Below are 72,089 nucleotides of genomic sequence, written 5' to 3'. Positions count from 1 at the left end.
TCATCTATCATTGAGAATTAGGGATCCCTGCCCTAGATCTACCCCTGCATTTGAGGGTCATGTGGTAAACATTTAAAACTCTGTGTTTACATGCACCTTAATTCCAACCGAAAGAGGCTGAATAAGGAATGCTTGACCTCATAAGAAGTAAAGTGTTACATGGCAATGTTTGTGCATTAAAAGATAATTACAGATATAAGCCAGAAATCATGTTGATAATCACTTTAGCTAATATCCAAATTTTGGCAATCATGTTAAAATTCTAAAGATATTCCAAGTTGGTCATAATAAAATGTTATTGTCATAAATGATTCATTTCATTAGCATCAGCTAGTGATGACAATGTGAGTAATACTAAGAAAATGATGATTAATAACACTTATTCAACAATTAACATATGGCAGGCACCATGCTAAACATGCTGCATGCATTATTACACCTTAATCTTATAAAAACCTATTTAACCCCATTTCAGAAATAAGAAGGTCAAGTCTTATTGATACATGTGGATAATAATTAAGGTGGAATTTGAAGCCAGGTAATCTTATTCTAAATCCTGAACTCTTAACCATTCATTCTATACCACACTACTTCTCAGCTATTTTCTTAAACCCATAACATAATATATCCACATCTATCTGTCTATCTATATGTACACACACACACACACACACACATATATATATCTCTGTCTATATATATAGAGAGAGTGGTTTACCATTCTTTCCTCTTTCTTCCACTTTTTTTTCTTTAACAAGACAGAATGAGAACACTTCATGACTTATCATAGCAGCTTAGCCCTTCTGTACAAAGAATTGTTTACAGTCACAAAATGTGTGGCCTTTCCAGAATGTCTTCCAAGACAAGGGAGTAATTGACAAAGTTCTGGAAAATCTTTCATTCACTGTAACTCATGACCATTTCTCTTCTTTGATGTCTATAACTCCCTTATATCAAGAATAACAGGCTTCAGAACCCCTGTTGTTTTCAGCTCCAATGTCACAAACAGTCATCTGAAAATTTCCTTTAAGTTATACTATTTTTAAAATGTTTTTGAGTATATATTCCATGCCACAGGAAAGGAATGATTAGACTTCTATTTTTATGTCTGAAGTTGTTTTCTTTCTTTCTTTTTGAATGTAGAAAGGTACATTTTGTTTCTCCAAAGCCTTTGGCTTTATAAATTGATTCTTAGTGAGCTTAGTACACAACAAACCTCATTTATATTGCCTTTCTCAGGCTTGAATGATCAACAATTTTTATGAGGAAATAGATATGATTTGTGAAAAAATTACATAATTCTCTGTAGCAAATCTCCAGATAATAAAATTTCACATACAAATTCTTCTTTAACATATATTTCTTCATGCTGGTTCCTACCAAAATAAAATAATGCTTTTAATAACCTAAAAAAATACATCACCCTTTATGTCTGTGTACACCTGACTACCAGCAGCAGTGGCAGAAGTCAGGAAGCCAAGGCCCAGGACTAAGGAGCACTTCATACCTTGTCTAAGACATGGCTGTGAACCTGGACCTGAGCCTGACACCCTCTGTTTCTCATGCCCTTCACTTATTCTGAGCTATTATTTTCTCTGTGATTCTTACAATCACAAGTTTCAAATTCCTATTAACTAATACTTTCTACCTTCTTTTCTTTTTCCACACATTACTCTTTCCTGTGTTTTGATGTTATCTTATTTCTATTTTTCCATTAAAAAATTTATTTCCTGTGAAAACATCACTCAATTGTATCAAAACAGTATTCAGATAACAGCAGATAAGTGGTAAATTGTTAATGAGTATTTCATATAAATACATATCCTTGAAAGTGAAAGTCGCTCAGTCGTGTCCGACTCTGCAACCCAGTGGTCTGTAGCCTGCCAGGCTCCTCAGTCCATGGGATTTTCCAGGCAAGAATACAGAAGTGGGTTGCCTTTTCTTCTCCAGGAGATCTTTCCGACCCAGGAATCATACCCGGGTCTCCCACATTGCGGGCAGATGCTTTACCCTCTGAGACCCCATGGACTGTACAGTCCTTGGAAATATTCAGGCCAGAATATTGGAGTGAGGAGCAACCTTTCCCTTCTCCAGGGGACCTTCCCAACCCAGGGATAAAACCCAGGTCTCCTTCATTGCAAGCGGATTCTTTACCAGCTGCGTCACAATGGAAGTCCATATGTATCCATGTTTGGGTTCTAATAGGTCAAGTCTCTCTCTGTCTCTCTCTCTCTCTCACACACAAACACACACACACACACACACACACGCACACACACTGAAAATCTCAATTGATTTGAAATGAAATTTAAAAAATGAAAGTTGGGATGGTATAAATACAATTCCAAGACGTGGTGGTACACTTAGAGATCCTGAAGAAAAAGAATTTGAAACTTGATTCTTCGATTGGAAAAAAGAGATTGACTTAGCTTTTTTGCTTACTTTGAAAAAAATTGGGAAACCACCACATAGCTCCCTGTATTGCTGGGTGGATTTAATGCAATATCAGTAAAAGTATGTTAAAATCTTTAAGTTGTAAAATTTATACAATTGAGACATATTCTTTATTATTCTTTTCGGGTAAAGGGAATGGACTGTTATAAAGACATGTGGTTTTCATTTCTATATATCAGTTATTTTCTAACTATATTATTATTAACATTTCAAATATATTAAAAAATTTAATAGCATAATGAAACTCTACATTCAATATCTACAGTTATTAATTCATGGTCATTTACTGCATCAGAAAAATCCTAACCATCAGAACATAGTATCTGTAGGTATTGTGGTAGGTATTTCTAAGACACAGGAAAACTTTTTATAAAGATAACTCTTAAGCATTATCACACCTAAGTCAGATTAGCAATAATTACTTTAATATCACCAAATATAAATTAATGTTCCATTTCCTCAGTTGAATCATAATTTTCTTTAGAGTCTGTTTATTTGATCACGATCCAAATAACATCCCTACAAAGAAACAGCTGGATTTGTTTCTTATCTCATCTGTAAGTTCTCATTTTAGCTTTATTTTTCAAGATTTGTGTTCTTGTTATTCTTGAAAAAATTCATTTGATCTATTTCTATAATTTGATCTTATTTCAGCTTTATAATATTTTACAGGAAGCTTTATTGGTTTTACAAATGTTAGACATATGAAGAATAATGCTTGGAAAGAGCTTAATATATTGCTTGTCACATGGTAACATCTCCATGATTGTAAACAACTGTATATCAGTTATGACAATTAAACGTGAATCTTGCTACTTTAATTCCAAACCCAAATTCACAGATGACATTCCTGTCTGATGCAGTTCCAGTGTTGTGGGCTGAATTGTTTTCCCTCAAATTATATGTTGAAATACTAACTCCTGGTATCTACAGACATGATCTTATTTGAAAACAGTATCTTTGAAGATATAATCAAGTTGAATTGAGGTCATATTCAGTTAAGATGAGCCCTAATGAAATTCTGAAATTTCTCCCTATATATAAAGTCTAAAAGTGCAGACTTTTTAAAATTAATTAATTTTTTTATTGAAGGATAATTGCTTTACAGAATTTTGCTGTTTTCTGTCAAAGCTCAAAATGAATCAGCCATAGGTATACATATATCACCACCCTTTTGAACCTCCCTCCATCTCCCTCCCCATCCCATCCCTCTAGGTTCATACAGAGCCCCTGTTTGAGTTTCCTGAGCCATGCAGCAAATTTCCATTGGTTATCTATTTCACATATGGTGATGTAAGTTTCCGTATTACTCTTTCCAACATCTCACCCTGTCCTTCCTTTTCCCCACATCCCTAAGTCTATTCTCTATGTCAGATTCTCCATTCAGTTAAGTTCAGTTAAGTCACTCAGTCGTGTCCAGCTCTTTGCGACCCCATGAATCACAGCCAGATGAGTGCAATTGTGTGGTAGTTTGAGCATTCTTTGGCATTGCCTTTCTTTGGGATTGGAATGAAAACTGGCCTTTTCCAGTCCTGTGGCCACTGCTGAGTTTTCCAAATTTGCTGGCATATTGAGTGCAGCACTTTCATGGCATCATCTTTCAGGATGCAGTTGAAATAGCTCAACTGGAATTCCATCACCTCCACTAGCTTTGTTCATAGTGATGATTTCTAAGGCCCACTTTACTTCACATTCCAGGATATCTGGCTCTAGGTGAGTGATCACACCATAACTCCTCAGTACCATTTTTCTAAATTCTATATATATGCATTAGACCATGATATTTATCTTTCTCTTTCTGATATACTTCACTCTGTATAATAGGTTCTAGGTTCATCCACCTCACTAGAACAACTCAAACGTTCATTTTTATGGCTGAGTAATATTCCATTGTGTATATGTACCACAACTTCTTTATTCATTCATCTGTTGATGGACATCTAGATTGTATCCGTGTTCTAGCTATTGTAAGTAGTACTGCAATGAATAATGGGATACATGTACGTTTTTCAATTTTATTTTCCTCAGGGTATATGCCTAGGAGTGGGATTGCTGGGTCATATGGTGTTTTATTCCTAAGTTTTTAAGGAATATACATACCGTCTTCCATAGTCGCTGTATCAATTTACATTCCCACCAACAGTGCAAGAGTCTTCTCCTTTCTCCACATCCTCTCCAGCATTTATTGTTTGTAGACTTGTTGATAATGGCCATTCTGACCAGTGGGGGGTGATGTCTCATTGTAGTTTTAATTTGCAATTCTCTATTAATGAGTGATGTCATCTTTTCGTGTGTTTGTTAGCTGTCTGTATGTCTTCTTTGGAGAAATTGTTCAGGTCTTTTCCCCACTTTTTGTTAGGGTTGTTTGTTTTTCTGGTTTTGAGTTGTATGTGCTGCTTGTATATTTTGGAAATTAATCCTTTGTCAGTTGTTACACTTGCTATTATTTTCTCCCATTCTGAGGGTTGTCTTTTCACCTTGCTTATAGTTTCATTTGCTGTGCACAAGCTTTTAAGTTTAATCAGGCCCCACTTGTTTACTTTTGTTTTTATTTCCATTACTCTAGGAGGTGGGTCATAGAGGATCTTAGTTTGATTTATGTCGTCAAGTGTTCTGCCTGTGTTTTCCTCTAAGAGTTTTATAGTTTCTGGTCTTACATTTAGGTCTTTAATCCATTTTGAGCTTATCTTTGTGTATGGTGTTGGGAAGTCTTCTAATTTCATTCTTTTACATGTTGCTGTCCAGTTTTCCCAGCACCATTTATTGAAGAAGCTGTCTTTGCCCCATTGTATATTCTTTCCTTAAAATTGGATACATTTTTTATCTATGTAGAAAAGAAAAGAAAGTAGTAAAATTTTACAAAATCCCTTTGCTCTTCTAGTCTGATTAATGAGTTAAGAATATTAGCATAAAAAGAAGTGAAACCTTTATTCTTTTTTCATAAAGAAGTTTGAAAGCAAACCAAAGTTGAGATAAAGCATCAATAGTCTTCAGAGAGTTGGGCTACTTCTGTCCTTCTCTTTTACTGCTTTAACTTGTGGTTATACCTTCTGATCACCTCATATGCTGTAGTGGCTCTGCATCAGCCATTACACTACTAGTCCAGGAGAAAGGAAAATGGAAAGTTCAAAAAGAAGGACTTTCTACCTGAGTTACCAGTTATAAAGACTTATATCTTCATCTCATTGGCCAGAACTTAGTCACTTGGTTACATCTAGTTAAACACATACAATTTGAAGGGAAAAAAAATCTAGAACTTCTTACAGATGTAATGTCACACAGGACAACATTTCTGAAAGTCAATGTAACTAACTTAAATCACTCAATATATTGCTTAAAATTTAGTACCCAAGAGAACATTTGAAACTCTCCTATGTCCAACTGGTGAATTTGATTATGTCAGTTCTTTTTCAAGGTGTTACCTGAACTATCCATATTTCTCCTCAGCTGCCCTTTATATTACCTTGGAAATGATTTGTTTAGCACTTTATAAATACCCTTCTTTTTTTCTCTTCCCATCCTCTCCTCCCCTTTCCCACCAGTCTCACCTCTTCCACCCCTCTCTCTCTTCCCCCCACCTCTCCATCTCCTTCTCTTCCTCAGCACTTTGAAGATTTATTATTTCTTGCTCAAGATCTGGATTAGTTTGGTTCATAGTGGGAATTCAATAAATATTTGCTTAGTTACTGAATTAATCATTTTAAAGGAAATATAAATATGCCCACATACAAGTGGGAACATATATTACATGGAGTCATTCCTCAGTTTCCCAGAGGAATTAGTTCCTGGACACTCAGCAGTACCAAAATCCACAGATGCTGAAGTCTCATATAACATGACTAGTATTTACATATAACCTACATACATCCTCCCTACTCTAAATCATCTCTAGATTCCTTGTAATACCTAATACAATGTGAATTCTATATAAATATTTGCCAGTGTCCTGCAGATTCAAGTTTTGCTTTTCGAAACATTAAAGATTTTTTTCTAGTGTCTTACATTAGTGATTGATTGCATCTGTGATTGATTGATTGGGTGGGTGCAGAACTCATGAATATACAGTCCAAGTTGCACTTCCATTTACAAAAGTTTGACATTATATACACAATATTTTTTTCTGGTGCCATATTTAGTTTATGTACTTGGAATTAAATTCTCTAAAAATAAGCTTTTTTTGTTCATTTGACTATAAAACAAAAATAGACTTAATTGCTCTATTCTTAAAGCAGAGTACTATAAATCTCAGTTAGGTAGTCCCTGAAGGATTACAAACAACCTTCTCACAATGAAAATGTCCACAATTAAATAAGGACTTCCTTCATCAAAGCTTAAGGTAATTATAAAAGTGAATGTAAAATATAAAATAGAATGTACTTTACAAAACACATACATTAAATATAAATGGAAAACGGGTGGTTCTCCCCAATCCCTTATGAATTTACCTCCAAGGACTGTGTGAACCAATTAAACAACTTGAAAAGTTTTCAGCAAGCTACTGTGCTATTTTCTTCACAGAATTAGAAAGTGTAGCTAGTTTTCCAAAAGGAGAATCATCATTCTAGAAATGTCAGCCAACATTGTAGTAGAATATTTTATTGGTAAACTGTTAGGTGTATTAACTAACATACTGAATAATAGAAATGGGTTTTATGTGAAACTAAAGATACTTGAGGTATGTGGATTGGATAATGCATTTTCAAGGCACTACTGGTATCTCAGAGTGTAATGAATCTGCCTGCAATGCAGGAGACCTGGGTTCATTCCCTGGGTTGGAAAGATACCTGGAGAAGGGCATCACAATCCACCTCACTATTCCTAGGGAGAATTACATGGACAGAGGAGCCTGATGGGCAAAAGTCCATAGGGTTGCAAAGAGTTGGATATGATTGAGTGACTCACACTTTTTCACTTTTTTCACTAAATTTTAGATAAGTAAGGTATAAACCAAGAATTCATTCAGGCCTAGAACTTTTAGGAATGGTGGCCACAGTTGCATTGCTAAAACAAGACAAAACAAAATAAAACATTGTGTAGGGGAGTTTCTTCTTGCTTTATACTACCTAGAGAGATAATCTAAGTCAGTGTGGAGGATTTTGTCCTATCTGACTCAAGTGAAACTTTTATGTAAGGTATCTCAGAGCACAGATAAATTGCAGAGAGCTGGACTATATCAAGATTAAAGAATAGACTATAGACTATTCTGTAGTGTTTTATTAATATGTGATCAGTGAATGATTATATATGTGGTAGAAATAAGTCTGAGATTTGCTTTCACTGGTAATGAGTTGAGTCTTAAGGGTGTATCTAACCTGCATCCCACTTAGTGGGCATTATGAAGGGAAAATATTAGTTGCTTAGTCGTATCCAACTCTTTGCAACCCCATGGACTGTGGTCCACTAGGCTCCTCTGACCATGGGATTCTTCAGGCAAGAATACTGGAGTGGGTAGCCATTCCCTCCTCTTGGGGATCTTCCTAACCCAGGGATTGAACCTGGGTCTCCTGCATTGCAGGCAGATTCTTTATCATCTGAGCCAACCCTCAGTCTACTTTATTGGGTATTATAATGTACTAAAAATAATCACTTAAGTATTGTGCATGATCAAATATCCTTGAGTCCATTTGCAGTCTCAGGGCCCTTTACTCTAAACCATATAACCTTAAAATGTAACTTAAAAATTTTTGACATATGATTCCAGAAAATTTGGATATAATTCAGACAAGTGAAAAACTGATAAGCACTTCAAGCACATAATTTTTCATTTGTTTATATTTACTGTTATGGAACAATTATTTTCTCTTTAGACATGTACAGGCACACCTCGTTTTGTTGTGTTTTGCTTCATTCCACTTCACAGATATTGTGCTTTTCACAGATAAGTTTTGTGGTAATCCTGCATTGAACAAATATATTGATGCCATTTTTCCATTTTTCTCATTTCATGTCTCTGTGTCACATTTTGGTAATTCTTAGGCTATTTCAAACTTTTTTGATTCATATTATGTTTTGGGGATCTTTGATGTAACTGTTTTGTTTCGGCTTTATTTAGCAATAAATAAAGTAACTGCTTTTTTTTGACAGAATACTATTATACACTTAATAGACCACAGTACAGTATAAACATAACTTCCATTTTCACTGGCAAACAAAAAAATCACTGTGACTTGGATTATCGCAATATTTGCTTTAATGTGGTGGTCTAGAACAAAGCCCACAAAATCTCAGAGGTATGCCTATATATGATATTCACTGCTCTTCAGTCTCCTTATTTGAAAAATGAAAGGGCCAACATTTCATTGCAATGTGATTAGGAGAACCACAGATTAGACTTCCTTCTTAACTGATATACTCCATGGTTGAGGAACAAATTTGGATAGAATTACTCAATCTCATTAGAAACCTCTGTGCATTAAGCCCAAGTACACACACCAGAGTAAATGTGAAATGCTGAGTAAGTCTTCTGAAACAAAGTCATCACTTTGCTCAAATGTGTTCAGATAAAGTTGAACTTGTTCATTTTTATTTCTATAACATGATTTGATGGAAATGAGTCATTCTACCCACAGTGGTATCATGAAAGTTTAAAAGACACTGAACCATGTTGATGTCACCCTTTATTTAAGCCCTAGTTTCTCTTTAGTGCATTCTGCCCACTAATATTACTCATTGAGTCTTTAGAGTAAGGAAAAGATGATTAAATTTTGAGAGAGATATTAATAATGGCTTTTGGAAGAAAATAATTTCATCTGGAAAAGAAGAATAACAGGTATAATTTTCAATATTTCATGACTTGTATAAAATGAGCATTTGTACCAGTAAATAGAAAGAACATTCACTCTTTCATATACAGCAAATAGACAGCATGTTCCTGGGGCTGTGTCTAGGATCTGGAAAAGAATAGAGTGGATACACACAGTCCCTGACTTTTCATTGCTTGGGCTATTTTAAGTAATATGTATACATCATCAAGCAATAGCAACAATAGCAAGTGATGAATTGATGGGTTCTTCAGAAACATATGACAGGGGAAATAATGCATCCTTTAGAGGTCAAAGAGGACTTCCCTGGTGACTCAGTGGTAAAGAATTCACCTGCCAATGCAGGAGTTGCAGGTTCAATCCCTGATACGGGAAGATCCCCTGGAAAAGGAATGGCAGCCCACTCCAGTATTCTTGGCCTGGGAAATCCCACAGACAGACAGGACAGAGGAGCCTGATGGACTAGAGTCCATGGGGTCACAAAGAGCTAGATATGACTTAGTGACTGAAAACAACAAGGCTACAGAGAAAAAGTAGCTTCTACATTGAATCATAATGACAGAAAAAGAGTTACCAGTTAAGGTGGTGTAATGACTTGAGAAAGATGGATTAATTTAGATAGAAATTGATGATTTGTGAAAGTCCAGGGGGAAGAAGAAACAGGGTTCATTCTAAGAAGGAAAATAAGGTCAGAATGACAGGAGTGTGAAACAGAGAAAAATGAAGAGAGATAACACTGGACAGATAAGCAGACTCTTGGCCTGTTTAGGGTCTTAAAACTCATGCTAAGGAGATTTGCCTTTATTCTGAGAGCAATGAGGAACTACTTAAGATTAGAAGCAAGTGTATAGTATAGTCATATTTTTATTTAGAAATATCACTCTGGTAGCATATAGGAAATGGAATAGTATGTGATTAATAGCATTATATCTTTTTTTTTTTGTGTGGGTGTTAGTTCTAAAAGGTCTTGTAGGTCTTCATAGAACCATTCAACTTCAGCTTCTTCAGCGTTACTGGTCATGGCATCCAGTCCCATCATTTAATGGGAAACAGATGGGGAAACAGTGGAAACAGTGTCAGGCTTTATTTTGGGGGGCTCCAAAATCACTACAGATGGTGAGTGCAGCCATGAAATTAAAAGACGCTTACTCCTTGGAAGGAAAGTTATGACCAACCTACATAGCATATTCAAAAGCAGAAACATTACTTTGCCAACAAAGGTCCATCTAGTCAAAGCAATGATTTTTCCTGTGGTCATGTATGGATATGAGAGTGGGACTGTGGAGAAGGCTGAGTGCCGAAGAATTGATGCTTTTGAACTGTGGTGTTGGAGAAGACTCTTGAGAGTCCCTTGGACTGCAAGGAGATCCAACCAGTGCATTCTGAAGGAGATCAGCCCGGGATTTCTTTGGAAGGAACGATGCTAAAGCTGAAACTCCAGTTCTTTGGCCACCTCACGTGAAGAGTTGACTCATTGGAAAAGACTCTGATGCTGGGAGGGATTGGGGGCAGGAGGAGAAGGGGACGACAGAGGATGAGATGGCTGGATGGCATCACTGACTCGATGGACGTGAGTCTGAGTGAACTCCAGGAATTGGTGATGGACAGGGAGGCCTGGTGTGCTGCAATTCATGGGGTCGCAAAGAGTCGGACACGACTGAGGGACTGAACTGAACTGAATAGCATTGTATAAGAGCATATACATAAATTATAATGTTCTATAATTTTTAATTTTCTCTGAGAAAAAGGCTAAGCCAGTTTTCTAGAAGTTGTAATTTATTTCTATTGCCTTTTATTTCTTTTCAGTCATGGTATTTTCCTATTTAAGTAGGTTTATTTTATAAATAAAATACATTCCAAGGTCAAATTAAGGGCTTCTTAACCAAATGGTTAATATTTGATATGAACTTCCATTGTTTGTACTTCAGGTTATAGTAAATATCAAGTAATTTAAAAGTTATTGGACTTCTCCTATGACTTGGGTTGCAGAGACACAAAAGACACCATTTCAATGCAAAGGATAATTTACAAAACATAATTTGTTTTAAGCCTTTCAGAGAGCTGAGCTCTCAAGGCCACCATGATAACTGAATTCCAAATGGTGACAAGTCTCTTCTAAGATGAATGAGATTTGTTATCTCTTCTACTTTGGGCAGACATGGAAAAGGGAAAATAAAAGATGACCTTCGCATAAAAGGGTAAAATGAAGTCAGCTAAAATTATAGCTAAATCTAAAAGGCTGAGTGTGGACTAATATAATTAGAATAATTAGGAGCCCTGTACAAAAAGAGATTTTGCATTCACTTGCAAGCTTCTTCCAGTAGGCTTATAAATCTGAAGCAGGGCTGAAGACCAGAAGGAGCTCCTACTAGGGGCATAGGGACAGAGATAAAGAAAGCGATAGTCTATCAGTGGAATCAAGGTAAAATACGTTACCTGTGTTTTGGACCTTTTGATGTAGAAAGCAAGAGCCTCAAACCATAAGATGTACAACTTCCTTGTTTTAGGTCTCAAACAAAGATATACTGCTTCTGGAGGCCAAGTGGAAGCAAACTGCATCTGCCACTGGGGATATCTTGAAGAGCTCTTGGATCCATTGTCCTTCCCTTGTGCAAAACAGGGGTATCACTGGGGAACTGTCAGAAAACTCTACTGTCTATACAGCCCGCTGGACATAATAGTGTCATTTGGATTCCATACAGTGGGAAAAAGAAGAAATGCTAAGAAGGCCCATGCTGAAGCTTGGACAGGATAATTGCCCCTATCATACACCTAGCAATTCATAACAAGTAACATCAGGCTACTGATAAACAGGGTAAGAGTGTGAGGAAATATCCTATTTGTGGCACAAAAGGTAGAGAAATTGTGGAGAGCTAGGCCAGCCAGAAGGAATTTGAAAACTGCTGCTGCCGCTAGGTCGCTTCAGTCGTGTCCGACTCTGTGCGACCCCATAGACGGCAGCCCACCAGGCTCCCCCATCCCTGGGATTCTCCAGGCAAGAACACTGGAGTGGGTTGCCACTTCCTTCTCTAGTGTATGAAAGTGAAAATTGAAAGTGAAGTCGTTCAGTCGTGTTCGACCCTCAGCGACCCCATGGACTGCAGCCTACCAGGCTCCTCTGTCCATGGGATTTTCCAGGCAAGAGTACTGGAGTGGGGAGCCATTGCCTTACCAAACACAAAAATTGCCAACACAAATCACAAACCTATCTGAATCACATATTAGATTGCCAACTCCCCACACTAGTGTCTGTGCAGAAGAACTGAGGTGCCCCTTATTGATTATAAATACTCTTGGCCTCAGTTTCCACTGTCCTTCTATACTTGATGTCTGCTGCTGCTGCTGGTAAGTCACTTCAGTCATGTCTGACTCTGTGCGACCCCATAGACGGCAGCCCACCAGGCTCCACTGCCCCTGGGATTCTCCAGGCAAGGACACTGGAGTGGGTTGCCATTTCCTTCTCCAATGCATGAAAGTGAAAAGTGAAAGTGAAGTCGCTCAGTCATGTCCGACTCTTAGCGACCCCATGGACTGCAGTCCACCAGGCTCCTCTGGGATTTTCCAGGCAAGAGTACTGTAGTGGGGTGCCACTTCCTTCTCTGATACTTGATGTCTAGCATGAAATAAAGTTATGAGATTTATACACACACATACATCCACACAGGTCTTGATCAAAAGATAAAACAATTCATGGAAGCAGACTCAGAGAAAGCCCAAATATAGTATCTCTTAAACTGAGTCTTGAAGATAACAGTGATTAACATGCTAAAAGATTTAATGAAAACAGGCAAAAAAACATGCATAAATTGATTTAAAATTATAAGACAGTGATAGAAATTATAAAAAATAAATTATCTCACATTTCTTGGGGCAACAAGTCCAAAATCAAAGTGTAGGCAGGGTCATGCTTGCTCTGAAAACACTAGAGGAGGACCCTTCCTTGACTTTTAGATTTTGACTTGTTTGTTTTGTTCAGTCACTCAGTCGTGTCTGACTCTTTGCCACCCTATGGACTGCAGTATGCCAGGCTTCCCTGTCATTCAGCATTTCCCAGGGCTTACTCAAACTCATGTCCATTGAGTTGGTGATGCCATCCAACCATCTCATACTCTGTCATCCCCTTCTCCTCCTTCCTTCAATCTTTCCCAGCATCAGGGTCTTTTCCAATATTTGATCTTTGCATCGGGTAGCCAAAGTATTGGAGCTTCAGCTTCAGCATCAGTCCTTCCAATGAATAATCAGGATTGATTTCTTTAGGATTGACTGGTATGATCTCCTTGCTGTCGAAGGGACTCTCAAGAGTTTTCTCCAACACCAAAGTTCAAAAGCATCAGTTCTTTGGTGCTCGGTCTTCTTTATGGTCCAACTCTCACATCCATACCTAACTACTGGAAAAACCATAGCTTTGACTAGATGGACCTTTGCCATTAATGTAATGTCTCTGCTTTTTAATATGCTGTCTAAATTGGTCATGGCTTTTCTTCCAAGGAGCAAGCGTCTTTTAATTTCAGGGCTGCAGTCACCATCTGCAGTGATTTTGGAGCTCAAGGAAATAAAGTCTGTCACTGTTTCCATTGTTTCCCTATCTAATTTCCATGAAGTGATGGGACTGGATGCCGTGATCTTTGTTTTCAGAATGCTGAGTTTTAAGCCAGGTTTTTACTCTACTCCCTCACCTTCACCAAGATGCTCTCTTGGTTTTCTGCCATAAGGGTGGTGTCATCTCCATATCTGAGGTTATGGATATTTCTCTCAGCAATCTTGATTCCAGAATCTTAGATTCTTGGAGTGGTTGGTAATCCTTTGTGTTCCTTGCCTTGTATATGAATCATTCCAACCATACGTTCATCTTCACATGGACTTCTATCCTAGATGTTTTAATTAACTTGGAAAGTAGCAAATTCTAAAACATCAAAATCCAGTTTGGGTGAGACTTTGTGTATCATCCATCCTGGGACAAAATTTCTCCCTATCTGTATATCTGTGAAACCTTGAACACACATTATCAGCGTCAGAAATGTAATGGTGAGACAAGCATCAGGGAGGCTAACTCATTCTAAACGTGGTAATTTTAAAGGTGAATATGAGTCACAAACAAGTCCAAAATTCACAAAAGGAAATTCCATTAGATTTCAGTGCCTGAGAATAATCTCTGTGGCAATATACTCTGTCGTCTAAGCCTAATAAGATTCTAGCTCCACTCTCTCATCCCATGTGGTCAAGGACCTCACCCTCGGAGCCCCCAGAGTAGTGATCCCATTAATTTTCATACCAAAGACTGGAGGAATGGGAATGGGAGAAACAGATGAAGGATACAATGCTTCTTTTTGAAGTGATGAAAATTTTCTAGAGTTATGTGATGATGATTGCACAAACTTATGAATTGAATAATAACACTTTAAAGTTACAATTTTCATGGCATGTAAATTATATTTCAACTGAAACAAAAAGAAAACTGGAGAACACATGCTAGCTTATTTTTAAATTAATTCTAAGTTACACTAATTAAAACAGTGGGGATTTTGTGTAACAACAAACTTGTAAAACAATAGAACAGAACATGTTACTGGAAAGGGACCCACAAATACATTACTGATTGATTTCAACAAAGTCACTGAAGTAACTTAATGGAAAAATATTATCTTTTCAACAAATGTTACTGGAATATTTGGATACCCAAAGTCAAAAATAAATTAAATAAATTTAAAAAATAAAATAAAAATTAATAAATCTTAATTAACACATTAATATTTGCTGTTGAATATGACAAGTGACAAAATAATTTGGAAAACAGAATGGCAATTTCCTATAAAATGATATGTACACTTACCATATAACTGAGAAAGATTAAGATTTATTGAAATTTTTGAAGATTGTGATATAAGATCTAAAATTATAAACACTCTAGTAGAAAACATGAAAGAAAGTCTTTGACAATTTTTAGACAAAACACAAAAATGAAAAACAAAAAGACAGATTTTGACAAATTTGACTTCACCAAAATTAAAATATTCTCTTCTTTGTAGAATACAATAAAAGAAATAAAATAAATAACCATGAATTGGAAATATATTCACAAATATACTCACAAATATCTATTTTAAATGATTTAGTAAAGAAAGTGCAAAGAACTCTTGTGTTTATGTGCGTGCTCAGCCATGTGTGACTCTTTGTGGCCTAGGCACCTGGAAAATCCAGAAAGAACTCTTACGACCCCATGATAAGATGACAAACAGCATAAAAAAATTATAGTGGAAAATTTGCAAAGACACTTCACAAAGAGAAAATACAACTGACAATTATGCATATGAAAGAATGTCCAATGTTATTAATATTAGCCATTGGGGAAATTTAAATTAGGGCCATAATAAGATACCAGGACAAACCTACTAATGTGGCAAAAATTATCAAATAAACCAAATGCAGATTATATATATTGCTGGTGAGGATGCAAAATAATTCATATTTGCTGTTGAATATGCTAAGTGACAAAATAATTTGGAAAATAGAATGGTGAATCCTATAAAATGATATGTACACTTACCAAATAACTGAGAAATATGACCTGAAAGGATTAATAAGAATGAAAATTTCTATGTAAAGGTCTATATAAAAATGTTTAGAAAGATTTATTTAGAATAGCAAAAAAACTGGGAATTTCCAAATTTGCACTAATAAATAATGAATAAATAAATTGTGGTACATCTGTATAATAGAATAATGATTAGCAATAGAAATGAATGATCAATTGACCCATGCAACTATATGGATGACTCCCCAAAACATTATACTTAGTGAAATAAGCTAGATACAAAAGGTTATATATGTATAATTTTATTTTCATGACAAAAGTATTAGAAAACAAATCAGTTGTTGACAGGCACTTGTATTATAGGAAGGATTGACTACCAAAAACGGGCTTCCCAGGTGGCACAGTGGTATTGAATCCATCTGCCAATGCAGGAGATGAAGGAGACATGGGCTCCATCCCTGAGTTGGGAAGATGTCCTAGAGGAGCAAATGGAAACACACTCCAGTATCCTTGCCTGGAAAATTCCATGGACAGAAGAGCCTGGTGGGCTACAGTCCATGGGGTTGCAAAGAGTCAGAGATGATTTAGCACACAAATATCTGACTACTAAAATATTACAAAAATATTTGGGAGTGATGAAACTATTCTATAACTTGATTGTGGTGGTGATTACATTTACACATATCAAAAAATATTTCATTTTACTCCATGTAAATTATACCTAAGTAAGTAGGTTATGGTGTAAATTGTGTTCCCCCACAAAGTTAAATGTTGAAGTCTGAATTCTGATATTTCATTAGGTGACCTTATTTGGAGATAAGGTTTTTATAGAGGCAATCAAATTAAAATAAGATAATTAGGATAGACTCTAATCCAATATCACCGGTGTTCTTATAAAAAGGGAAAATTTATACATCAAGACACATATAAAGGGAAGATGATATGAAGAGACATAGGGAGGGGATGGCCATCTATAAGCCAAGGAGAGAAACATAGAACAGATCCTCCTTCACAACTGTCAGAAGAGATCAACTCTGCCAACATCTTCATTTTGGACTTCCAGTCTCCAGAATTGTGAGACAATACATTCTATTGTTTCTGTGCTATTTTGTGATGGCAGCCCAATCAAACTAATATACCTAACTAAAAAATATGTTTATTTTTATTCCCACAATTCACAAATTAAAATATTGACCATAATAATACAGTCATTTCAAAGACAGCACAGAATTTAATATCTAAGTATGCGTCTACATGATCAATGAAAGAAAAGCTATGTGATTAAATGTCTTTTTATATCTACTTATCAGTGTCAATAATTTGAATAGATCATTTCTGTAGTACCATGAAAATCTCCTTTAGTAAATGTTCTCCAGGTATATCTTTGTTGCCTTGTTCAAAGCTCTGTATTATGTATTACCTAAATTTCTAAATTTTGCTTTAATTGCTAATACTCTGAGTCTGTTATGCAAATATCCAGATATATCTCATCTTGCATCTTCCCTGTGAAGAGATCAGCTATACCACATTTTGTATTCTATGAAGATTTCAAATCCTCTTACAAAAAGATTCTGAAAACGTATAGAAAGGAGATTGTTACAGCAAGCACCATGGTTCATATGCATGGATGTACTTGCAAGGTTGACTCTTTAAAACACAGTTTCCTAAAGAAGAGAAGGATCTCCTCCAACATTGTGTGTGTATGAACTTTAAATGAAAGCATGGCACACTATGTTCCTAACTTGGCAATTAGCCACTGGACATGATGCTTGTGTGCGTGCTAAGTTGCTTTAGTCGAGTCAGACTCTGTATCACAATGGACTGTAGCCCTCCAGGCTCCTCTGTCCATGGGATACTCTAGGCAAGAATACTGGAGTGGGTTGCCAGGCCCTCATCCAGGGGATCTTCCCAATGCATAGATGGAACCCGTGTTTCTTACGTCTCCTGCACTGGCAGGTGGGTCATTTAGCACTAGTGCCACCTGGGAAGCCCCATCGTACATGATGGTGACTCTCAAAGAGTGTGTTGATCACTGATTGCATGATGTGGTGAAATAAATGTTGCACAAATATGGAAGTCAAAACTCAGTGTAATTTTGAAAAGCACTGCATCATGACCTGGTTTGGTATAGTATTCTAGTTCAATTAGGATGCACTCAACAACAACAAAAAGTCTTCCTCTCAAAATTGAGCAGTTCAGACACATCAGTCATCAATCTGAATCTCGGGTTCAGGCACAGAGAAAGAGATACTGAAGAGTGAAGCTTAGTTATCTATCAATGGAGCAACCTTTAAGTGAAGGTCTGCAGAGAAGTTAAAGAATTTTGTTGTGTGTCTAGTGTCTATCATAATAACTGCACCGAAGGTCTTATTTGTTTATGTAATTTTTACTTATTTATTTTTACTAATGTAACCTTCAATTTAGTTCAGTTCAGTTCAGTCTCTCAGTTGTGTCCAACTCTTTGCAACCCCACAGACCACACCATGCCAGGCCTCCCTGTCCATCACCAACTCAAATTCATGTCCACTGAGTCAGAGATACCATCCAACCATCTCACCCTCTGTCCTCTCCTTCTCCTCCTGCCTTCAATCTTTCTCAGCATCAGGGTCTTTTCAAATGAGTCAGTCCTTCACATCAGGTGGCCAAAGTATTGGAGTTTCAGCTTCAGCATCAGTCCTTCCAATGAACACTCAGGACTGATCTCCTTTAGGATGGACTGGTTAGATCTGGCGTTAGATGAGTGATCACACTATCGTGACTATCTGGGTCATGAAGATCTTTTTTGTACAGTTCTTCTGTGTATTCTTGCCATCTCTTCTCAATATCTTCTGCTTCTGTTAGGTCCATACCATTTCTGTCCTTTATTGAGTCCATCTTTGTATGAAGTGTTCCCTTGGTATCTTTAATTTTCTTGAAGAGATCTCTAGTCTTTCCCATTCTATTGTGTCCCTCTGTTTCTTTGCACTGATCATGGAGCAATGCTTCCTTATCTCTCCTTGCTATTCTTTGGAACTCTGAATTCAAATGGATATATCTTTCCTTTTCTCCTTTGCTTTTCACTTCTCTTCTTTTCTCAGCTATTTATAAGGCCTCTTCTGACATTTTGCTTTTTTGCATTTCTTTTTCTTGGGGATGGTCTTGATCTCTGTCTCCTGTACAATGTCATGAACCTCTGTCCATAGTTCATCAGGCACTCTGTTTTTCAGATCTAGTCCCTTAAATTTACTTCTCACTTCCACTATATCTCAAACCCCAGTATATATGTAAGGGGTTTGATTTAGGTCATACTTGAATGGTCTAGTGGTTTTCCCCACTTTCTTTAAGTCTGAATTTGGCAATAAGGAGTTCATGATCTGAGCCACAGTCAGCTCCCAGTCTTGTTTTTGCTGACTGTATAGAGCTTCTCCATCTTTGGCTGCAAAGAATATAATCAATGTGTTTTTGGTGTTGGCCATCTGGTGATGTCCATGTGTAGGGTCTTCTCTTGTGTTGTTGGGAGAGGGTGTTTGCTATAAATAGTGTGTTCTCTTGGCAAAACTCTGTTAGCCTTTGCCCTGCTTCATTCTATACTCCAAGGTCAAATTTGCCTGTTCCTCCAGGTGTTTCTTGATTTCCTACTTTTGCATTCCAGTCCCCTATAATGTAAAGGACATTTTTTGTGGGGGGTGTTAGTTCTAGAAAGTTTTGTAGGTCTTCATAGAACCATTCAACTTCATCTTCTTCAGCAATACTGGTTGGGGCATAGACTTGGATTACTGTGATATTGAATGGTTTGCCTTGGAAACAAACAGAGATCATTCTGTCGTTCTTGAGACTTCATCCAAGTACTGCATTTTGGACTCTTCTGTTGACTATGATGGCTACTCCATTTCTTCTAAGGGATTCTTGCCCACAGTAGTAAATATAATGGTCATCTGAGTTAAATTCACACTTTCCAGTCCATTTGAATTCGCTGATTCCTAGAATGTGGACGTTCACTCTTGCCATCTCTTGTTTGACCACTTCCAATTTGCCTTGATTCATGGACCTGACATTCCAGGTTCCTATGCAATATTGCTCGTTACTGAACTATAATCCTCTCCATTGCTGTTGCCTTTGCAGTCTCCTTAATTAATAATATTTTATTATGTACCTTCTTTATCAGTTTTATATTGAGTATATCTGGAGGTTATAGGCTATAATGTTAATATTTAACTTCATTTTTGAAATTAGATTAAATCAATAATTTAAATAAATTTGATTTTCCTATACCCTACTCTGGTTTCATTAATAACTACATAAATAAACTTGGAAGGCTTAGCAGATTGGTGTTACAGTATACCCATTTCTGCTTTTTGTCCTAAGTTCAAAACAAACCTCATATTATACATAAAGAAAAATAAATATTGTTGTACATTATGAGTCAATCGTTTTGTTTGCAAGGGGTTTCTAAAATAATTAAACAAAATAGGAAGAAATGTATATCTTCTTCAAATCCTAGAAAAATTTTGCCCAAGGTAGTATTTTTCTGACAATTCCAAGTGAAAGAGGAGGGAAAGGAAGAAGCTAAGGAAGAGGGAGACGGCAAAATTCACACCCACCTCCACATAGAAATACTCATATATTAGTAAACTTGCAAACATTTGCCCTTTTGGATAATATGGACATGAAAGAAGAAAGAAACTCAGCATTTCTTCATTGCTTATATATATATATATATGTATATGTATGTATGTATATATATATACACACACATATATCTCCTTCCTAAGCTTATTTACCATCCCTTCTGATGGATCTTTTGCACACACCAAACATACTTCTTTACAATTCTTTGCAACCCCCAGACTCCACTCCTACTTTTGTGTATAATGAGTTATAGGGGTAAACAGAGGGCTGTCTTCTCTTCAGGCACATTTTAAAATTAAAATCAGAATATCAATCAAAATGTATATATTCTCCTTTCTTTTACCTTCAGGAAAACCTACTGCTAAATTCCCCTTAGTTATTTACAAAATAAGTACTCACTATGTGCCCATCCTGGGCTCACATAAATCTTGTCTTCATGAAGTGCGTATTCCAGCAAAATTAGGAAATGATTTAAGTTAAATAATTGGTGTCGCCAATGCCAACAGTTCAGATAGGCTCTCAGATGTTGCCTTGGTCACTTTGTGGGCCCAGAAAACTGTGTGGAAAAAAAAGTAGTTATATGACAACTTGAATTAGGGCAAATAATCCTATCAAATGTTGGAAGAAGAAAGGCTTCTGGGAGACATTGGAGTGAGCTTGAATCAATATTAATACCTGGGAAATGACAGCAGCAGATGAGCTACCCTTGTGGGAAACAATTAAGGTTGACAGAGCTCAGTTTGAACAATGTGATTCACTGGTCATAAAGCTAAGAGACAGATCTGCAAACAGTGACAAGCCCTGAACACAGTAACTGTCAGCATCATTGACTGAGTGGTCAGGACATTTAATTGGTGACCTCAGAATCACTAATTGGGCATTAATATCTCAATCAACCATGTTTGCTTAAAGAAATGACTTTTTAGTAAGTTTCTTCTTTTTTCTTTAAAGCCAGGTCAGCTTTGACTTCTACATTAGAAGACAAGCCTGCTTAAGTAGTTGATCTGGCTTTCCAGGGGACAAAGCCACTGATTCCACAATTAGAAAGATGGCTTAAAATGTCAAGAGCCCTGGTAAAGTAATACCTTTCCATTAATTGACAGTGAAGGATGAACAAGTGAGGCTGAACTCTGTGCTGAGAACAGATTTAATTGGCAGGGGTCAGGGAATTTTACAAAGATGAAGTTCCTTAAGGATGCAAAGAAAAGTACCATGAAGAGGAGAGGAAAACTGCCTAAAGTAGGTCTGGTTATGTCAAGGCCAATCTTTTCGTTCACAATCTTGCCTGGGGCTTGTTCTGCCAAGACTAAAGAAATGATGACATATGTATGGCATATGCGTAGTACTGTAGCATTTTATTTTACATCTTGGTAAAAAAATAAAGAAATTTTGGGAAAGTGAGGGAGGAACTAAATTATGTGTTAGTTTTTCTAAAATACATATTGTTCTCTATTCAGTAGGTGCAAATTAAATCTAATTACCTGAAATCTATTCTGAATTTTATTACTAATTCTTATCTGTTGAAAACTAAATGTGGGTTCAGACCCAGTTGATGGGATCCCATTGGTTCTTTAAATAGCCTAAATTATTTGTTGCTCTTAATAGCTAACAGCTCTAAGATTTAGTGAACAGATTTACTTGAATGGAAAAAAAAAAAAAAACAACTTCATAGGGAGGGATGTGTTGATTTATATGAATATTTCAAGTTCTCTCATTAAGAAATATTTCCAAATTTCTATGCTGTATTATGAACTGTGTCATGTGTGAACTGTTTTAAGAATGTTTGCAAATGCATTAAAATAAAATGTTCTAATCTGGGCAAAATAAATGCCTTGAAACCAATTCCAGTCTAAAATGTTATACATGTAACTAGTAAACATAATTATTAATATAGTCATATTTTCCACATTGACTTGAATCAGCTGCAAAGATCTTAACAGACTCAACACTGAAAAAATGGGATGGATGCAATTTAAAGTATTTTGTTTTTCAGCAAAGACATTTAATATCTCTTATACTAAAGCTCCCATGATATACTATTATCAAATATGATTTTTAATTTTCTATTCCAACAGGTAATCAGTTAGCAATTTTGTCATTTATAATGAAAACCAGGAGTTTGGGACGAAAGACTTGTGCATAAATTTGCTTTTCAGGTTTTTTTGTCTTTTGGCCATCCAATCTTTTGTGTCATTTGTTTTCTCAATTTCTATAAAGAAATTCAAAAAAAGCTTTACTGACTGTTTGTTGCTAAGATTCATCCATGTTAGGGCACATTGTTATAGCTCATTTGTTTTGACTAGTGTAGTATACGCCAGTGTGTGAGTAACACATGGTTTATTCATCCAGTCTGCCATGGTGGCTGTTTGGATTATTTCCAAATTTTTGTTGTTATGATATTCTCACATAGGTGTCTGGAAAGTCATGGGCAAGAGTGTCTCTTGGGAGCATGTGTGTGTGTGTTAGTCGCTCAATCATGTCTGAATCTTTGCAGACATGGACTCCTATATCCTATATCCTGCCAGGCTCTTATATCCATGGAAGTCTCAGGTAAGAATACTGGAGTGGGAGCCATGCACTTCTCCAGGGATCTTCCTGACCCAGGGATCAAGCCTGGGTCTCCTGCATTGCAGGCAGATTCTTTACCATCTGAACTACAAGGGAAACACATACCTAGCCCATATGCTCTTTTTTTTTTTTTTTAAACTTTACATAATTGTATTAGTTTTGCCAAATATCAAAATGAATCCGCCACAGGTATACATGTGTTCCCCATCCTGAACCCTCCTCCCTCCTCCCTCCCCATACCATCCCTCTGGGTCGTCCCAGTGCACCAGCCCCAAGCATCCAGTATCGTGCATCGAACCTGGACTGGCAACTCGTTTCATACATGATATTTTACATGTTTCAATGCCATTCTCCCAAATCTTCCCATCCTCTCCCTCTCCCATAGAGTCCATAAGACTGTTCTATACATCAGTGTCTCTTTTGCTGTCTCGTACACCGGGTTATTGTTACCATCTTTCTAAATTCCATATATATGCGTTAGTATACTGTATTGGTGTTTTTCCTTCTGGCTTACTTCACTCTGTATAATAGGCTCCAGTTTCATCCACCTCATTAGAACTGATTCAAATGTTTTCTTTTTAATTGCTGAGTAATACTCCATTGTGTATACGTACCACAGCTTTCTTATCCATTCATCTGCTGATGGACATCTAGGTTGCTTCCATGTTCTGGCTATTATAAACAGTGCTGCGATGAACATCGGGGTACACGTGTCTCTTTCCCTTCTGGTTTCCTCAGTGTGTATGCCCAGCAGTGGGATTGCTGGATCATAAGGCAGTTCTATTTCCAGTTTTTTAAGGAATCTCCACACTGTACTAGTTTGCATTCCCACCAACAGTGTAAGAGGGTTCCCTTTTCTCCACACCCTCTCCAGCATTTATTATTTGTAGACTTTTGGATCGCATCCATTCTGACTGTTGTGAAATGGTACCTCATAGTGGTTTTGATTTGCATTTCTCTGATAATGAGTGATGTTGAGCATCTTTTCATGTGTTTGTTAGCCCTCTGTATGTCTTCTTTGGAGAAATGTCTATTTAGTTCTTTGGCCCATTTTTTGATTGGGTCATTTATTTTTCTGGAGTTGAGCTGTAGGAGTTGCTTGTATATTTTTGAGATTAGTTGTTTGTCAGTTGCTTCATTTGCTATTATTTTCTCCCATTCTGAAGGCTGTCTTTTCACCTTGCTAATAGTTTCCTTTGATGTGCAGAAGCTTTTAAGGTTAATTCGGTCCCATTTGTTTATTTTTGCTTTTATTTCCAATATTCTGGGAGGTGGGTCATAGAGGATCCTGCTGTGATGTATGTCAGAGAATGCTTACTAGCCCATATGCTCTTAAGAGCATACCTAGGAGTAAAATTCTGAAACAGAGGGCATATGAATATTCAAATTTAAAAGAACATAAGCAATGCCAACTTTCTTCTTAGGTGATTTCACCATATTAAATCACTACTTCCCTAGGCTTATCAAATCACCATCTAATTAAGTCTATTATTCTTTTTTTTTATAAACACCTTGATTAACCTAAGATTCTCTGAATTAGTTGACTGGGGACACAAATACTATAGCATTTTTAGCAATGCAATTTTTCTAATGAAATACTTTTTTCTTTTTCATCTGCTGTAACTTTTTGTTCATTTGGAAAAACTTAAGAGTTTCCTGATTTAGTTCATTTAAGGGACTTTTCTTTGACACTGTAACTTTAGAAATAATGCTTGTTCTTACTGTCATACTGATTAGTCAAACCAGACACTTTATATGAGAAAAAGTTTCATTTTATATTTTCCAACTCAAAAGCATCTGTTAATATGCATTTGAGGAATATCAAAAAAAGAGAGAAAAATAAATTCCAGAGAGCATCTGGTAAAGTATATGATAAAATAGGTAAATAAAATTAAAATGCGAATTTAATATAAGTAATTGAAGTTGGGTGAATTTTATGCTATATTGCATTGCAAGTGTGCTCAGTCACTTCATTCATGTCCAACTTTTTACGACCCAATGGACTGAGGCCCACCATGCTTCTCTGTTCATGGAATTCTCCAGGCAGGAATACTGGAGTGGGTTGTCATGCTCTCCTTAAGGGGATCTTCCGACTCAGGGATTGAACCCACATCTCTTATGTCTCCTGTATTTGCAGGTGGGTTCTTTACCACTAGCGCCACCTGGGAAGCCCATATTGCATTATTTAACTTGCAATCATTTAGTATCATGAAAAACAAAATTATAGATTAAGAAGCAGAAGATATAAAAAATACATTATGTTCTTTCAGAAAATATGTTTATGCATGTGTTCAATTCTGACATTCAGCTTCTGGGAAATTAAATAAGAATCAGTTCAGTTCAGTCACTCAGTTGTGTCCAGCTCTTTGTGACCTCATTGACTGCAGCACTCCAGGCTTTCCTGTCCATCACCAACACTTGGAGCTTAGTCAAACTCATGTCCATTGAGTTAATGATGCCATCCAACCATCTCATCCTCTGTCATCCCCTTCTCCTCCTGCCTTCAATCTTTCCCAGCATCAGGGTCTTTTCAAATGAGTCAGTTCTTCACATCAGGTGGCCAAAGTATTGGAGTTTCAGCTTCAACATCAGTCCTTCCAATGAATATTCAGGACTGATTTCCTTTAGGATGGACTGGTTGGATCTTCTTGCAGTCCAAGAGACTCTCAAAAGTCTCCTCCAACACCACAGTTCAAAAGCATCAATTCTTTGGCACTCAGCTTTTTTATAGTCCTACTCTCATATCCATACATGACTACTGGAAAAACCATAGCTTTGACTAGACGGACCTTTGTTGGTAAAGTAATATCTCTGCTTTTTCTTATGTTGTCTAGGTTGGTCATAACTTTCCTTCCAAGGAGTAAGCGTCTTTTATTTCAAGGCTGCAGTCAACATCTGCAGTGATTTTGGAGCCCAAATAACAAGAATAACTATATTATTTTAATTAGATCACAATCAAAATTTTTCTGTGTATTACATGGAGGAAACAGAATATACAACTGAAGAGTAATCAGTCCAACATTAGCAGTATAATTTTGTGTTAGTAGAAAGCAGAAAATATTTTAACATGTAATATTTACAGTGAACTAAGATGATTTATTGACAATAAATATTTCAATAAAGTCTTTGATAAAGTTTAACTACATTATTCAATAAGGCAAACCACATTCAATTAAATAATTATTTATGTGCAAATTATATCTATTATAATTTTAAAAATTCAGTGTACTCCACACCACTCTAGTTGCATTTAAAAATATTAGAGTAATCTGTATTACGTTGGGTATCTCTAGATTCTTTACTTTCCTCCTAATGATGCATTTTAGGAATGGGGATTGCAAATAACTTCTAGCAGTTGCTCACATGAAGTATGTGAATGAAAGCTATTTTAAAGAGTTTATTATTTCCTCCTAAAGCTCCCTGCTTTCTCTAACCATATGTTTTCTCAAGAACAATACATTCTTTGAAAATAGTAGGGGTTTGGTAGAGATGGGACCATTAAATAAAGTTGTCATCAATCACACCACCAATAATCTACTACATAGCTGACTTAAGAACCTTCTACAAGGATGGAAATATACCATTTTAATTTCCTATTTGTTTCTTAACAGAAAGATGCATAGAATGGGGAGAAGCAAAAGCTTCCATAATGAGATCTATATGCCTTAATGAAGGTATGTAAGACAACATTAATTTGCAAAGTCTGATGGTATCAGTGAGTGGGATAATGTCTTTTTTGTACATAAATTAAGAAAAGGAATTTTAAAAACTCTATACCATGCTAGAAAAGAGTAAGTGAAAAGCTATAAATTGACTCCATTAAAATTGTATGCACAACTATTCTTGAAAAGAATCCCAATTTGAAGACCTCAATTTGAAGATTCAGTGATACCCTGGGACAGAGTGGGAGGAGGGATAATCTTAGCTTCTTTCTATCAAAAGAGAAATGAGCATTCAGTACTCTCAGTCAAGCCTGAATCAAGGCTTTATGTCAACATTAAAAGGCAACCTTTGGGAAGCAACTATAAATCAACTGGAATGCAGTTAGTGATGCTCACTGGATCATTTCTTCTCTTCAGGGTGGCCTGATGCTCTGCTTTGGTTCCCTGATGATAGTCTGTTACACCTAAGGTCTCAGCATCATACTCAGTTTTCCTTTATTTCTTTGTTTTTTTCTTCTTCTCTCTTCTTCTCCGTCTCCTTTTCCTCCTCCTCGTTTTTGTGTTTTTGTTTTGTTTTTTTTAGTTGTAAGCAAAACTGTCCAAATCTAGATGAGAAATTTTGTAATCACTCTGCTCCTATCCCAAATCCCTCTACATAATATGAATATTTGATAAAGTATAGGTCAAGGTTAACCAAAAGTTATGTGGAAATGCCCAGAGTCATATAGTTCTAATGTAAGGGGAGGGTGTACTCACCACTAACATCCATAACCCAGAGGCTGAAATCTGCTTTTACAACCAAGGTTTTATGCCTGGGCCTAAAAAAATAAGTTATAAAATAACCAGCTTGGGACTATTTTTCAGTGAGAAAAAAGATGGGAAAATTTCATAAAACTGGATGTTGAATTTGCAACATTAAAACTGATGATTAGGTTCCTAGATAAATGAGCTGTGTATCAAATTCTTACACTGATGCTTCTTGAGGGCATAAAATAGAGTGAAAATGTCTGAGCTTCTTATGTCTCATTTTAACACAGTGCATACGCATGAGTTGCATTTATTTTCATTCAATATTCATGATACAATCATTTACTAAATGTTTACAGGTGCTCAGATACTGTCTTCAGTGAGTTCTAAGTTAAGTAAGACAATCAGACAAGCAAACAAAGAAATGAGGTGTTACAAATTGGGAAAACTAAGGGAAAATTCTGGCTATGTCAAAATATTGTAGGAAAAATATTTGATTCTTTTTGACTTCAGAGCAGTAAATAAAGCTCCATACTTTTAGTTCATGAATGGGACTTTCTTAACAAAGGAGAGACATGAGTCCCCATTTGCTTCCCCCTCAAAATTTGAATCTTAAAACTAATTATAATTGGTATCTATTTTTGATCTTTTTTGAACTATTTGTGGAAAAGGTTTTGCTTCTTGATACAAAGCCATGGGCAACTGCAATTCATCACAACTGCTCTCGCTGCCTCCTGAATTCTTTGAATAAGGCATTGTGTGAAATTCCAACCTCATTAAATCTGCTGTTTAGCTGTGCTCTGTACAGCCACTGAGAATCTGCTCTGGGTCAACCCTCCTGCTTGTGAAACCATTTAAGGCAAACAAGATGCCTGAACCATGAGGTGTAACATAATACCAAAGTCAGACAGCTACATTCTTTACTACTTAAGTAAATTTCTACATTCTTTGCTGATCAAAATAAATTCTTTTTCCATTTTTATTTGGTAGAATCTTTCAGACAAAATGTTTCTTCCTTTATATAATAAATAACATTGAAGGGCCATATAGTAAAAGAACAAAGAAACTTACTTCAGTTTATATCTATAGCCTATAAAAGGATAAGAATCAAAGTGTAGATTTCCCCTGGTTGAGTTCACCACTTTAATTCTGGGACAGAAATTTCCTGATGGCACTGCTTGGACAAATTAAGCACAATATTTCCTATTTTGCCTTACAATTTTGAAGCAGAAGTATCACCCCAGAATAACTTCATAATTTTATTCTGTTCTGAAGCATGAAGAGTCTGTGTGTGTGTGTATGTGTGTGTTCAGCCTTGCATATGTGAATGTATGATAGGTAAATGGGGAATAATACCTACTAAAATTGAGACAGTATTCTTATTTCACATTATTTGACATTTCTTATATGGCAGCAATCACTGTTTTTCTCCCTACCTTGGTGACAGTCTCAATTCAATCAGTGACCTAGATGGAAAAGATTTTATAGCCCATTACCCAAGCTTTCAGTCATCCCACTTGTGCTGTGACCAAACTAGTCTTTAACTCCAAAAATAGAGTCTATTACTGAAGATACGAGATTTTCCAAATGGAGACAACAATATGGTCACTTTGCATTTGATTTTTAGATTTTTCACAAGTATTTTTAAATTTACTTATTCACAGTGCTCCAAATATGTACACATTTTAAGGTTAAAGTTATGTATCTAACTATATTAATAGGATGCATTAATATGTCACATGAAAGCAAATTCATGTGAAAGCAAATTCAGAGAATCCATGAATTCTCTGAAAATACATTTCAGTACCTTAAGCTATGTAACTTTCTAAACAGCCAATAATGGCAATGTTTGAGATTGTTTAGTAGAATAACTAGAGTAACAGCTATGTATGTTTTTGCTTATTTATATTATCACATAGAAGCTGCAGCAAATTAGAATGTGTCAAATGAAGAAAGAAGTAGATAAACCCAATGTGTCTATACACACACACATCCTAATACATTGTAAAATATGTCATGGTAAAATATGTAACTTAATAAGACATTATAAAATATACAAGATATGTTAATATGCAAAAATAGAGGAAACATGATTAGTAAGGTAATAAAAATTGAAGTTATTTAATTTTATTCATTATCAGAAAAATTTCTACACATTTTTATCTTTAATAAGTTCTTAATTTGTATTCTTTATATATGGCAAAATATAAATTTTAGAAAATCTGACACTTTAATAATAGAAAACTAATAAATATTACATATAGAAAAGTTTAAAATTTAATAAACAAAAATTAGATTTTCTGAGTGATGAAGCTATCTTTATTCTACTTAAAAGGCATGAATTCAGATAGATGTTAACGAACTGCAGATAATCACAGAAAAATGGAAAAATACAAAGTAGCAACCCACTCCATTACTCTTGCCTGGAAAATCCCGTGGACGGAGGAGCCTGGTAGGCTGCGGTCCATGGGGTCGCTAAGAGTCGGACACGACTGAGCGACTTCACTTTCACTTTTCACTTTAATGCATTGGAGAAGGAAATGGCAACCCACTCCAGTGTTCTTGCCTGGAGAATCCCAGGGACGGTGGAGCCTGGTGGGCTGCCGTCTCTGGGGTCGCACAGAGTTGGACACGACTGAAGTGACTTAGCAGCAGCAGCACCTTTATGAAAGATATCAATTATGAGAAGATACTGTGCAAAATGTTATATTTTTGTTAATGTTGAATAAGTTCTACATGGCATTGTTTCAATTATGTGATGATTTTGTATCTTCAAATTATATCTCTGCATTAAGAAATTTCAGAGAATTATATTATCTTTATTATTTCATGAAACTATAAACACTAACCATCTAAGATTTTATTTTAAAAAGCCAAGTGGAGAAGATCTGGATTTTTTTAAATTACTTTTTCTTACAGTTAAAACCAAATAGACTGTTGGCAGAAACAATAATCCACAAACATTGATTTAATGTCAATCCTTCTGCACCACTATCCTAGGTACTGGAGTTAACAAATCATTAATTCTGTCATTTTCGGTTAATAGCTCATGATCTAGCTTGGGGTTTTTATAAATAAGTCAGTAATCATCATTCAAATGACTAAATGCAAAGCAGAGTTCCACTGGACATAAGTTTTGTAAATAAAATAAAGAGGTGAACTTTATGCAGCAGAAATAAAAAATGACCTATAAAGGAGGTGACTGAGGAAATAAAAATATGAACACTAAAGAAAAAGCCATATGGAGGTGTCAACACTAGTATTATAGCATAAGTAGGAATGAGATAGGTAATTTTTTTTCCATTTTTTTTTCCAGTTTCAAACCCATAAATATCAACTATCAACTTCATAACACCTAAGGTGACAAATGCAAGGATACAATTCTAACTTCTAGAATATAACAGAAGAAATCTTTACAATAAATCACAGATTGTAGACATATTCATAAATCTTGTAAAACATGAATGGATAATTGCTTCGTTTACTTCTGGAACAAATGCTATCTTAGAAAAATAAGAGGAGGGGTAATGGATTTATAGATTGATGGACTGATTGATTGATTGATTGATACATTCATGAAACGAATAAATAGCTGACAGTGCAGCTCCCAGTGCATAAATTTTAAGCAGCCTCTACAGGGTTCAGATAAAAGCCATGGTGACCACATTCTACAAACAAAAAGAACTAATAAAGGGTTTGGCTTTAACTTAAAAGTTCTCCTGCCATTGAGTAATTTTCCTATGCCATATACTTAGCTCTTGTTATGACCTAATTATGCATAATTCTTTTGGAATAGGATCATGACAACTATGCTTATTACAAGTCAGCAACCATTTAAAGACTTTTGCCAAAGACATGCATGTGGCAAAGCAGGGACTTGGAGTCTGCATCAAATTTTATAACCACAAAGAAAAATCAGAATGAAAACATCTTTTGAAAACAATATTTTGGTTTTCCCTAGACTGAACTCAAATTGACAAAAACACTGCATTTTTCAGATATTTAAAGAAAGGCAAATAACTGACTTTAAAGGCATGATGCTCAGACATTATAAAAGGTAATACAACACAGGGAAACATTCAAGAGAGAGTCACAGTTTTATTGGATCCTTTGTTGTTGTTCACTCAGTAAGTCATGTCCAACTCTTTGCAACCCCATGGACTGCAGCATTCCAGGCTTCCCTGTCCTTCACTATCTCTCTGAGTTTGCTCAAACTCATATCCTTTGAGTGAGGGATGCCATGCAAACATCACATCCTCTGTTGCCCCCTTCTCCTCTTGCCCTCAGTCTTTCCCAGCATCCGGGTCTTTTCCTATAAGTCTGCTTTTCACATCAGGTGGCCAAAGTATTGGAGCTTTAGCTTCACATCAGTCCTTCCAATGAATATTCAGGGTTGACTTCCTTTATGATTGATTGGTTTGATCTCTTTGCTGTCCCAGGTATTCTCAAGAGTCTTCTACAACACCACAATTCAAAAGCATCAATATTTTGCACCCAGCCTTCTTTATGGTCCAACTTTCACTTCCGTACATGACTACTGGAAAAGCCATACCTTTGACTCTACAGATCTTTGCAAAGTGATGTCTCTGCCTTTTAATACTCTGTCTAGGTTTGTCATAACTTACAAGAAGCAAGTATCTTTTAATTTTGTGGCTGCAGTCACCATACATAGTGATTTTGGAGCCCAAGAAAATAAAACCTCACTGTTTCTACTTTTTCCCCATTTATCTGCCATGAAGTGATGGGACTGGATGCCATCCATGATCTTCATTTTTTGAATGTTGAGTTTTAAGCCAGGTTTTTCACTTTTCTCATTCACCTTAATCAAGGGGCTCGGCGATCTTATTTTGGCTTCTGAGTCATTCAGCCCAGCATTTTGCATGATATGTCTGCGTGTATGCATGCTAAGTCACTTCAGTCATGTCCAACTTTTTGTGACCCTATGGACTGTAGCCCATCAGGCTTCTCTGTCCATGGGATTTTACAGGCAAGAATACTGGCATGTGTTGAGAAGTCCACCTCTGAGGGATCTTCCTGACCCAGGGATTGAAACCATGTCTCCTGGGACTCCTGCATTGCAGTCAGATTCTTTACTGCTGAGCCATTGGGGAAGCCCTTCACATGATGTACTATGCATATAAATTAAGTAAGCAAGGTGACAATATATGGCTTTGATGTACTCCTTTCTCAATTTTGAACCAGTCTGTTGTTCCATGACTGTTGCTTCTTGTCCTGCATACAGGTTTCACAGGAGACAGGTAAAGTGATATGGTATTCCCATTTCTAAGAATTTTAAAGTTAGTTATGATTCACACAGTCAAAGGCTTTAGCATAGTCAATGAAGCAGAAGTAGATTTCTTTTTGGAATTCCCTTGATTTTCTGTGATCCAGGGGATGTTGGTAAATTGATCTCTGGTGCCTCCTGCTTTTCTAAATCCAGTTTGTACATTTGGAATTTCCTGCTAAAGCCTACAGGGAAGAATTTGGAGCCTAATTTTGCTAGCATGTGAAGTGAGTGCAATTGTACAGTAATTTGACCATTCTTTGCCTTAGGAAGCATCCCTGTGAACAGAGATAATGGAGGTGATGGAATTCCAGGTGAGCTATTTCAAATCCTAAAAGATGATGCTGTTAAAGTGTTGCGCTTAATATGCCAGCAAATTTGGAATATTCAGCAGTGGCCACAGAACTGGTAAGGTCGGTTTTCATTCCAATCTCAAAGAAACTCAACACTAAAGGCATCATGGTTTTCTGGGTCATTAAGATCTTTTTGCATAGCCCTTCTGCATATCCTTGCCACCTCTTCTTAATATCTTCTCCTTCTGTTAGGTCCTTGCTTTTTCTGTCCCTTATTGTGCCCATGTTTGCATGAAATGTTCCTTGGTATCTCTGATTTCCTTGAAGAGATTTCTAGTCTTTCTCATTCTATAATTTTACTCTACTTTTTTTCATTGTTCACTTAAGAAGGCTTTCTTATCTCACCTTGCTATTCTCTGGAACACTGCATTCAGTTGGGTATATCTTTCCCTTTTTCCTTTGTCTTTCACTTCCTTTCTTTTCTCAGCTATTCTAAGGCCTCTTCAGGCAACCACTTTGCCTTCTTGCACTTTGTTTCCCTCTAAGGGATAGTTTCCGTTACCACCTCCTATACAATGTTACAAAACTCTGTGCATAGTTCTTCAGACATTCTGTCTACTAGATCTAATCCACTGAATCTATTCATAAGCTCTTCTATATAATCATAAGGGATATGATTTAGGTCATACCTGAATGGCTAGTGGTTCTTCAGTTCAGTTCAGTTAAGTTCAGTCACTTAGTCATGTCCGACTCTTTGCGACCCCATGAATCGCAGCACGCCAGGCCTCCCTGTCCATCACCAACTCCCAGAGTTCACCCAAACTCATGTCCATCGAATCAGTGATGCCATCCAGCCATATCATCCTCTGTCATTCCTTTCTCCTCCTGCCCTCAATCCCTCCCAGCATCAAAGTCTTTTCCAATGAGTCAACTCTTCGCAGAGGTGGCCAAAGTATTGGAGTTTCAGCTTTAGCATCAGTCCTTCCAATGAACGCCCAGGACTGATCTCCTTTAGAATGGACTGGTTGGATCTCCTTGCAGTCCAAGGGACTCTCAAGAGTCTTCTCCAACACCACAGTTCAAAAGCATCAATTCTTCGGGGCTCAGCTTTCTTCACAGTCCAATTCTCACATCCATACATGACTACTGGAAAAACCATAGCCTTGACTAGATGGACCTTTGTTGGCAAAGTAATGTCTCTGCTTTTCAATATGCTATCTAGGTTGGTCAAAACTTTCCTTCCAAGGAGTAAGCATCTTTTAATTTCATGGCTGCAATCACCATCTGCAGTGATTTTGGAGACCAAAAAAATAAAGTCTGACACTGTTTCCACCGTTTCCCCATCTATTTGCCATGAAGTGATGGGATCAGATGCCATGATCTTCGTTTTCTGAATGTTGAGCTTTAAGCCAACTTTTTCACTCTCCTCTTTGACTTGCATCAAGAGTCTTTTTAGTTCCTCTTCACTTTCTGCCATAAAAGGGGTGTCATCTGCATGAAGTGAAGTGAAGTAGCTCAGTCGTGTCCGACTCTTTACGACCCTATGGACTGTAGCCTACCAGGCTCCTCCCTCAATGGGATTTTCCAGGCAAGAATACTGGAGTGAGTTGCCATTTCCTTCTCCAGGGGATATTCCCAACCCAGGGATCAAACTCGGGTCTCCCGCATGCAGGCAGATGCTTTAACCTCTGAGCCACCAGTCATCTGCATACCTGAGGTTATTGGTATTTCTCCCGGCATCTTGATTCCAGCTTGTGATTCTTCCAGCCCACCGTTTCTCTTGATGTACTCTGCATATAAGTTAAATAAGCAGGGTGACAATATACAGCCTTGACGTACTCCTTTTCTTAGTCCCATCAAATATACCTCAAGAGATTAAATGGACAGTCTCCCTACATGGGTTTGGAGGACTATCTGAGTTATTTTAAGAGTTTGCAACACATTTGAAAAACTTATTTAAAATGTAAGCTTTTCAAATGTGTTGAAAGACTGCCTAAAGAAGACTGACTATTCTAGTATTTCTTTTAAACAATGATAGTGTAACTAGGTCAATTATGTAGTCAATAAAGCTAAATAACATAGGAAATCTCTTTAATGACTACAGTATATGAACTTTAATCACACTCAGACATTTTACAATTGTGAGCAGTTGAACATTAGTGGAACATCTCATAAAAAGCAATAAGTTTAGTGAGTCTGTCCATCACTAAAGATAGATGAGTGAGTGAATGAATGAAGCCTTCATTTTATTTTATTTTATTGATAAAACCCTATATACAAGTATCTAACTTTTCAGATAGTATATTAAGTTATACCTATGCAGAGCCAGTGGCATAAAAGAACTATGTTTTATCTGTATTGTGCCTGTTAATTTCTGATATATTCATTTCCATTTCTGATTTAACTTGGCATTTTTTTTCACGAAGTTTAGAGCTTAATATTAACAGCTAAATATCAGGGGTTAATACTGAAGACACCATAATGTTTTAAAAACATGCACACTTGATCCGCTTGACTCATGAATATGTATTAACATGTCAGAAAAAAAATGTGTCTTATAAATAAAAGTGCAACTGAGCTCTAGGATAATTTTCCACATCATTAGATTCCAACAAGTTTTTGCACAGAATTCAGAAGTTAGTAGTTAAAAAATACTGGCAGAGAAACCTTATTTTCAATAAAAATATAAATATAAATATTTTATTGAATATGTTTATTTTGCATGATAAATTATAATGGCTTCATTTTCTAAGTCAATTAGTGGAACTTTCAGTTGAAGGTATGCCAGAACTTTTGAATTTATGCCCTTGCTTTCGACAAACTTCAATAAAATGGTTAGAAAGAAAATTTTCTAAATCCTTGAATAATTGGGGAGAAGATGATAAGTACATATTTTGCAAGCAGATAATACCAAGTATAAAGACAAATTATAACTGATTATTAGACCTATGAAAAGACAATCAACACTGGAAAAATTTAAAAACTCAATTTGAGTCATAAAATCTTCAAAATACCAAGAAATTGGCAATACCAGTTACCACTGACTATAAGGATATGGTTGAGGCTCAAAAGTGGTTTGACTGAAAAATTATGTAAAACATTTTGTATTGAAATATTAGTTGGCTAGAATTGTAACAAAACACTGCAAACTTGGTAGCTTGAACAGAAGAAGTGTACTATCTCTCGTTCTGAGGCTGGAAATCTAAGACCAAGGCACGGGCAGAGTAAGTCCTTCTGTTGTCTTTGATACACAATCTGTTCCATTCCTCTCTCCTAGCTTCTGGTGATTAGCTAGCAATCTTATGTGTTCCTGGGCTTTCCTGGTGGCTCAGAGGGTAAAGCATCTGCCTGCAATGCGGGAGACCCAGGTTTGTTTGATCCCTGTGTCGGGAAGATCCCCTGGTATAGGAAATGACAACCCACTCCGGTACTCTTGCTTGGAAAATCCCAAGTGTGGAGAAGCCTATTAAGCTATAGTCCATGGGATGTCAAAGAGTTGGGCGCAAATGAGCGACTTCACTTGCATGTGTTCCTTGGCTAGTAGATGCATCACCCTGATCTCTGCCTTGACATTCACATGACATCTTTCCTGTATGCAGTCTATCTTCAAATTTCCCCTTTTTCTATGAATACCAATAACACTGGATTAGGAGTCTACCCAAATGGTATCATCTTAACTTGATTACATCTGTAAAGACACTATCTTCAAATTGGGTCATATTCAGAGATGGGAGGTGTAGAATTTCAACCTAGGAATTTTGTGGGGACACAGTTCACCCTATAATATCGTGAATTCCATATTTCCTCCTCCCCTCCATGCAGCTGGAATACTATCTCTCCAACCTCAGCAAAAGAGGTCTGATACTCTGGATAATATCACAATTCTTCAGTCTAATGAACTGTTCTTAGGCATACTTTGAGGCTCTCCATGTGCAACAGTTTTACTTCTATGAGCTTTCACCTCACCAGGTAACTTATTAAATGGGACTTTGTTTTTCTGAGAGTGTGTTGGAATGAATAGTCATAAAACTGGACTCAAACATGTAAGTTACAATGATGTCTTACATTGCAATCTTAGAATAGTTTTCAATGCGTGATGACTTAAAGAGATTTTATTAATCAGTACCACATTAATGTGTTTATTGATGCAAATGATTAAAATTTGGTATGCAACACATCTGTCAGTTTTGTGTCATTTCAGCTTTTAAGAGAGTTAAAAATAACCATCCAAAGTGAAATTCAAAGAAAACCACTAAATCTGCCTCTCAGTAAAACTGTAAGAATCTACAAGAATTTGAAAGCCCGTTCTACATAAATTTAAAAGTATTTGTTTGTTTGCTTGTTTCAATTGATATTCCTCATTAATGCCTAAGAAATTTATTACCCAAAAGCCTTTTTTTACCCACCTTTGGTTCACAGGCCCATTTCAGAATAATATGGGCCAGCTCTTTAGGAAAATACAAGTATGCGTTTTAAACAAGATTCTCAATTTTTTGCATAGTTTTCTTTAAATTGGAAGACAAAAATAATTGAATTTTTGACTGAAAATAGAACTGAGTTTGCCAATATTCTGACCCATAATGACAGTCATATAGGTCACCTAAGTGATATGATAGCTTTTAGTTTTCTTTATCTATAAAGCTAGAAAGATAAGTGAAAGTGAAGTCGCTCAGTCATGTCCAACTCTGCGACCCCATGGACTGTATACCAGGCTCCTCCGTCCATTGGATTTTCCATGCAAGAGTACTGGAGTGGGTTGCCCTTTCCTTCTCCAGAGGATCTTCCCAACCCAGGGATCAAACACGGGTCTCCCTCATTGTAGGCAGATGCTTTTACTATCTGAGCCACCAAGTAAGGTAATTATGCTTGTATTATAAGTTTTTGTAATAATTAAATGATGCAGTAACATAAAGTATCTGAAACAATATTTTCTGTCTATATTTCATTCAAGTGTACCTAGAATTTTGGTTTCTTTTAAGTGGAAAAAAAATGGATCAACATCTACATCTTCAAATGACATTAATACTTGTTCTTATAGGTTAACTTATTCCCCACAAAAGAATATATTGAAATGGGCATCAATAATAAACAATTTCTTTAAAATTTAACTTAGTAACTGATTTATTTGTAAGACCTCCCCAGACATCCATTTTGCTTTTTTGCATTTCTTTTCCATGGGGATGGTCTTGATCCCTGTCTCCTGTACAATGTCACAAACCTCAGTCCATAGTTCATTAGGCACTGTATCATATCTAGTCCCTTAAATCTATTTCTCACTTCCAGTGTATAATCATAAGGGATTTGATTTAGGTCATACCTGAATGGTCTAGTGATTTCCCCTACGTTCTTCAATTTAAGTCTGAATTTGGCAATAAGGAGTTCATGATTTGAGCCACAGTCAGTTCCGGGTCTTGTTTTTATTGACTGTATAGAGGTTCTCCATCTTGGGTGCAAAGAATATAATCAGTCTGATTTCGGTGTTGACCATCTGGTGATGTCCGTGTGTAGAGTCTTCTCTTGTGTTGTAGGAAGAGGGTGTTTGCTATGACCAGTGCGTTTTCTTGGCAAAACTCTATTAGTCTTTGCCCTGCTTCATTCCATATTCCAAGGCCAAATTTGCCTGTTACCCCAGGTGTTTCTTGACTTCCTACTTTTGCATTCCAGTCCCCTATAATGAAAAGGACATCTTTTTTGGGTGTTAGTTCTAAAAGGTACCAGACCACCTGACCTGCCTCTTGAGAACTTTGTATGCAGGTCAGGAAGCAACAGTTAGAACTGGACATGGAACAACAGACTGGTTCCAAATAGGAAAAGGAGTACGTCAAGGCTGTATATTGTCACCATGCTTATTTAACTTCTATGCAGAGTACATCATGAGAAACGCTGGGCTGGAAGAAGCACAAGCTGGAATCAAGATTGCCAGGAGAAATATCAATAACCTCAGATATGCAGATGATACCACCCTTATGGCAGAAAGTGAAGAGGAACTAAAAGGACTTATGAAGGTGAAAGAGGAGAGTGAAAAATTGGTTTAAAACTCAAATTCAGAAAACTAAGATTATGGCATCTGGTCCCATCACTTCATGGCAAACAGATGTGGAAAACAGTGGAAACAGTGTCAGACTTTATTTTTTTGGGCTCCAAAATCACTGCAGATTGTGACTGCAGCCATGAAATTAAAAGACTCTAATTCCTTGGAAGAAAAGTTATGACCAACCTAGATAGCATATTCAAAAGCAGAGACATTACTTTGCCAACAAAGGTCCATCTAGTCAAGGCTATGGTTTTTCCTGTGGTCATTATGGATGTGAGAGTTGGACTGTGAAGAAGACTGAGCGCCGAAGAATTGATGCTTTTGAACTGTGGTGTTGGAGAAGACTCTTGAGAGTCCCTTGGACTGCAAGGAGATCCAACCAGTCCATTCTGAAGGAGATCAGCCCTGGGATTTCTTTGGAAGGAATGATGCTAAAGCTGAAACTCCAGTAATTTGGCCACCTCATGAGAAGAGTTGACTCATTTGAAAAGACCCTGATGCTGGGAGGGATCGGAGGGATGAGGAGAAGGGGACGACAGAGGATGAGATGGCTGGATGGCATCACTGACTCAATGGACGTGAGTCTGAGTGAACTCCAGGAATTGGTGATGGACAGGGAGGCCTGCTGTGTTATGATTCATGGGGTTGCAAAGAGTCAGACACGACTGAACGACTGAACTGAACCGAACTGATCTGATTTATATAATTTATTATGTAGTGTATTCTACAAATGGGAATGATGATTATATAGGTTCAAAATAAAATCATTCAAGGTATTTTTGAGAAGGCTATATTGAAGTCCTATCCCCTTGTAACGCTAATTATGATCTCATATGGCTACTGTCCTGAAAGACAGAGCTCATCAAGTTAAAATAAGGATATTATGATGGGCCTTAATCTAATGTAACTGATATCCTTATAAGAACCAGTAATTTTTAATTTAAAATAAATAAGTCATGGGTATGTAATGTCAGTTCAGTTCAGTTCAGTTCAGTCACTCAGTCATGTCTGACTCTTTGCGACCCCATGATTCGCTGCATGCCAGGCCTCCCAGACTCATGTCCATCGAGTCAGTGATGCCGTCAAGCCATCTCATCCTCTGTCATCCCCTTCTCCTCCTGCCCCCAATCCCTCCCAGCATCAAAGTCTTTTCCAATGAGTCAACTCTTGGCATGAGGTGGCCAAAGTACTGGAGTTTCAGCTTTAGCATCATTCCTTCCAAAGAAATCCCAGGACTGATCTCCTTCAGAATGCACTGGTTGGATCTCCTTGCAGTCCAAGGGACTCTCAAGAGTCTTCTCCAACACCACAGTTCAAAAGCATCAATTCTTTGACGCTCAGTCTTCTTCACAGTCCAACTCTCACATCCATACATGACCACAGGAAAAACCATAGCCTTGACTAGATGGACCTTTGTTGGCAAAGTAATGTCTCTGCTTTTGAATATGCTATCTAGGTTGGTCATAACTTTCCTTCCAAGGAGTGTGCATCTTTTAATTTCATGGCTGCAGTCACCATCTGCAGTGATTTTGAAGCCCAAAAAGATGAAGTCTGACACTGTTTCCACTGTTTCCCCATCTATTTCCCATGAAGTGATGGGACCGGATGCCATAATCTTAGTTTTCTGAATGTTGAGCTTTAAGCCAACTTTTTAACTCCCCTCTTTCACTTTCATCAAGAGGCTTTTTAGTTCCTCTTCACTTTCTGCCATAAGGGTGGTGTCATCTGCATATCTGAGGTTATTGATATTTCTCCCCGCAATCTTGATTCCAGCTTGTGTTTCTTCCAGTCCAGAGTTTCTCATGATGTACTCTGCATAGAAGTTAAATAAGCAGGGTGACAATATACAACCCTGACGTACTCCTTTTCCTATTTGGAACCAGTCTGTTGTTCCATGTCCAGTTCTAACTGTTGCTTCCTGACTTGCATACAAATTTCTCAAGAGGCAGATCAGGTGGTCTGGGATTCCCAGCTCTTTCAGATTTTCCCACGGTTTATTGTGATCCACACAGTCAGAGGCTTTGGCATAGTCAATAAGGCAGAAATAGATGTTTTTGTGGAACTCTCTTGCTTTTTCCACGATTCAGTGGATGTTGGCAATTTGATCTCTGGTTGCTCTGCCTTTTCTAAAACCAGCTTGAACATCAGGAAGTTCACGGTTCACATATTGCTGAAACCTGGCTTGGAGAATTTTGAGCATTACTTTACTAGCGTGTGAGATGAGTGCAATTGTGCGGTAGTTTGAGCATTCTTTGGCATTGCCTTTCTTTGGGATTGGAATGAAAACGGACCTTTTCCAGTCCCGTGGCCACTGCTGAGTTTTCCAAATTTGCTGGCATATTGAGTGCAACACTTGCACAGCATCATCTTTCAGGATTTGAAATAGCTCAACTGGAATTCCATCACCTCCACTAGCTTTGTTCGTAATGATGCTTTCTAAGGCCCATTTGACTTCACATTCCATGATGTGTGGCCCTAGGTCAGCGATCACACCATCGTGATTATCTGGGTCGTGAAGATCTTTTTTGTACAGTTCTTCTGTGTAATGTACATAATGTAATGTACAGCATAGTAACTATAATTAATTACACTGTTTTGTATATTTGTAAGTTGCCAACAGAGTATATCCTAAAAATTGTCATTATAGGGAAGAAATTCTTAAATTATGTACAATGACTTGCTAACTAGATTTTGGGTGGTGACCCTTTTGAAATATATAAAATATCAAATTATTATGTTCTACCACCTGAAACATATAATATTTTGGTAATTTTTTGTCCTAAGAGAAAACTAATGAATATTAGTTATTTGAGAACTTTTTTAATACAATCAAATTTTATCCAGTCAACAATAAAAATCTATATGGCATTAAAGATCCATTTTATTTTATTTGATAGGGTCAGTCAGTCAGTCAGCTCAGTCGCTCAGTTGTGTCCGACTCTTTGAGACCCCATGGACTGCAGCACACCAGATTTCCCTCAGTCACCAGCTCCTGGAGCTTACTCAGATTCACATCCATCGAGTCAGTGATGCCATCCAGCCATCTCATCCTCTGTCATCCCCTTCTCTCACCTTCACTCTCTCCCAGCATCAGGTCTTTTCTAGTGAGTCAATTCTTCATATCAGGTAGCCAAAGTATTGGAGTTTCAGCTTTAGCATCAGTCCTTCCAAAGAACACCCAGGACTGATCTCCTTTAGAATAGACTGGTTGGATCTCCTTGCAGTCCAAGGGACCCTCAAGAGTCTTCTCCAACACCACAGTTCAAAAGCATCAATTCTTCAGCACTCAGCTTTCTTTATAGTCCAACTCTCACATCCATACATGACTACTGGAAAAACCATAGTTTTGACTAGATGGACTTTTGTTGGCAGAAACTTTTGATAGTGTATCAGACATCTGATAGAGTATCAGAGACATTTGATAGAGTAAATCTCATGTTATTGCAAATTAAAAGCTGAATGAAAATTAACCAGTCTTTTTTTGGAGATAAAAACCACAATATTATGCATAAATAAGACTGGTGGCACTATGATTTGTACAATTCATAACCAATATTTTTTTTGAATTAAAGATTCTTAATGAATGCTTTACTAAAAGTGTCTACAGATCATTTACAAAAGAATAGAAAGGCCTCTTTAAGAGTTCTTTGATGTACATAATATCAGACTCCCAATGTTTCTTGAAAAAAATTATTTGCATGCATATAATACTTCCCAACTAATTTGCACTCTTTAGGAAGACCTGAAGGCTATGATAAAAGCTACATATTTCAAAGTTTTCAAAGATATTGGCCCTTTTAATCTTTCATCTTAAAACAGAGCCAATTTGACCTTAGAACTCTATGATTCATTATTCTTATTCATATTTACCAGCAATCAGTGATATCTGAGCTTTGTAACAAAGTTTATCACTACTATGGAAGGAAGTAGGAGAGACATTATGGGCTAAATTGTATCTACTCCTTCTTGCCAAGCACACATAAAAACCTGCACAGATGATCACAATGACAATAAGAAGAGATTAATATTAATTTAACATTCATTGTTCATTTCTCACTGAGACCATTTTAGTGCTGAAGCACAATTTCCTACCTAACTTGTCCATTTCAATATAGCATCCACTTGAACACACAAGCATACACCATGTGCTTTATGCTTCTTCAAAGTTGTTTCCATAATAGCTAAAAGATTATTCTCTAGCTGAATCATACAAAAAATTATTTTCATTTACCTAGGCTTTACTATGTGTCAGGCACAGTTCTAAGCTCTTCACATGTATTAAACCGGTTGATCTTCATAATAACCTTGATGATATGCCAAACACAGAGCAGGAGGAAAACAGCCATCTCACCTCTCATTGGTAAATTTCTTTATCTATAAGCATATTTCATATTCATTCATGTGCTGACTGAGCAATTCAAAGAAAAACACACCCACAGAAAATATGTAATTCCTTATTTGCAGGGAAATCTGCAGCTGGAGATATTTTCTACCATTGCCAAAGAAAGGCTGTGAAATGTAGAAATGAAATGAATGTCTCAATATGATCAAAGGCTCTGTATTGTTTTCTCTAACAAAGTGTAATGAACATGCAATGAACTGAGTATCTGCATATCTGAATTTTGACACTAAGTCTCTCTAGTTATAAGACTTCTGCTTTATTGACTATGCCAAAGCCTTTGACTGTGTGGATCACAATAAACTGTGGAAAATTCTGAAAGAGATGGGAATACTACCACCTGACATGCCTCCTGAGAAAGCTATGTGCAGGTCAGGAAGCAACAGTTAGAACTGAACATGGAACAACAGACTGGTTCCAAATAGGAAAAGGAGTACATCCAGGCTGTATCAGAGAAGGCAATGGCAACCCACTCCAGTACTCTTGCCTGGAAAATCCCATGGACAGAGGATCCTGATAGGCTGCAGTCCATGGGGTCACTAAGAGTCAGACATGACTGAAGCAACTTAGCAGTAGCAGCAAGGCTGTATATTGTCACCCTGCTTATTTAACTTCTATGCAGAGTACATCATGAGAAACGCTGGGCTGGAAGAAGCACAAGCTGGAATCAAGATTGCCAGGAGAAATATCAATAACCTCAGATATGCAGATGATACCACCCTTATGGCAGAAAGTGAAGAGGAACTAAAAAGCCTCTTGATGAAAGTGAAAGAGCAGAGTGAAAAAGTTGGCTTAAAGCCCAACATTCAGAAAACGAAGATCATGGCATCTGGTCCCATCACTTCATGGGAAATAGATGGGGAAACAGTGGAAACAATGTCAGAATTTATTTTGGGGGGGGTGCTCCAAAATCACTGCAGATGGTGACTGCAGCCATGAAATTAAAAAACGCTTACTCCTTGGAAGGAAAGTTATGACCAACCTAGACAGCATATTCAAAAGCAGAGACATTACTTTGCCAACAAAGGTCCATCTAGTCAAGGCTATGGTTTTTCCAGTGGTCATGTGTGGATGTGAGAATTGGACTGTGAAGAAAGCTGAGTGCTGAAGAATTGATGCTTTTGAACTATGGTGCTGGAGAAGACTCTTGAGAGTCCCTTGGACTGCAACGAGATCCAACCAGTCCATCCTAAAAGATGTCAGTCCTGGGTGTTCATTTGAAGGACTGATGTTGAAGCTGAAACTCCAATACTTTGGCCACCTCATGTGAAGAGTTGAATCATTGGAAAAGACTCTGATGCTGGGAGGGATTGGGAGCAGGAGGAGAAGGGGACGACAGAGGATGAGATGGCTGGATGGCATCATCAACTCAATGGACATGGGTTTGGGTGGACTCTGGGAGTTGGTGATGAACAAGAGGCCTGGCGTGCTGTGATTCATGGGGTCACAAAGAGTCAGACAGCACTGAGTGACTGAACTGAACTGAATGGGAAATTCACAACACCATGGACAGATCTGTTTCCCACCTTTACAGATGAGGAGAAGGGTAAAAATTTCACTGACATCTAAAATGTATTAAATTCACGCATTTACTTTTTTGTGTGTGCGAACTGTGATAGATGTACAAAGATGAGTGAGATATTTTCATGATGCTTATATTGTAATTTTCAGTTCAATATCATAAGCGCTATGAAAGAGTGTGGTCAGGTTTCTTAGTATAAGAGGCAAAAAAGAAATAATAACATACATTAGGTGAATTATGATAATCTTTGTAAAGGGGATGACAATGTAAATCTTAAAATCACCCAAGGCTTATCTATGTTATAGATAAAAAAATAATTCAGGTAGAAGAATCATCTGTATGTTAAGGTACTGAGGAAAGAGATGCTGAATTTATTTGAAGAACACATTTAATCAAGGTGGTTTATGTAGGGGAGATAACCCAGAAAAAAAAAAAAAAAAAAAAGACTGAGAAAATTAGTAGAAATGAGATCATGAATAGATTGATATGCCATGGCAAAAAATTTTGCACATAAAATGAGTATGTGGCATTTCTAGAAGTAACAAAAATGCTACACTTTTGGAGAGAAAAAACAGATTAATATATTATGTGGCTCAGATGGTAAGGAATTTGCCTGCAATGAGGGAGACCTGGGTTCGATCTCTGAGTTGGAAGAACCCCTGGAGGAGTGGCAACCCACACCAGTATTCTTACCTGGAGAACCCCTGTGGACAGAGGAGCCTGGAGGGCTACAGTCCATGGGGTCACAAAGAGTGGGACATGACTGAGCAGCTAAGCACTGCATTATGGCTTACAAAACCAATACAATATTGTAAAGTAATTAGCCTCTAATTAAAATAAATAAATTTAAATATAAATTAAAAAATAAACATAAAATTTCTAGAAGAAAAAAAAATTCTGAAGCATAGTAAATCTTGACATATTATTCAAAGGTAATTCTTAAATGCATTTGATGATAGAAAATATTCTAAATAAATTTTGTTGCAAAATACCCTACTCACAAACAAATAAATAATTTAAAATTCTATACTTTGATGAATTGTATAATCCAATAAAGGTAAGAAGAAAAAACAGAGAAAAAGAAGCCACAAACACATTTTGCCCCCTCCTAATCATTACCCTAACCTACTCCCAAAAGACTCCTAAGTGTTATTCGCTCAGTGGACTCTCTGTGACCCCATGAACTGGGACTCACCAGGTTCTTCTGTCCATGGGATTTTCCAGGCAAGAATACTGGAGCTGGTTGCCATTTCTCCCCAGAAGGACTCCCATTCTGATTGCAAATGTCATATTAGTTTTTCCTGTTTTAAAAAATTTATATAAATGAGGTTTTGCAATTTTTGCTTATAGCCAGTTTACTTTGGCTCAAAATTATATTTAATATTTCATTCATTCCAGTATGGGTAGAGATAATTCATTTTCATTATGGTATACCATTCATTTTCTAAAACTACCAAAATTTATCCATTCAATTCTTACTGCCAGTTTGGGGCTATTAAAAATAATCTTATTAATATTTTTCCTATTGTGTTTTATTGCACACATGTAAATAATTTTGTTGGGTATAAACTTTGGCTTTAAATTGCTACAGTAAATACTATGAAATGTCCTATATCAGTAGGGACTAGATTATTTTCCCAAGTAGTTTTCCAATTTATTCTCCCACCAGGAGTATATTAGAGGGGATATCACTGAACATTTCTGCCAAGAACTGATATCGTCTGTTTTGGTTTTTTTTAAGACCTTTGTTATTATGTTGTGGTAATTCAAAGGATTTAATTTTAATTTCTCTGACTGAAGTATCATTTCATATAATTTAGTCATTTGATTATTTCTTGGAAAATGCCTCTTTATATCTATTGTCCATTGTATTCATGAGTTGATGATTTGTTTGTTAGGATGATTGTTTACTTCTCCATGTTTCTTATTGATTGGGAGGAGTCCTTAAGAAGACTTGTGCTTTTTTCATATTAGTACTATTTTTGCCCAGTATATTATTTAGCAATATACTCTTATACTGTTATGTTTTTATAATTAGAAATTCCCATGTTAATAGAATTAGAGGTAGAAGCCAAAATATTTTTAAACAGATATATTCAAATAATACAGCACTATTTTATTAACATTTATATTTTTCTTTGCTGTAGTACATTTTTATTGGGAATCAATTCTCCATGAATGTATGTTTCTGTTCTATTAGTTTATTTTTCCATCTCTATGCCAGTACCACATTGCTTTAATCTCTGTATTAAAAACAAAGTGCTAGGAATTGGGGGCAGGAGGAGAAGGGGACAACAGATGATGAGATGGCTGGATGGCATCACCGACTCGATGGACATGAGTCTGAGTGAACTCTGGGAGTTGCTGATGGACAGGGAGACCTGGCGTGCTGTGATTCATGGGGTCGCAAAGAGTCGGACACGACTGAGAGACTGAACTGAACTGAACTGAAGTATATTATATTTGTATTTATTTATAAAGCTGATAAAATTTAAGGTTAAGGTAATTTCCAAACTGATCAAAATATTAGGCACACATTCATTTGATTCCCTAGGGGAAACTACAAAGTTACATTTTAAAGAATTATTTGAATGTAAGCAATCTTCTAGGTTAAACTACAAAAAGCAGTTTAACCCATCAGTAGGCCAGAGCATCAAGTTCTGTCACTAATGCAAATACGAGTTACACAAAGCAACACGTTTTCCATGAGAATGCTTCACTGAGATGCCCTTTTGAGATAAGCCCACAGACAGAAGAGCTCTAAAATAACTTTGGATATCCATAAAATAAGTCTTTCCACTCTGTTCTTTTTCAAGATCAGCTAGGTTATGTGTGAACCTTTGCATTTCACACACACACAGACATAGACACAGGCTCATACAAACACATATACTACATAAGATTTTGCTTGAATATGATTAAAATGTTGATTAATGTAATAAATATTTTGAGAAAAATATATGGAGAATGCATTCTCCATGTATGTAGCTTATGATATCAAGTCCTCAAACATATACATAGAGTACACTTAGAGTGTACTAAAAATAGTACATCTCTTCATTTTTTCTATTATATTCACAATTCTATTTATAGAACTTTTATTTATGGACCATAAAGAAGGCTGAGCTCCGAAGAACTGATGCTTTCAAATTGTGCTGCTGGAGAAGACTCCTGAGATTTCTTTGGACAACAAGGAGAGCAAACCAGTCAATCCTAAAGGAAATCATCCCTGAATATTCATTGGAATGACTGATGCAAATTTGGAGAACTCAGCAGTGGCCACAGTTTTCATTCCAATCCCAAAGAAAGGCAATGCCAAAGAATGCTCAAACTACCGCACAATTGCACTCATCTCACACGCTAGTAATGCACAAAATTCTCCAAAACAGGCTTAAGCAATATGTGAACCATGAACTTCCAGATGTTCAAGTTGGTTTTAGAAAAGGCAGAGAAACCAGAGATCAAATTGTCAACATCTGCTGGATCATCCAAAAAGCAAGAGAGTTCCAGAGAAACATCTATTTCAGCTTTATTGACTATGCCAAAGCCTTTGACTGTGTGGATCACAATAAACTGTGGAAAATTCTGAAAGAGATGGGATACCAGACCACCTGACCTGCCTCTTGACAAATCTGTGTACAGATCAGGAAGCAACAGTTAGAATTGGACATGGAACAATAGACTGGTTCCAAATAGGAAAAGGAATACATCAAGGCTGTATATTGTCACCCTGCTTATTTAACTTATAAGCAGAGTACATCATGAGAAATGCTGGGCTGGAGGAAGCACAAGCTGGAATCAAGATTGCCGGGAGAAATATCAATAACCTCACATATGCAGATGACACCACCCTTTTGGCAGAAAGTGAAGAGGAACTAAAAAGCCTGTTGATGAAAGTGAAAGTAGAGAGTTAAAAAGTTGGCTTAAAGATCAACATTCAGAAAACAAAGATCATGGCATCTGGTCCTGTTACTTCATGCCAAATAGATGGGGAAACAGTGGCTGACTTTATTTTTCTGGGCTCTAATCACTGCAGATGGTGATTGCAGCCATGAAATTAAAGACGCTTACTCTTTGGAAGGAAAGTTATGACCAACCTAGAAAGCATATTAAAAAGCAGAGACATCACTTTGTCAACAAAGGTCCATCTTGTCAAGGCTATGGTTTTTCCAGTGGTCATGTATGAATGTGAGAGTTGGAGTGTGAAGAAAGCTGAGTGCCGAAAAATTGATGCTTTTGAACTGTGGTGTTGGAGAAGACTCTTGAGAGTCCCTTGGACTGCAAGGAGATCCAACCAGTCCATCCTAAAGAAGATCAGTCCTGGGTGTTTCTTGGAAGGACTTACGTTGAAGCTGAAACTCCAATACTTTGGCCACCTGATGTGAAGAGCTGAGTCATTTGAAAAGACCCTGATGCTGAGAGGGACTGAGGGAAGGAGGAGAAGTGGACGACAAAAGATAAGATGGTTGGAGGGATTCAATGGACATGGGTTTGGATGGACTCCAGGAGTTTGTGATGGACAGGGAGGCCTGGCGTGCTGTGGTTCATAGGGTCACAAAGTCAGACCCAACTGAGTGACTGAAGTGAACAGAACTGATGCTGAATCTGAGGACCCAACCTTTGGCCACATGATGAGAAAACCTGACTCACTGGAAAAGACTGATGCTGGGAAAGATTAAGAGCAGGAGGAGAGAGGGGTGATAGAGGATGAGATGGTGGAATGGCATCACTGACTCAATGAAAATGATTTTGAGCAAACTCTGGGCGATAGTAAATGACAGAGAAGTCTCAGTTCAGTTCAGTTCAGTCGCTCAGTCGTGTCTGACTCTTTGCGACCCCATGAATCGCAGCACACCAGGCCTCCCTGTCCATCACCAACTCCCGGAGTTCACTCAGACTCATGTCCATTGAGTCAGTGATGCCATCCAGGCATTTCATCCTCTGTCGTCCCCTTCTCTTCCTGCCCCCAATCCCTCCCAGCATCAGAGTCTTTTCCAATGAGTCAGCTCTTCGCATGACGTGGCCAAAGTACTGGAGTTTCAGCTTCAGCATCATTCCCTCTAAAGAAATCCCAGGGCTGATCTCCTTCAGAATGGACTGGTTGGATCTCCTTGCAGTCCAAGGGACTCTCAAGAGTCTTCTCCAACACCACAGTTCAAAAGCATCAATTCTTCGGCGCTCAGCCTTCTTCACAGTCCAACTCTCACATCCATACATGACCACAGGAAAAACCATAGCCTTGACTAGACGAACCTTTGTTGGCAAGGTAATGTCTCTGCTTTTGAATATGCTATCTAGGTTGGTCATAACTTTCCTTCCAAGGAGTAAGCATCTTTTAATTTCATGGCTGCAATCACCATCTGCAGTGATTTTGGAGCCCCCAAAAATAGTCTGACACTGTTTCCCCTGTTTCCCCATCTATTTCCCATGAAGTGATAGGACCAGATGCCATGATCTTCATTTTCTGAATATTGAGCTTTAAGCCAACTTTTTGACTCTCTACTTTCACTTTCATCAAGAGGCTCTTTAGTTCCTCTTCACTTTCGGCCAGTAGGGTGGTGTCATCTGCATATCTGAGGTTATTGATATTTCTCCTGGCAATCTTGATTCCAGCTTGTGTTTTTTCCAGAGAAGTCTGGTGTGCTACAATTCATGGAGTTGCAGAGTCAGACACCACTTAACAACTGAACAACATGATGACAAAGTTACTCACAGCTGAGCACCATTCTACCATCTCAGCCTCCTGTGTCATTCTCCTCTTATTCCAGGAAGCCAGAATTATAGTCACATTTGACCTCTCAAAATTTCCTAAATATTGCAACATTTTTATGCCTCACATCTTTACATGTACTTATTCATTACTTGAAATGTTTTTTATCACCCTCAATTCTTTGCTAGGCAAATGTCTCTTTAAACAAAGCCAAGACAAATATTATCACTACTCTAGGACTATTTCAGATTGATTTCATTCCACACACCCAATAGACATTCTTCCATTTATATCCATCTTTTTATGGCACTTTGTATTCTCTTGCTTTTGAGATGATACTGTAATGCACTGAGTAAAAGCACTGACTCCAGAATCAGATGCCTTTGAGTTTGAGTCATGAATTCATTACTGATGAGCTCTGCAACCTTGACCAAGTTTCTCCAACTCTTCATGTCTCAGTTTCCTCTTCTTTAAAATGGATATAGCAATATGCTATGGACTGTTGTAAGCATTATACAAGGTAATATGCATAAAACTTACAATTGTGCTTAGCATATTCTTTAATAATTTACCTTTTATCTTCAGTTCAGTTCAGTTCAGTAGCTCAGTTGTGTCCGACTCTTTGCGACCCAATGAATCACAGCACACCATGTCCAATACCAACTCCCGGAGTTCACTCAAACCTATGTTCATAGAGTTGGTGATGCCATCCAGCCATCTCATCCTCTGTCATCCCCTTCTCCTCCTGGCCCCAATCCCTCCCAGCATTAGGGTCTTTTCCAATGAGTCAACTCTTAGCATGAGGTGGCCATACTATTGGAGTTTCAGCTTCAACATCAGTCCTTCCAAGGAACACCCAGGACTGATCTCCTTTAGGAGGGACCGGTTGGATCTCCTTGCAGTCCAAGGAAATCTCAAGAGTCTTCTCCAGCACCACAGTTCAAAAGCGTCAATTCTGGAGTTGAGCTGTAGGAGTTGCTTGTATATTTTTGAGACTAGTTGTTTGTCAGTTGCTTCATTTGCTATTATTTTCTCCCATTCTGAAGGCTGTCTTTTCACCTTGCTAATAAACGACCCAATCAAAAAATGGGCCAAAGAACTAAATAGACATTTCTCCAAAGAAGACATACAGATGGCTAACAAACACATGAAAAGATGCTCAACATCACTCATTATCAGAGAAATGCAAATCAAAACCACTATGAGGTACCATTTCACAACAGTCAGAATGGATGCGATCCAAAAGTCTACAAATAATAAATGCTGGAGAGGGTGTGGAGAAAAGGGAACCGTCTTACACTGTTGGTGGGAATGCAAACTAGTACAGCCACTATGGAGAACAGTGTGGAGATTCCTTAAAAAACTGGAAATAGAACTGCCTTATGATCCAGCAATCCCACTGCTGGGCATACACACTGAGGAAACCAGAAGGGAAAGAGACACATGTACCCCAATGTTCATCGCAGCACTGTTTATAATAGCCAGGACATGGAAGCAACCTAGATGTCCATCAGCAGATGAGTGGATAAGAAAGCTGTGGTACATATACACAATGGAGTATTACTCAGCCATTAAAAAGAATACATTTGAATCAGTTCTAATGAGGTGGATGAAACTGGAGCCTATTATACAGAGTGAAGTAAGCCAGAAGGAAAAACATAAATACAGTATACTAACGCATATATATGGAATTTAGAAAGATGGTAACAATAACCCGGTGTACGAGACAGCAAAAGAGACACTGATGTATAGAACAGTCTTATGGATTCTGTGGGAGAGGGAGAGGGTGGGAAGATTTGGGAGAATGACATTGAAACACGTAAAATATCATGTAAGAAACGAGATGCCAGTCCAGGTTCGATGCACGATACTGGATGCTTGGGGCTAGTGCACTGGGACGACCCAGAGGGATGGTATGGGGAGGGAGGAGGGAGGAGGGTTCAGGATGGGGAACACATTTATACCTGTGGCGGATTCATCTTGATATTTGGCAGAACTAATACAATTATGTAAAGTTTAAAAATAAAATAAAATTTAAAAAAAAAAAGCATCAATTCTTCGGCGCTCAGCCTTCCTCACAGTCCAACTCTCACATCCATACATGACGACTGGAAAAACCATAGCCTTGACTAGACGGACCTTCTATCACCATTCACATCCACAGCTGGGTATTGTTTTTTCTTTGGCTTCGTCCCTTCATTCTTTCTGGAATAATTTCTCCACTGATCTCCAGTAGCATTTTGGGCACCTACTGACCTGGGAGTTCCTCTTTCAGTATCCTATCATTTTGCCTTTTCGTACTGTTCATGGGGTTCTCAAGACAAGAATACTGAAGTAGTTTGCTATTCCCTTCTCCAGTGGACCACATTCATGTCAGGTCCATGAATCAGGGAAAATTGGAAGTGGTCAAACAAGAGATGGCAAGAGTGAATGTCGACATTCTAGGAATCAGCAAACTCAAATGGACTGGAATGGGTGAATTTAACTCAGATGACCATTATATCTACTATTGCGGGCAGGAATCCCTCAGAAGAAATGGAGTAGCCATCATGGTCAACAAAAGAGTATGAAATGCAGTACTTGGATGCAATCTCAAAAATGACAGAATGATCTCTGTTCCTTTCCAAGGCAAACCACTCAATATCACAGTAATCCGAGTATATGCCCCAACCAGTAACGCTGAAGAAGCTGAAGTCAAACGGTTCTATGAAGACCTACAAGACCTTTTAGAACCAACACCCAAAGAAGATGTCCTTTTCATTATAGTGGACTGGAATGCAAAAGTAGGAAGTCAAGAAACACCTGGAGGAACAGGCAAATTTGGCCTTGGAATAAGGAATGAAGCAGGGCAAAGACTAATACAGTTTTGCCAAGAAAATACACTGGTCATAGCAAACACCCTCTTCCTACAACACAAGAGAAGACTCTATACATGGACATCACCAGATGGTCAACACTGAAATCAGATTGATTATATTCTTTGCAGCCAAAGATGGAGAAGCTCTATATAGTCAGCAAAAACAAGACCAAGAGCTGACTGTGGCTCATATTATGAACTCCTTATTGCCAAATTCAGACTGAAATTGAAGAAAGTAGGGAAAACCACTAGACCATTCAGGTATGACCTAAATCAAATCCCTTATGATTATACAGTGGAAGTGAGAAATAGATTTAGGGCCTAGATCTGATAGATAGAGTGCCTGATGAACTATGGACTGAGATTCGTGACATTATACAGGAGACAGGGATCAAGATTATCCCCATGGAAAAGAAACACAAAAAAGCAAAATGGCTGTCTGGGGAGGCCTTACAAATAGCTGTGAAAAGAAGAGAAGTGAAAAGCAAAGGAGAAAAGGAAAGATACAAGCATCTGAATGTAGAGTTCCAAAGAATAGCAAGGAGAGATAAGAAAGCCTTCTTCAGTGATCAATGCAAAGAAATAGAGGAAAACAACAGAATGGGAAAGACTAGAGATCTCTTCAAAAAAATTAGAGATACCAAGGGAACATTTCATGCAAAGGTGGGCTCGATAAAGGACAGAAATGGTATGGACCTAACAGAAGCAGAAGATATTAAGAAGAGATGGCAAGAATACACAGAACTGTACAAAAAAGATCTTCACGACCCAGATAATCACAATGGTGTGATCACTGACCTAGAGCCAGACATGCTGGAATGTGAAGTCAAGTGGGCCTTAGAAAGTATCACTACAAACAAAGGTAGTGGAGGTGATGGAATTCCAGTTGAGCTATTTCAAATCCTGAAAGATGATGCTGTGAAAGTGCTGCACTCAATATGCCAGCAACTTTGGAATACTCAGCAGTGGCCACAGGACTGGAAAAGGTCAGTTTTCATTCCAATCCCAAAGAAAGGCAATGCCAAAGAATGCTCAAACTACCACACACTTGCACTCATCTCACACGCTAGTAAAGTAATGCTCAAAATTCTCCAAGCCAGGCTTCAGCAATATGTGAACCGTGAACTTCCTGATGTTCAAGCTGGTTTTGGAAAAGGCAGTGGAACCAGAGATCAAATGCCAACATCCGCTGAATCATGGAAAAAGCAAGAGAGTTCCAGAGAAACATCTGTTTCTGCTTTATTGACTATACAAAAGCCTTTGACTGGGTGGATCACAATAAACTGTGGAAAATTCTGAAAGAGATGTGAATACCAGACCACCTGACCTGCCTCTTGAGAAATTTGCAGGTCAGGAAGCAACAGTTAGAACTGGACATGGAACAACAGACTGGTTCCAAATAGGAAAAGGAATACATCAACGCTGTATATTGTCACCCTGTTTATTTAACTTATAAGCAGAGTGCATCATTAGAAACGCTGGGCTGGAAGAAACACAAGCTGGAATCAAGATTGCCAGGAGAAATATTAATAACCTCAGATATGCAGATGACACCACCCTTATGGCAGAAAGTGAAGAGGAACTAAAAAGCTTCTTGATGAAAGTGAAAGTGGAGAGTGAAAAAGTTGGCTTAAAGCTCAACATTCAGAAAATGAAGATCATGGCATCCAGTCCCATCACTTCATGTGAAATAGATGGGGAAACAGTGGAAAACAGTGTCAGATTTTATTTTTTGGGTCTCCAAAACCACTGCAGATGGTGACTGCAGCCATGAAATTAAAAGACGCTTACTCCTTGGAAGGAAAGTTATGACCAACCTAGATAGCATATTCAAAAGCAGAGACATTACTTTGCCAACAAAGGTCCATCTAGTCAAGGCTATGGTTTTTCCTGTGGTCATTTGGAAGGACTGATGCTAAAGCTGAAACTCCCGTACTTGGGCCACCTCATGAGAAGAGTTGACTCATTGGAAAAGACTCTGATGCTGGGAGGGATTGGGCACAAGAGGAGAAGGGGACGACAGAGGATGAGATGGCTGGATAGCATCACTGACTCGATGGGCATGAGTCTGAGTGAACTCCAGGAGGTGGTGATGGACAGGGAGGCCTGGAGAGCTGCAATTCATGGGGTGGCAAAGAGTCGGACATGACTGAGCAACTGAACTGAACTGAGACGGACCTTTGTTGGCAAAGTAATGTCTCTGCTTTTCAATATGCTATCTAGGTTGGTCATAACCTTTATTACAAGGAGCAAGCGTCTTTTAATTCCGTGGCTGCAGTCACCATCTGCAGTGATTTTGAAGCCCCCAAAAATAAAGTCAACGTTCACTCTTGCCGTCTCCTGTTTGACCACTTCCAATTTGCCTTGATTCATGGACCTAACATTCCAGGTTCCTATGCAATGTTGTTCTTCACAGCATCGAAACTTGCTTCTATCACCAGTCCCATCCACAACTGAATGTTGTTTTTGCTTTGGCTCCATCCCTTCATTCTTTCTGGAGTTATTTCTCCACTGATCTCCAGTAGCATATTGGGTACCTACTGACCTGGGGAGTTCCTCTTTCAGTATCCTATTATTTTGCCTTTTCATACTGTTCATGGGGTTCTCAAGGCAAGAATACTGAAGTGGTTTGCCATTCCCCTCTCCAGTGGACCACAGTCTATCAGACCTCTCCACCATGACCCACCCGTCTTGGGTGGCCCCACAGGGCATGGCTTAGTTTCATTGAGTTAGACAAGGCTGTGGTCCGTGTGATCAGATTGACTAGTTTTCTGTGATTATGGTTTCAGTGTGTTTGCCCTCTGATGCTCTCTTGCAACACCTACTGTCTTACTTGGGTTTCTCCTACCTTGGACGTGGGGTATCTCTTCACAGCTGCTCCAGCAAAGCGCAGCTACTGCTCCTTACCTTGGATGAGGGGTATCTCCTCACTGCCGCCCTTCCTGAACGTGAAGTAGCTCCTCTGGGCCCTCCTGCGCTGGCTGCAGCCACTGCTCCTTGGACGTGGGGTTGCTCCTCTCGGGTGTAGGGTAGCTCCTCCCGGCCGCCGCCCCTGGCCTTGGGCGCAGTGTAGCTCCTCTAGGCTGCTCCTGCGCTGTCGCTGCCTGGCACTCTCCGTCGCCGCCCCCCGACCTCAGACGCGGAGTGGCTTCTCTCGGCTGCTGCCGCCCCTGACCTCGGATGTTGGGTAGCTCCTCTCGACCGCTCTTGTGCGCCGTCGCAGCCGCCCGCACTTGTACCCTTCTCAGCTTTAAGCAAATATTATCATTTATATATTAAAATGATCTAATATATATGCATGATAATCATCCATTGATCTCTGTGTATCTTTATCTGCCTAACTGTATCTATCTATAATTTATTATTTATCTAATGAGAATCTAATATATAAAGATCTATTTAAGTCTGTATATAGATACAGCTTGTGTTGTTTAAAACCACAGAAGATAAAGAGTTTATGGTCAAAACAAAGTGAAAGAATGCTTTTTATAAGTTTTCATGAACTCCTTCATGAACTAAGGCAAAACTCAGATTCACTGAACCATTATTTGGCATCAGAGGAAGCAAAACGCAATTTTAAGTCATTCCCAGCAAGCTAAATGTTTGAAATGTATTTGCAAGAGAAAGTAACTTTAGTTAAGCATGTTTTCTATAACTATTAAAGATTATTTGGTGAAAATAAAGGGAAAACAGCTATCTTGACAAGAAGCATTGACATTTATAGAATTAAAAGAGATAAAAATGGGCTCTTTATTATAAATTTGTAGAGGCTTAGAAAGCCTATCATCTTCTCAAGGTCATGAATATATTTGGGGACTGAAAACCAGGACAAGTGAATTACCATTTAGTGGCATTTCAGTACACAATATTTGGTCTAAATCAGTTATATTTGTTGACTCAAAAGTATCAAATTTTCAAAAATGTTGATATTTTCTGTTTTAAATGATGTTGTTTAATATCTAGATTCTCTATTTTCCAAGTTTAGACTTGCATTTAATTTGATACTCTTTGGAGAAGGGTTACTAAAACAGCAATTAGAATGATTAATTTCATCACTATTGTAAGAACATGCTTAATTTGATTTAATTTAATTTCAGCATGACTTTGAATTCTTAATCTAAAAGAACCTTTAAAAATAAAGTGGAAGTGTATTAGCTGTGTCTTAAAATAAAAATATTCAACTTGGAGCTTCATTAACTTACTTAGTTCTTCTTTTTTTTTTTTCCCAAAAAATGGAAAATCCTACTGTAACTGCAAGCACTCACAGAAAGTCATTGTATAATATACAACATGACTTTTAAGTTGTCATAATTTCAAAAATAAAGCATTTATACTTATGATCCATTACTGTTTAAAGAAAAATTAATACCCATACTTTGGGATCTACATACAAATGAATTATTGCTGTAGATTATTAATTATGAACATTCTACCAAGACTTTCTTTTGTCACAATTCACAGGATATCAAAGTTCTTAACTAAAATATTTCATATTTGACGTTTTGATTAACACTTTGATTAAGATGATTTGTATAATGTAATATTGAATGATAGAACTTACTGATGTCTCACAAAAAATGGTTTTGCTTATTAAAGGGATCAACTGTACCAACAAAGAGTTAAAAATTCAAACAGCTCTATGATGCAATTTCATTTACTGGAAGTCATTGACGTTTTTCTAATCAGGGCAGATTCCATGCTAATTGTGTGTAACTTTGCATTTTGGCTCCTTTTCCCCTTTTGTATCTCTTACTGCCCTACCAAGATCATCACAGTAGCCACTCTCCCTCTTTCTGTTTACCTTGTTTCCACTAAAAGCCCAAGGACGTCTTCCCACCTCTGTGGCTTGCTGCTGTCCTAAGCTATATGGATGCTCCATAAGGATCTGTTCAGAATGAAAAAGAATATTGAAAAGGAATGAAGGCTCAATTATGTACTTCTCAACACTATCCCTGCACCTGACCTGTATCATACCCCATTTTTATCAGTAAATAGTTTTTAATCAAAATGATATGGGAAAACACTGATTACAAAAAGCCAATAAAAGTGGAACAGCTGTTGTTACTGTAGGTAAGAATTCTAAGGCCAGCAACTGATCTCTCCCTTGCCCATTAACAATTGTCCCTGTGCTACCTCCAGGGCTCTGTAGAATATAGTTTGGAAATCACACAGCTATTAAATGTAGAAAAATAATGCACAATTGGAAGTAAATTTAAATGGCCTGCTCTCAAACCACAAAAGGGCAGTTAAAATAGTGACCTTCTAGAGAAATCAGCCTCATGTTTGTTGACAATCACGTGATGAAGGGTAGAAGAGGCAGACCAGAGGGAGCAACTTTGAGAATATCCTTGTAAATGCCTATCTGGGAAATGCCTATCTAACCTACTTTTATATATGGCTACAGTCTTGCTGAATTTAAAAAAAAAAAAAAAAAAAAAGGCACATGGATGACCTTCTTAGTCCTCTTATTTAGGTATATGTTCTCCTGTCCATGCAATGTCATATTCCACTGCACCAGAAGGGAGCACAGGATTTCTTTTTATCAAATTCATCCAGATAATTTCTGTTATTTTCCATTACCCTAGCCTCAAGAAGAACATTTATTTTTCTGTTACTCAGTGGCCAACAAGTACCAATGAATACATGTAAATGCATGCACATCTTGCCCCATGCCCTTCTCAAAACTCCCCTCCATTCTAAATATAGACAAGAATAATACAAAAATAAGTTTTCATTTACAATGAAAGGATTGGAAATCATCTGAATTGCTTACCCAGGATTATTCATGAATTAAGATAGTTATTTTTGTGTATTGATTTGTATTTTGGAGAAGACAGCCTTAGCTGTTCCTTCTTTTTGACCTGCCCAGACTCTCTCAGTTCAATGGCATTTTTCACTAATTACAGTTTATAGCAGGAATCACATTCCCAGACCAGTTCTGTGTACAGCATAGTCTGACAAGAAAAGAAAAAATAACAACTTTGTGTAGTTATAACTTGGGTTGTTCTTGTACATTCCCACTTATCACAGCAGCAGTATCTCAGCCTTCTCTCATCCCTTTACGAACGTCAAACATGTAATCAACTCAACACTGAGATATTGATTTAGGGGCAGAGCAACTTCATTTCAGGTGAAATCAAAAGATTGAACACACAGATAGACTTTCTTGTCTTGCAGGCTACTGTTACATTGAGGAAGAATACAGAATAAAGCTATTACCAAGACAGCTAGCTAAAACAATACCATTCTATTTGTTTCTTTAAGTAAAATTCATTCAGTATCAACAAACTTTTTCTAATCCAGAAAATTTGGAAGGCTGCATTTTAAATTTGGACAATTTATCAGTGTTTCATTTTGAAATTATGCTTACTGTTGAGAAAGAGGGGCATCATTTTTTTTTCAGAGAAATAATGCTATGTATCTGAGAAAATAAGTCAATCTTTCCGTTTTTGCATTATTTAAAGTTTATGTTGTATAGTTCTTTCAAATGTACAGATAGAATAAGATTGAGTGACTTTGGTTCTGGCCATACAGTAGGAAGAAAATATCTAAAGACATGGTGAAAAATAAACTGAGGCTCATATAGACTGACAATGTAAGCATGCCACGAATACCCAAAACCAAGAGTATAGCAATTAAACACCACAAAATAAACTCCTCATGTTCTGTCCTAATCCAAAAGCAAAATATTGAAATAATTGACTTTACCAATTTATTTAAGTGTATTTCTGTGCATTCCATACATTATCTCCTTGTGATAGTCCGATAATATGAAAATATTGCCAATAGAGCTTAATGGAGTTCTGTTAAGGCAGCAGATTTTCAAGCCAGTAACGTAATCATTCAGAGAAGGCAATGGCACCCCACTCCAGTACTCTTGCCTGGAAAATCCCATGGGCGGAGGAGCCTGGTAGGCTGTAGTCCATGGGGTCGCTAAGAGTCAGACATGACTGAGCAACTTCACTTTCACTTTTCACGTTCATGCATTGGAGAAGGAAATGGCAACCCACTCCAGTGTTCTTGCCTGGAGAATCCCAGGAATGGGGGAGCCTGGTAGGTCTATGGGGTCGCACAGAGTCGGACACGACTGAAGCGACTTAGCAGCAGCAGCAGCAACATAATCATTCATGCAATAAAAAATATGTTTACCCATTGACTGCAGCATGTTCATGATTATAAAAAGCATACTGATGAAAATATTATTCAGAATAACATTGACTTAAAAATAGGAAAAGAGGCTGGTATTCATAATGAATAATGCAAACAGAAGAGCCTTTCCATGAACATAAACCATAGGTTAACACAGAATGGATTCTCAGTCATTACTACTTCCCTCAGTAATATGAAAAGATATAGAAAATTCTGAATGAAACAAGCAATACAGAAGTTTAACTTGTACTCATGTGAGTAAATGGCTTAGACAAATAACACAAATTTCTCAGACATAGCTGCATGTGTAGAATATGAAATTCAATGCATATGCATTGATGAATTTCTTTCATGTGTCTGATACATTCCTTTGTGCAGTAAGGCTCAAAAGAAATATTAGTCATGGTCATTTACCAGATGGATTTGTGAGGACAAAGTAAACACACACTGATATTAGTAAACTAGTGTGTATGTATATACACATACACATTCTACTTATATTCAGCATTTCTTATGAACATAATATCCTAAAGTTAAATATTAAGAATTAGACTAGTATGTTAAATAATCATTGATTGAGGTAATAATTTTATTTCTATTCTAGAGTCCTTTGTTTTCAGTCTCAGAAAAAAATTAGAAATCAGCTTATAACTTTTTATAAATAAAATTTTGCATGATCTACTTAAACCCTCACTTTCATAAGTGTACCAGGATATAAAAATGCTATATAATATTACTTGAATATATTGTAGGACAGAAAGAAAGAAAATATGACACACATAATATAATAAAGACAATAATAATAGCAAATACTTTCAGTGTTGACATAGTGAAGTTTAAACAGATTTAGAGATTAGCACAAAACTAGTTCTATAATATTCAATTACTAAATCTAGTACTTAGTTTTCCTCTTCGATAACTGGAAGAATATTTTTTAATAAGCCATAGATTTCATCATATGTATTCTTCTATCTCAAAAAAGCATTGGTAACTATCAAAATTCATGTAATAAATTCCATTGTGTCCTCTATAGTCCATTTTAATACAGAGTGATCTTTTTAAAATGCCACTCAGATTCATCCCCATTGCTATTCAATACACTAATGTTTTCCCATTTTTCTTAAATTAAAAATCATGTCTTCCATCAATATCCTCAGACACTAAGACAGTGTTTAGCATAATAGTCACAAAATAAACATTTATTAAATAAAAAATTATTCATTGCTCAGCTTCCAGAATTATGCCTTAATGAATAAAAAATCTGGGGGATTTCTATATGGATATGCATCTTATCTATATATAGATATCTAGAGATAAATTCACATATATATTCAAACATATGTTCACATGTAAACAAGCTAAAGATAATATTCAATCACTGAAACTGGCAACTGGCCCATTCTTCTTCTTGTAACCAATGTCTAATTTAAGAAAATCACAAATGTAGAGCTGCTTATTGGCTTTTAGGTCCTGAGCAGACTTTGCCCTCCTTGCCTGCATTGAACTTCATCATATATTTATTGCATCAACTTATTTTTCCCTAACAACTCAGTTGGTAAAGAATCCACCTGCAGTGCAGGAGACCTGGGTTGGATTCCTGGGTCAAGAAGATCCGCTGGAGAAGGGATAGGCTAGCACTGCAGTATTCTTGGGCCATCCGGTCCCATCACTTCATGGAAAATAGATGGAGAAACAGTGGAAACAGTGTCAGACTTTATTTTTTGGGGATCCAAAATCAGTGCAGATGGTGACTGCAGCCATGAAATTAAAAGACGCTTACTCCTTGAAGGAAAGTTATGACCAACCTAGATAGCATATTCAAAAGCAGAGACATTACTTTGCCAACAAAGGTCTGTCTAGTCAAGGCTATGGTTTTTCCTGTGGTCATGTATGGATGTGAGAATTGGACTGTGAAGAAGGCTGAACGCCAAAGAATTGATGCTTTTGAACTGTGGTGTTGGAGAAGACTCTTGGGAGTGTCCCTTGGACTGCAAGGAAATCCAACCAGTCCATTCTGAAGGAGATCAGCCCTGGGATTTCTTTGGAAGGAATGATGCTAAAGCTGAAACTCCAGTACTTTGGCCACCTCATGCGAAGAGGACTGATGCTGGGAGGGATTGGGGGCAGGAGGAGAAGGGGACGACAGAGGATGAGATGGCTGGATGGCATCACTGACTTGATGGACGTGAGTCTGAGTGAACGCCAGGAGTTGGTGATGGACAGGGAGGCCTGGCATGCTGCGATTCATGGGGTCACAAAGAGTCGGATACGACTGAGCGACTGAACTGAACTGTGGCTCAGCTGGTAAAGAATCCACCTGTGATGTGGGAGACCTGTGTTCTATCCCTGGATTGGGAAGATCCCCTGGAGAAGGAAAAGGCTACCCACTCCAGTATTCTGGCCTAGAGAATTCCGTGGACTTTCACATTCACCTTCATTTGTAATTCTAAAGGTGGGAAGACTAAGTGCTTTAAATGCTTTCTGAAGTGATTTGCTATACAACATTTTTACCACATGTCCTTCATTGACAAAAATGAAGGACATTGAAATCAATTTCAGGTGGTTATATTTAGAGCATAAAAATACCATCCAATATACGTCAATGGGCTTCCCTGGTGTGCATGTGTGCGTGCTAAGTCGCTTCAGTCATGTCTGACTCTTTGTGATCCCATGGACTGCAGTCTGCCAGGCTCCTCTGTCCATGGGATTCTGCAGGCAAGAATACTGGAATGGATTGCCAGTGACCTTCTCCAGAGAGTCTTCCCAACCCAGGGATCCAACCCACATCTTTTACATCTAACCTGCATTTGCAGGTGGGTTCTTTACCACTAGTGCCTCCTGGGAAGCACATCTTCCGTGGTGGCTCAGACAGTAAAATATCTGCCTACAATGCAGGAAATCTGGTTTCATCTCTGGGTTGGGAAGATCCCCTGGAAAAGGGAATGCCAACTCACTCCAGTATTCTTGCCTGAAGAATTCCATGGGTTCACAAAGAGTCAGAGACGACTGAGCAACTAAAACTGACTTTTCACTTCGTATTTCAAATACATGTGACCCCAAATAAATACTAAAAATTTAATTATCATTAGATGTAATACGGTTAGAAGCTCTATTTTTTACCTACATTGATTTTGCTTTATCTATATTGAAGAAAAATTTATATAGTCCAGTGCACAGGTTTTAAGTGTATGCTTGAGTGAATTAAAAAATATATAATCCATGCCACCACCACATGAATCAGAGTATAAAACACTTCCATCACAATACCTCAGGGCCCATTCCAGTCACTGCCACTCCACATCATTCTTATTTCCATCACCAAACACTGATCTTAACTGTTCTTAAACATTATGTTAATTATTCAGTATCCACAATTTTGGTCTCACTTCTGTTCAACATCATATTTGGTTTTCATCCATATGGTCTGTGTTTCTGTAATTTATTCTGTTTTATTGAAAATACTATTCTGTGCTAAGAATATATCTCCTGTATTATCTCTTCTATTTATGAATGTTTGCTTTGTTTCCTTCCAGTCTTATCTGTTATTTGGAAAGCTATTATAAAGTATTCTTACCAGTTTTGTGGATGTTTCTCTTGAGTAAAAACAGAAATTGAATTCTTTGGTCAGATAGATAAGAGATATGAATATAGACATAGAGTAATTACAGATATAATTCCACATATAGATGTATAGTAAACATATGTTTCCCAAAGTGATTGTGGTATATTACACATCCAATAGCACTGTGTAAGAGTTCACAGTGGTCTGAATGTTCAACATTTGGCATGTTATACTTTCTAAGTTTTGGAGAAGGGCATGGCAACACACTCCAGTATTCTTGCCTGGAGAATCCCATGGACAGAGGGTAGGGCAGGCTACAGTCCACGGGGTTGCAAAGAGTTGGACACGACTGAAACGACTTAGAATGCACTTTCTAAGTTTAGGCATCAAGTGGCTCAAATAGTATTAAATTATACTTCAAAAACAAACTTTCAGAAGAAAAGGATCATATTTGTGATTATCAGAGGCAGGCATTAGGAAAGGAGTGATTTAAAAGAAGGCAGTCAAAAAGCACAACTTTCAGTTATAAGGTAAATTCCAACACTTAGAAATTTTAAATGGTACAACCATTTTGGAAAACGGTCTGTCAGCTTTTTTAATAAGTTAAATATACATTTAACATATGTCCAGTTATTCCACTCCTAGGCATTTGATCAAGAGAAAGAAATATATGTATTCATGCTAAGTGTTATATTTTAAATATTTATAGCAGCTTTATTTAGTAGCCCCCAAGCTGGAGGCAATGAAATTCCAGGTGAGCTACTTCAAATTCTAAAAATGGTGTTGTGAAAGTGCTACATTCAATATGCCAGCAAATCTGGAAAACTCAGCAGTGCCCACAGGACAGGAAAAGGTCAGTTTTCATTCCAATCCCAAAGAAAGGCAATGCCAAAGAATGCTCAAACTACCACACAATTGCACTCATCTCACACGCTAGTAAAGTAATGCACAAAATTCTCCAAAACAGGCTTAAGCAATATGTGAACTGTGAATTCCAGATGTTAAAGCTGGTTTTAGAAAAGGCAGAGGAACCAGAGATCCAATTGCCAACATCTGCTGGATCATCCAAAAAGCAAGAGAGTTCCAGAAAAACATCTATTTCTGCTCTATTGACTATGCCAAAGCCTTTGTGTGGATCACAATAAACTGTGGAAAATTCTGAAAGAGATGGAATAACAGACCACCTGACCTGCCTCTTGAGAAATTTGTATGCAGGTCAGGAAGCAACAGTTAGAACTGGACATGGAACAACAGACTAGTTCCAAATAGGAAAAAGAATACGTCACGGCTGTATATTGTCATCCTGCTTATTCAACTTATATGCAGAGTACATTGTGAGAAACAATGGGCTGGAGGAAGCACAAGCCAGAATCAAGATTGCCAGGAGAAATATCAATAATTCAGATATGCAGATGACACCACCCTTATGGCAGAAAGTGAAGAGGAACAAAAAGCCTCTTGATGAAAGTGAAAGTAGAGAGTCAAAAAGTTGGCTTAAAGCTCAACATTCAGAAAACGAAGATCATGGCATCCGGTCCCATCACTTCATGGGAAATAGATGGGGAAACAGTGGAAACAGTGGCTGACTATTTTTCTGGGCTCCAAAATCACTGCGGATGGTGATTACAGCCATTAAATTAAAAGATGCATACTCCTTGGAAGGAAAGTTATGACCAACTTAGACAGCATATTCAAAAGCAGAGACATTACTTTGCCAACAAAGGTCTGTCTAGTCAAGGCTATGGTTTTTCCTGTGGTCATGTATGGATGTGAGAGTTGGACTATAAAGAAAGCTGAGTGCCGAAGAATTGATGCTTTTGAACTGTGGTGTTGGAGAAGACTCTTGAGAGTCCCTTGGACTGCAAGGAGATCCAACCAGTCCATCCTACAGAAGATCAGTCCTAGGTGTTCGTTGGAGGGCCTGATGTTGAAGCTGAACCTCCAATACTTTGGCCACCTGATGTGGATAGCTGACTCATTTGAAAACACCCTGATGCTGGGAAAGATTGAAGATAGGAGGAGAAGGGGACGACAGAGGATGAGATGGTTGGATGGCACCACTGACTCAATGGACATTGGTTTGGGTGGACTCTGGTAGTTGGTGATGGACAGGGAGGCCTGGAGTACTGCAGTTAATGGAATCTCAAAGACTCAGACATGACTGAGCGACTGAACTGAACTGATGCTGGAAACAAACAGTAATGGAAAGTTACATGAATAAGACATTTATGGATTATCTACACAGTAGAAAAATACTCAGAAATAAAAGGCATTGAACTACTGATATATGCTACAAGATCAGTGATTTTCAAAATAATTTTTCTGGCAAACAGTAGACAAAACAGGAGTATCAACAATACGACTTCATGTAGAGAAAATCATAGAAAATATCAGTATAGTAATAAAAAGCAGACCTGTGATTCCCTATAGATGGGGTAGGCAATGTTCTGTGGGAAGGACAAGCAAAGTAATGCGAGCTAAGTTTGGATTTGTGGGAGTGATTGTTCATTATTTTTTGATGACAGTTTTGTCATGACCATTTTATGGATGCATACATATGTCAAGACTCATCAAAATGTATACTTTAAATATGTGCTGTTTATCACATGTCAATTATCCTTCATTCACACTGCTAAACCAAATCCTAGTGTTTCAAAGCAACAATCATTTATTCTTGCCCTTGCACAGTTTTGTGAAGCTCGGCCAATTGAAGTAGGGGTCAGCTGGGTGGATCTGTGTCACATGAACTTGCTAGAACTGATATGATTCTCATTAAAGCTCGATAAGCAACACTGGATGACTCTGCTTCATCTGCCTCTTGTCCACTTTGGACTGGCAGCCTAATCAGCACAGAGTTCTGCTCATGATGATGGAAGAATTGTAAAAAAAAAAAAAAAAAAAGTGAAAAACAGAAAAGCAAAATCAAAAACATGCAAGACATCTGAAATCCTTGATTCGGAAGCAAGCGGCATACAGTTACTCCTGGCTCTATTTGTTGAAGCAAGTCACATAATCAATGCCAAAGTTAAGGGCAGGGAATAGACTTCCCCCTTTATTAGGCCATAAGTTAGGGTATGGTTGCAGGGATCGTTGAAGAATTGGGCCAGTCAGGCAATCTAACACACACAAAAGATATAGGATTTTGTTCAAAAGAGGCAATAAATTCTGAAAAGTACTTCAAAGAAACAGGAAAACAGATTGCTCTTTACCTCAGTAACTTTCCATTATATTGTAAGCTCTCATCTCCTGAAACCTTGTATATCAACCACAATTATTGGCCTTCAAAACTAAATTGATGGCCAAATAAATTGTAACAAAATTAATTCCTGAGCATATTATTTAAAAATAATGAATTTCTTGATTATACGAGAAACAAAAATAAATTATATACCCTCCCAACCCCCTCAGTTAGTTCTACAATCACGATGAATTAGCCCTCAGCTATTATTGTTGAAATGCAAAACTGTTCAGACAATGAAATATATATATATATATGTGTGTGTATGTGTGTATGTATATGTATTTGTATATATGGACTTCCCTGGTGGCTCAGATGGGAAAAAATCCCCCTGAAATGTGGGAGACCTGTGTTTGATTCCTGAGTTGGGAAGACCCCCTGGAGAAGGGCACAGCAATCCACTCCAGTATTCTTGCCTGGAGAATCCCCATGGACAGAGAAGCCTGGTGGACTACAGTCTATGGGGTCGCAAAGAGTCAGACAGGACTATGCACATAAGCGCATGCGCACACGCATGCACGCACACACACACACACATGCACACACACAGTTATTTATAAATATATATAGTACATATATATATTTACAAATATATATGTTTACTGTTCTGAGTGTGTGCTAAGTCGCTTTAGTCCTGTCTGACTCTATGTGACCCTATGAACTGTAGGCTGCCAGGCTCCTCTGTCTATGGGATTCTCCAGGTAAGAATACTGGAGTGGATCGCCATGCCCTCCTCCAGGGGATCTTCCTAACCCAGGGATTGAACCCATGTCTCTTACTTCTCTTCCATTGGCAGGCATGTTCTTTTACTACTAGTGCCACCTGGGAAGCCCCATTTACTATTATAGGTATACAGAAGGCCTCCAGATAGGCTCCTCTCTCCATGGAATTCTCCAGGCAAGAACACTGGAGAGGGTAGACATTCCCTTCTCCAGGGGATAGTCCTGACCCAGAGATTGAACCCAGGATCAATCTCCTGCATTGAAAGTATATTCTTTACCATCTGAGCCACCAGAGAAGACTCATATATATTTACATATATACATGTATGTATATACATTGTGTGTGTGTATATATATATATGAATTTTTCAGCTATTACATCTTCTCCAGATTGAAATATCCATGTTGTTCATTATACTATTTTAAAACTACTTAGAACTAATTCTTGTTCTAAATATTCTTCATGATTTCAGATTTTTACCCATTTATCAAAAATAAAGATAATTTTAAGGAAATATGTGTGTACATAGGTTTTAGAAAATGTTAAGAAGTGTTACTCATCCTCATGGATTGGTAATTCTGCTGACTAACATAGCTGCCCACACAGAGTTCTAGTTAGTATAAGAGGAAGTTAGAATGCTGCAGATCCCTTGGCCAGATATACTTTTATAAACAAGTAATTCTGAGGAAAGTAGTTACATTTATTAAAGTGACCCAATAATTGTTGTATCATCTACTTATAAGTATTTCTTCAAGGTGAAACAATGAGGCTTCAGGTGAAATAAAATTCCTATTTTTATCTGACTATAAAACATTGCAGCAGTGTTCCTCATAAGCCATAATACTCAAACTGAAAAGGCAAGACTCTCTCAGGACAGTTTCTTTCTCTGACATTTATAATAAGTATTTGTTCACAGAAAGAGAAAGAAAGAGCTGAGAAAAAAATACTTAATCATATCCTTTTTAAAATGTGTATGATTTTTTTCTCTATTAACTGTTCTTTAAAACTAGCTAACTCAAGAATAACTGTTGTATACAAAACCAAGTCTCTATATATACTACTAGGAACCCACTGGCAAAAGAATATTTGTTTTTCTGGCCTTTAATGTTGAAGAAAAGTGGAGAAGGAAGAGAGAAGGAAAATATGAGCACTGAAAAGACATCTATTACTTGGTCCACAGGCACAACTCAAAAGACCGTAAACGTAAACTAATAATAGATTTAACCTTGGAGACTGAACTACAGTGGAGGAGACCAGGCTCTGAACACCCCACGTCTATCCTTTTGATCTTGTTATTATGTGACACAGAAGGAGAGGAAGGCCCTGCTGCTAGGCAAAAACAGATCATGGATAGAAAGGTAAATGTCAAGGAGAAAATAAGATTAAAATATAAAACCATAACCCAGGGTAACAACGTTGGTTTGCATGGAATGCCAGCTTAAAAAAAAAAATCTATAGCTGGAAAACAGAGTAAGAGTGAAACAGGAGGAAAGAAAATGAAAGCTTTTAAGGTCATTTCTCTAAAGTACACAGAAGTGCCAACTTGCCAGTCCCCTGACTTCTCAGTCAAAATATATTTTTAGGAAAAAGTGTATCACACACACGGATTCATGCTTTTCATAAGAATTAAGTGGATATGCAGGGTTTTTTTTCCCTTTGTTGTTTTTAATTGAACCAACTGAGCTGCACTTATTGACTCATTTTTCACAAGATTTTTTTCACATTGATATAACCATACTTGTATGGTTTTTTCATACAAGTATGATTTTTTCATACAAGTTTTGTATGGACATTTTCACATAGATATTTCTGCAACTATCAATTGTTAGTGAGGTCTGAACAGGGAAGTTCAGAAACACAAATGATCTGCTAGTTCAGGATAATAATAGCAACATAAATTAAAGTTTTCTCACTCCTCTCACCTCCTAGAGATCTCTACATTAAAATAAATGCTTGTTTGCAGGCCACACTGTTGCTTTTAATTTGTTTATGTGTTTAATTAATAACAATGACAAAATCAGAGTGGTTCAATTATCAAAGAGTATGCTGATAGAGATTTTATTCAATCTATTTACATTACTGGTCTTGTCATTTGCTGAGTAATCATTACTAGTTTTGACAGTTCAAAATGATTCTAATAGTATATGTGAAATTTTAGAATTAGTCAACCACATGTTGTAGGCTGTGAAATGAGTCTTTCCTTTGAATTCTTGAAAGTAAATTCCAAACAAACTAGGAATTTGGACACCAAAGGCATAGCAAGGTATCTACATGTAATTTTTTTTAATCTATGTGTATGTTTAAAACCTTGAGTTCACATTGCTATATCCAATTCCAACCTAATATCACAGATTTTATTTTATTTTCTCCCTTCCCATATTTGTAAAACTCTTGTCTGGCAATAAGAAACTTTGTCACTATAATCTCCATTATATTTACTTTTTGAATCCACCACCACAAGTGCAATTATTCTTTGGTGCTGTCAACACCCATCCATGTGGACGTCCTCCTCATTCCACTGAAGCTTCAATATACCACACCTCATCATCCTTCTGTCACTGTCTTGAATGTAAACCGTCCCTGCTTCCCCACTCAGACCCAGATATCTACACCAAGCCAGTATCATGCCTTCCTTCTCTGTGCCAGGAGTGTATGCTATTTTGCTTTTTACTCATAATGGTTTTTGGGTTTAATCATTCAGAAAAGAAGGAAGGGGGAAGGAATGAAGGGGAGAAGAAAAGAAAGGAGGGAGGAAAGAAAGGATTCTTATTGAAGTTTCAACATTTGTTGTTTTCTAAGAATATTAATTAACCAAAAAAAAATATTTTTAAACATCATGGATGAAGGGAAAATATAAACATACTAACCCGCCACAAAATTTCTAAACAATTTTGACATAAAAGAATTATATATCAAAATCTATGAACTGCCATAGAATCCATTTAAAGCAGTGATCAGAGGAAAACGCATAGCTTTAAATATTATATCAGTGAATGTGAAGGAATACCAATAAGTGAATTAAATTCCAACTCATTGAGAAAAAAACAAAAAGTGAGCCCAAGATAAGCACCAAGAAAGAAATAAGAAGATGAAAATCAACAATTCAAAAGATTAAACACAGAGAAAAAAATACAAAATTAATTAGCAAATAAAAATGCTTTTCTTTAAAAAAAAAAACTAGATAACATAATTTAAAAAAATATAGATCATAAATATGTGAATTCAGAAATAAAGCCATAATAAAAATTATAAAGAACATTTTGCAAACTTTAATAAAAATGTTATAATACCTAGATAAAATACAGGCTTTTCTAGGGAAAATTTATCAAAATTGACTCCATTAGAGGTAGAAATCTTAAAGAGATCAATTTCCAAGAAAGTAGAGCAATGAATGGTTTTCCCTGGTGCCTCAGATGGTAAAGAATCTGCCTGCAATACAAAAGACCTGTGTTCTGTCCCTGGGTTGGGAAGATCTCCTGGAGGAGGGCATGGCAACCCACTCCAGTATTCTTGCCTGGAGAATCCCCATGGACAGAGGAGCCTGGCAGGCTACACCCCATGGGGTCACAAAGAGTTGGACACGACTAAGTGACTAAGCACAGCACAGAGAAATGAGACAAAGTTTGTGTAATTTTATACAGAAATTATTTTACATTTTAAAGATCAAATAATTTCAATGTCATTTTTGTAACAATGCAAAATCTGATTGTGGTAAGCAGAATTCTAAGCCAGTCCCAAGCATTTCACTTTCTAATGTAAATGCCCTGTAAAATTGCCTGCCCTTTGTATGATTATAATCTGTAAACATATCACTGCAGAGATCTTTTTATGTTTTATGGCAGAAGAGGATTATCCTGGGCAGGCCAGACCCAAACAAGTACTTTTACCTAGTTCTATTTTGACTTAAATGTTCTTTAATTCTAAATTTACTCTAAAGGATGAACTTATATTTTACTTGATAATTCAGGTTAAAACAAAAATCACAA

The sequence above is a fragment of the Bos indicus genome, chromosome 9, assembly GCF_029378745.1.
Source record: "Bos indicus isolate NIAB-ARS_2022 breed Sahiwal x Tharparkar chromosome 9, NIAB-ARS_B.indTharparkar_mat_pri_1.0, whole genome shotgun sequence".
Classification (NCBI taxonomy): Eukaryota; Metazoa; Chordata; class Mammalia; order Artiodactyla; family Bovidae; genus Bos; species Bos indicus.
Note: the sequence above shows the minus strand (reverse complement) of the source record.